This window comes from Ruditapes philippinarum, unplaced genomic scaffold, assembly GCF_026571515.1.
Source record: "Ruditapes philippinarum isolate M1 unplaced genomic scaffold, ASM2657151v2 ctg973_1_1_1_1, whole genome shotgun sequence".
Taxonomy (NCBI): domain Eukaryota; kingdom Metazoa; phylum Mollusca; class Bivalvia; order Venerida; family Veneridae; genus Ruditapes; species Ruditapes philippinarum.
The window spans coordinates 116066-188154 of NW_026865621.1; the positions used below are offsets into that span (position 1 = coordinate 116066).

The window sequence follows — 72089 nt, forward strand, 5'->3', positions numbered from 1 at the left end:
TTAGTAGAGGGAGGGCTATAGTTTGTATTAACGGCTGAATTCGATACAGCAAATGCGTTTTGGGCTGGTTTTAGTGGTAAATGTCAACATCGTTCGCAAATGTCAACAAATACGCTACAATTCATCACCAATTTAACAAAAAGTATTCAATTTGCAGACAAAAGCAAATATTGCTCTAAAACAAGAACCATGTAGCTTCACAAAATTGTTTAGTTTGGAAAAATCAATGAAGTTATGATGAAGAAATAAGTTAAAACATTATCTTGGGTGTACTCAGTGTGAAGCTTTCTACTTTCGTTTTCGTTGTTTTTAGGGGCTATATCCGGTGGACGCTGTACAACAGTGATATTAATTTAGGCATATATTCAGAATGAATACGAAAATCGTGTACAGCTTCACACAGAGTGTAAGAGATTCATCTGATCGTCAATTATTTAAGCAAATATTTTCAAAAGGGGGCAAATTGAAGATCTATATTTAAAGATTTAATGTTGATTGAATAATAAAGGAACAATTCATTCACATTTTTGGCTTTGAAACTGAGATTTTTTGCGAAATTTTAGAGTTTCCGGCGAACGTGAAATCGACGATGTTCGGGATCAATTTTCGGATAGAATCTAAATATCAAAGAAAAGCCTATGTGTATTTTGGTTTGTTGTCCTGGAATTTCGGCACAATATTTTAAATTCTTAATACTCTTATAAAAACGTTTTTACAAAAATGAAACGAAAGCAAAATTTTGCCTAGAAAATGCCAAAAATATTCGACAATTATTCAAAATTACACTCATTTGTAATTTGGGAAAACAGTCTTTAAACATGGGGCGTAAATAGTCGCTATTTTTATCCTTTTCTCGGTAAAATTTGGTATTTTCCAATGAACTGTTGGTCAAAGATATAAAATCAATAACCTTGTGTTTTATCTGGTAATTACACATAGAGCGCGTGTATACATTAGTCTGATCTCTATTGCGTGACAATGATCGAAAGCGTTATCGCTGATTGGCTTATCGCTTCACAGGTCGATATGCATAGGACCGCCTACATATATACTGACACGCAATGATGTACATGTATTTGTGGTTGTATGGTTGTAAACAATCGGTAATGTTTATTTGCATCCCCAGGCAAAATTAAGCTTACATGAAATCCTTGCTCTGAAATATTTACTATATAGGTTCTTTATGAATGTACTTGCAATTTTAAATCAAGATATGATATTTGTTGTCTACACTTACATTTTTAAGGTGTAATTTTGTTGAAATTTCATATCATACACAAGTGTCCATGTTATTAAAAATAGCTTTAATATACTGTACATATTCAGTGTTTGAAATTAGCAGTAGTCCTATAGCCCCAGACTACTAAATTTCTCCTCTGGCTACCAACTTTTCACTGTAACAAGCCCGACCAGGCTATAACATTTTCAGAGGCAATATAAAAAACTGATTTGAACAAATGAATCGTGCTAGTGAAATGTCTATTGGGCTAGTGAATATTCCAACCTGGTAGCCCGACCAGCCTAGTCGATTCAAATCCTAATTTCTTACACTGCATATTTTGGTTCAAAACACAATGATAGGAAAATGTATATCTGGGTATGTTTGATTATATCTTAGTGAAAGTGTATTTATGTATTCATGATTAAGACAGCAATGTTTTAGATCTAGTATAAAACATTTATTTTTAGTATAATTGGGCAATATTTGGTTATATTTAGCAGGGCCTTCCCCAGAAATTTCTGTAAGCGCAACTTGGAGGGGGTGGGTGTGGGAGGGGGGATTCCGCCCTCCCGCATGTCGAAAAATTTTTGAAACCTTACAATGGAATGGTGTATTTTGGTGCATATTTAATGAGAGGTAAGACAAACAAAAGGTGTTCAGTATTTACATATTTTATTGTCTTTTCAAATAACTTTAACAGAAAAATATATATCACACAAAAATATAAAACAATAATGTTATATCAGTTAATTCATGACTGTCTAGAGCTGGCTACGCCTTGGTTTCTCCTTGTGCCAGATTTTCACCATGGAGTTGATATCAACCTTTTCTATTGCTGGTCCTAACATCCCAACAGTAAGGATGGCGTTGAGAACAGGTGGGCTCAAAGATGCCCTGTGTGTTGTTTTAACCCTCTTGAGGGTGGAAAATCCACGCTCACAGTCTGTAAAAAAAATTCTTTCATGAATCAAAATAAAAACAGAAAAAAAAGAGTAATGTTGTTTACGTTGCAAAAAGTTAGTTATTGTTTTATTTTTGTTTTGTTTAATATTTGAAATTTTGTGACTGAATAGTTTGTATGATTTGATTTATATTTGTAGTTTTTATTTTTCTCACCTGATGTTGATGTAGGGATCAACAGCCCCACAGCAGCAAGTTTGAAGAGGTTGGTGTGGCTGACTTTCAAATTTATGGTAACCCACTCCATGGCCTTGTCTGCAGCAAGCCCACTGTCAGCAATGGATTCCCTAACTTGGCGCCACTCATGAAGGGTCTTGTCAACCACATGTCCAAAGTGCTCAGCCAGCATCTTTAATATAATTTTATCTTATAAATGAAGTTACAAACTACTTTCTTTGACATTATACTGCAACAGTTAGAATTTGTTTAATATCAAAATATTTAAAACACTCTAGTTCTATTATTTTAACAACAATCATGCTTTTTTATTAACTTGTCCAGTTAGCTAAATAAAAGAACAACAAGCATCTGTTCATTAGAAAATTGTTATTTCATTATACCTTGATGTCCTCTTCCCTATGACTGGTGCTGTTGTCATCAGGAAACTTCCTTGTGTTAAAAACCTCAAACTTCTGTATAAGAGGCAGATCTGGAAACCGGCCCTCCAAATTATTTACAATGTTCTCCATAAATGGATTGAACACCTAAAATAATACAATGTCATGTTTCAATATAATGTTTAAATTACACCTTGTTCATTTCAGCTTAGGAAACTTTATAAACAACATATAGGAAAACTTCAGTATTCTCTATATAAATAACTTTTTAGATTAAGCAAAATTTAATTTACCTTCTCTCTAAACTTTACAGTCTCTTGCTCAGAAGGAGGCTTGATGTTGAACCCCTGGGCCTGAAGGTCCTTTACCCTCTGCACTGCACTCTGGTAGGCCTCCCCTGGCATGGACTGCAGACCCCGCAGAATGGACAGTGTACCAGTCACAAGTGGTTTTACAGTAGTGTAAATAGCATCCGGGGCCTGAAGATATCAAACAAACGTACAATGTATACCTGTTTTCAGCATTTTAATTTTTTACTTGTTGAAAAAGACAAGTTTAAATAAACTAAAATAATAGTTTAAGTTTTAAACATAACTTTAAATGATACTATTTCACTTGGGAGTATCTTGCATTTAATCTACACATACCTGCATGGCAGTTGATAGTTCTGTGAGATGAGGTAGAGTGTCGCACATCATATGAAGAGACATTACAAAGCGATGGTCCTGGGTGAACTTTGCAAGTCCTGCTGCCCTGACATCATTCCTTTCCTCAGCCTCCCGTTCCAGACTTGTAAACACTGAAGGAATGCACTTCATCAGCGTGCTTGTTGCCTTGTCATGGCTCAGCCACCAAACATCCTTAGCTTCTACCAGCTTGAGAACTGGCTCATTCAGCAATTTCTAAAATAGAGATCAATAAATATCTGCACATGATATCATATACAAAACAAAGTGAAGATTATACACTGTTAATTCTCTGCTCTATTTCAGGCATTCATTTTTTATATTAATTTCCACTTAGAAGTCAATTATTTTAATTGTAGAGTACAAAGTGATATCACAAAAAAATGGTTACATGAGTGATTACCTGTATGTCCATCAGGCCTGATGTGCGTACAGGACTGTGATCAGAAAACCGATGGAGGTCCCCAAGGATATCCTTAAACCTTGGGAGGTAAGGAACCCCTTTCACAGCCTGTGCTTCAGCCAGTGCCAATCGATGGGCCACACAGTTGATGCCGATCAGGTGAGGAACTCGCTGTCTAAGCTGGACATCAACCCCAGTCTTCTTCCCAACCATCACTGCCGCTCCATCACTTCCAAAGGCACACATCTGCTGCAGAGGCAGGTTGCATGATGACAGTAACTCTAAGATGGCTGTTGTGATGGTATCTGCCTTGCCATCTTTAAGAGGCACGATCGACAAATACTCTGTCTGGCTGCAACCATCCTTTAGAAATCTATTGAAATAATTTGAAAATTGAGAAATTGATAAGTGTCTGTCAAAATATGTATTTTATGTTGATTTTTTTAAAACTTTGCATGTACTAGTTTAATGTTAACTTTGAAATATATTTCATATTAGTTATCTCATACCTTATATAAACAATCATTTCACTGAGGACGGCAACATCTGTTGTTTCATCCACCATTATGGTGTACCATGGTGATGCCCGTACTTTTTCCAGGAGGTTGTCCCTCAGGCACTGTCCCATGGTCAAGACAGCCTCTTGGATGAACCGCTGAGACTGGCCATTGTTATTTCCTCCCTGGTCAAGGTTTGACAAGATATTGACACCTTGCTCTTTGCCTGTAAGAAAACTGTTATAACATGATAAAGTTCAAACAATTTTACAAAAAAAAGTACAACAGTGACTTAATTAAAGAACATACCACTAGATATTTATATTTCTTATAAAAATAAGTATTCAACCATCATGAATTCTATACAAAATACAAAAGAGTGTCTTACATAGCTGCATAAGTGGCAGGTAGTTTGATGTGTGTGGCATTTCCTGCTTAATAAGCCAGTAAAGGTTGCGGAATGCTGCCACCCGAGCCTGGAGCTGCAGGCTTGTCATCTCTTCCACCACTCCATGTATTGTCTTTGGTGCAGACCTGTTAGCCTCAAATGCTGCAGCTTCTTTATGAGAATCACTGGTCTGGTGGCGTGTGATGGCCTTCCTGACAATCCAGGTACATGGCTGGTCTACCCATGTTGCCTGTCCTACTGCTGCTCTCTTGGGGCGGCGCTGGTGGCGTATGCAGAGGGCACACATCATACCTAATACCATGTAAATGAAATAATTACAGTATGTTAAAATTAAATCTATAAAATTAAAGAAAGTATTAAACAACTGCAAACCTTCAACAATAAATTATGTCTGACAAATAGTCTGGTATCTAACATTTTCATGCAGATATCCCTCACAAAAAAAATTACAAAAAGAAAGTACAATATTAAAAACATAATACTTTGTTAATTAAAAAATTAAACGACTAATTTTCACAGAGTTAAAATACATTATGCTAACATTTATGATTTTTAAATCTATTTAAGAAGGCATCAAACTACAGCAAACATTCAAGAATAAATTATGTTTGAAAAAATTATTTTTGCAAGTGCAACATTTTATATGCAGATATGCCACAAAAAAATAATAGAAAGAGAAAGTAAAATATTAAACACATAGTACTGTGTTAAATGAAATTTTAACTAACTATTTGAACAAAACAAAATTCATTATTTACCTCCATCAACCTCTTTAACCCAAGGAAATTCCGATTTCCACTTTAAATCAAAACCAGTGCATCTCTCTTTTCTCATTTTTTTAGAAGGGGGACTTGTACATCCCATAATTAAAGTGTCTCTACACTCGGTTTGATTTTCACTCGTCTTACAAAAAAAACTTGTAATGCTAATCGATCCTGATGCAGGCCTTTTCTTAGCGCCAGACATTTTTTCAAAATTTATTTTAAGTTACGAAACAGACTCTTTAAAAACTTTTTGAGAATTAAGTTGTCCTTGCTCAAGTACTCAAATTTATATATTTTTTTAAACAACAAAACAGTCTTACCTAAATCACATCGCATTTAGCACCTCCCATGAACCAATAAAACACGCTTATTGCAACATAAATTATCCATAATCCGTAATCGCCGTTGATCTGATAATTGATTTCATTCAAAAGCAATTAATTGCTAAGCTCTCCGAAAACAGATTGCTCTTTAATTACATCAACAAATACTGTGTATTATTAGCGGTCATATGTTTATAGACACATCCTGTCATAACACCAGATTAATTTATCGATGACGCAATGCGACAATGTAGCACGCGCTATTACGTTGATAAGAAGTTTCTCCTGCTGTCAAAATACAAGCGCCCCGGCGCTAAGATCAACATGCAAGCCAAAATCCAAGCGCCCCGGTGATCCGTAAACGGAAAAACAAGCGCCCCGGCACCGGGGCGCTAAATTGGCCTGGGGAAGGCCCTGATTTAGGCAACATTTGGGCATATTTGGGTATTTCGTGCTGCCCATTAATAGCTAAAATAAATTTAAAGTATAATTTCCCCTTCCATTTATTATTGGCTAAAAACGGCTTAACTGATTGAATAGGAAAAGAGTCAACTCGGCCCTATACCAACTCGGCACGGGTCAACTCGGCCCCCTTTACAAAATATATATAACGTATTAACTTTGCTTTGCATGTTGTTACGGTAAATGAATAATAAGAAATATCTTATTATTATATAATTATACATTGTACTTCTGCCGAAATAAAGTATATTTCGAAAAAAAAATTTTATTCATTTGTCTTATATTTATAAACTCTCTCTGTTGAACTACGTAAAAAACCGAGGTATATCGAGTGAAAAAGCAAAAGTTGTTATCCTTAGTTTCCCTTCGCTTGCAAAAGAATGCAAATTTAGCCATGTTTAAATCGCTAGATTAAATGTCCGGTTTTAAAATTTGTTACACCAAGTAAAAGCCGGTGATCTTAGCTTTCTCTCAGTATATATTTCAACACATTGTTTGACACTGAATGTATTTAAATTTACGGTTAAACGTATCCTGGTTGTAACTTGTACTATCTACCGGGAGGGTAAGCCCTATTAGGCCCACCATCATGTAATACAGAAAAAATCTAGGATAAAATAGTTATTTTCCGTAGAAGGTACCATTTTTTGACAAAAATAACAATCATCCAAAAGAAATTTTAACTATACATCAAAAAGATAGTTCTGTTAATAACCTCATATGAGTGGCAGCCATCTTTGTTTTTAAGTACTTAATACCAGGAATGACTTTTAAGCAATCAATAAAAAGTTAAAAACATATGTAAATGGTCCATTACTGTTAATGATACTAAAGTTCTATTCAATATTTATCAATTACCACACAGTAAAAGGGTAACAATTTGATAAGCATTGCACACACATTCAAAATATCATGTTGGGTCCAAATCGCTAGCAATATTACTGGTTTTATACTAAAAACATATTTATGTGAATAGGGTTATTAAAACTTTGAATTTTCTTCAAAAAATGCTATATTGTTTATGAAATTAATGTGAAAAACACTTGCATACAAAAGAATTTTTTTATATAAGTATTGTTTGTAATATCTGGACATTCCCGGTACAAAGCAGGGCTTTTTTTCCTTCTATAACAGGGGCCGATATAAGGCCCCTTCACAATTCAAAATTGCACTTTTTTTTCACAAAGTGGCGGAAAAAAATTCACAATTTCAAAAGAAATTTCACAAATATTGGGACTTTGTCTTTGAAATACATTGTTTACGTTCCGATTCTACATGATTAACGCCAATTTCAAGAACACAGAAATAGTTTTAATCAAGTTAAATGGTTTTAGCACATGTTATGCGGGTTAAATTACCGACTTGAAGCAGATTTTCCGGTTTTATAATGTTGCTAAATGCCAAATAATATGGAAAAAAAATTCACAATTTTACGACAAATCACGCTTATTTCACAAAATGAACAGGTCCAGGCCCCTTCACAATTTTGACAAAAAATGCCCTGCAAAGTACCTCCCGGTATAAAGTACCTTGAGGATACCACCTATACTGGTGCCTCATATTTCCGTGGTACTTAACTTTTTAACACAGTCAACAAAAGTTAAGAGGATAAAATTCTGGAAAACACAGTGAATATTGTAGGATAGACATGTCAATTGCGTCATAGTTTATTTCATTTAATGTTTGCATGTAAGCAATTATGTATACAACATTGTAATTAACACCCATCTGTGGCCTTGTGAGTAAATTTGTGTTCTCATATTTCCAAGGCAATTACATTTTAACACTTTCTTAAGCAAAACCAATAGTAAACTTTATTTATTAGTACACCTATACCTAGGCTCATCTGAAAGGGTCAGAAATACACTGAGTCTGAGATACGCAATCGGTAATCTTTACTCGCAATTCTACTGATAAGAAAAGCCTCTGAAACTGTCAATCCGTGTTTTATAAATAATTTCATAATAACAATAAATAGTGATAACACAAACCTTAATATTAATAATTAAAAGGTGGGCCGAGTTGACCCGTGCCGAGTTGGAATAGGGCCGAGCTGACTCGGGGGCCGAATACGTTTTAGGGCCGAGCTGACCCGGATTCCTTGAATTCTGGTCCTAGATCTCACGATGGAACTAGGAATCTTACCTTCTGTTTATCCACCTGTAAAACCTGAAGCGAACTTTAAATCGGAAGACAGTTTGATACAAAATCGAAATAACACATTTTTTTCTACTTAAGGCTCTTGTATTTCCCAATTTTTAAGTTATTCACAGAAAAACATTTATTACCGTCGCGTATGGCGGACTAAACATAAACATAAAATAAAAAGTTCCAGTACCCGGAATCCGGAACACGTCTTTCCTTAACCAATGATATCGATTAATCATTTCAGTTTGCAGAGATTTTGGTTGTTTTCTTATTTCTTTTTAGCTAGTGATGCAAAAAGAGTTGTATTTGAGCCAGCTCGAATCGAATCGAATTTCTGTCTTCGGGATTGTTTTCCATTGACTGAGGTTTGTGCCAGAAGCTACTTCATCGTAAGATGCTTTTTCGTGAAGTTGTTGTGGTAGCGTCGGTCGTTGTTGTTGTTGCCGTTCTGCGTGAGAAATACCGTCTGTTTCTTTGGCAAATGATGAAATTCTGTCATTTGTTATTTTTCTTAGTCATAATCTTCACTGATAGAATCTGTCAATTGTTTTTTCAGAGAAATATTTTTTAAGTTCAAGGATTGTAGTGTTTGCTTCAAAACTGATTTTTCATTTTTCACCGTGTTAATGTCTTGCTGTAGGAACTAAATACATGATCTCAATTCGGCTTACACCTGCTGAACCGTTTTGCTACATTGCATAGGTTGTAGATGATGTTTACCTTTCTATTCGGGTTTTGTTTGAATTCTTCACTTAAAAAAACATCGCTTAAATTTCTCCGTTTTAAAAAAAGTCTTGCAATGCGTAGCAATTGCTAGCGTATCTTTTACAATTTTCTTTCTCGAGTGTTGTCCTTCGTTGAACCAAAGGACCTTTTTGACATTGTACAAATTCGCGTGCTTTTTTCAGTAGAATACTTCTTTACATACAAATATCGTTCTCATTTTTATGTTACTGTTGATTATGTTGTTTAATTTTATGTTACTTTCTTAGTGAAAAACCACAAACAAAATATAAAATCTGCGCAGGTTGTCCTTACGTAAGCTAATAGATATTTAAAACAGTATCAATTACTTCAATTCGAAAGCCACAATGTTATCTCTTGGAAATCCTAATTATTACTGTCAACTTTTTTTCCACAAAGGTTATTAAACATTTTTTTACACTGATCAATAAAATTTCAAGATCTTTGTTTCTTAAAAAAAACAAAAAACAATCCGGTTTCAATATTAAAATAAGGTAACAAAGCAATTTATTTATAATTTATTTATTTATAATGTTATTTAACCACAATCATCACAATATCTTAACATTTTAGCACAATTTAATTTAACAAGGAAGAAAACCCACAAATAAACTAACGGTTACATTATTATTAATTTGATATCTGTTTTTATAACATAAAGTATTTGAAACTTTTAACATATTTGATATTTCACACATTCTTTTGAAAATGTGTTTTTTTATTTTGGTAATATTTTTTTATAACTTTCTTTGTTTAGAAGTTAATAGCATGCATATTCATTTTTATTTTGTAAAAGAATTTCTCTGTTATCGGGCTGCACGAAAATAAATAGAAAATTTTTGTTAATATGGCAATTGGCGTATATTCATTCATGTAATGCAGAAAATAATAATGATAATGTCGCTTTTCACCAAGAGGCTTTTGTTCCATAACTGAAATATTTTGTTTAAATATGTAATGTATTTTCACTGTAAATCAACTAAGGATTTTGTCCTACACCGCCGTTCTTCCTTCTCATCATGCGAAGTAGTATGCTTGTCTGGAGTATAACTTCTTAACTTTCAATAATAACTTTGTGAACATTTTAGGCCCACTATGCCTCAAAAAAGACATTTGTTTCTCAAAAGCTTTTTTTTATTCTTGGCACCTTTTGTAGTTTTGCAAAAAAAGTTACTATTTGACCAATTACCAGAACGATCTTTTGATTATGTTATTTTTTGCTATTGATGGGGTTACCCATAAGTATTTTGTATTGAAATCAAGGTAATATTCTGTTTACATTTTGATACCTTTATGACAAACGATTTATTGCATCTTTATTTAGGTGATGGGCACTTTTTATAAACAAACGCCAATATTTGAGCTTTATATAACTCATGACTGACCTTTTTTATGTAAGAAAAAATTGTTTCGGACGTCTGTTAAATTGTACAATGTAAAATCATAAACGTTAATGTCAGTATATATTTGTATTTAGTATAATTTCATGGGTGTTGTGGAGAGGCAAACTGTTCATATAATTAGTATAAATTATAAATATGTTGTTTTTTTCTTTTTTGCTTTTTGTAATAAGTTTATTGTATATAATGTCAAGTTAATATATGTCGTATAATTATAACACAATGGAGTTACACGGTTATGAAATTAATACAAACAGAAAATATATGAGAACACTTAAAATGAACACAATGTAGTAGTAATCATTTATAAATTTGTGTCATAGAATTTCTGAATAATTTCGATTTTGACACGTTAAGAAATATTTAATCAAACAAAAATTTACAAACCTTTTAAATTAGTTTATATTAAGATAAAACTAGTATTATAAATTAACAGGAACTGATTTCATAATCGGAAATTTCAGTCTCTGGTGTTCTATTGTTAAACATGTTTTTCTTTTTATATATTTGCTATTAGAAGTATTGTGTTTCGTTTTTGTAACAAGACTTCATGTACCTTCACATAAATCTTTTTTAAATTTTTGATATTGAGTATACTTTTGTAATATGTTCTCTATAGATCTTTAAAACTTTATCTTGATACTTTCGAACACCAAGATAGAGGTAACTAGGATCTACAGATTGATTTTATAGAGACTCCTTAATTATCATATTTTGACAAGCTCATCTGGTAGTAGTCTCCGAAAAATATACTTAGAAACGACAATCACATATTTTGCAAAATTATAATAATGTGCAATGATTTTATACAGAAATAGAATATTTGTATGCTAATATTTACTTCGGATGAATTGTCGAAGATAAAAGAGAATGTTTAATATCTGTTATGTACATAACTTCTGATTTCTTTATACATGTATTCATTTCATGTCAATATGCTGATTACTTGTTGGCGACGCCGGTGAGCGGCGTCGTCTCTTATGGAATGCTTTTTTATTTTGGCCTATGGAAGGAGCTGTTATTATTAGCAGTTAATGTCATGTTGTGTTAATTAGTTTTATTTTGATTCGCAAAAATCAAGTAAGCAAATATGTTGTTTTATTTGTATTTAATAACTTTATGTAAAAAGCATGTGCATTGTGATATTATTTTCACGAAATTGCAGGCTCAATTTAACAGCTTGTCCCTTAGCTTATTGGCAATACTAAAACCCGAATTTCAAATATCGTTGTGGTCTACATTTATGCCGTATTCTTTTTCATTCATTTATATATTTTCAAAATTTTCCTACAAGAAGAACGTTCACCTGCAAATGAGTATTAGGATATATAATGGAACTGTTGTAAACGATTATCCTATTGATTTTATCCATATTACGTTTATCTATTGTACAGAATGATTGTTTACAAAGTGTACCAGTATCCGGATGTTGAAAGCTATCCGATTTTCTGCAATTAATACTGCTGTCACATAGCCATCTAACTTTTAATGAATACTTTACCATTATTTTGCATGGCTTAATAAAACTAAGCCTGCAACATTTCATAATTTTGCTGTTTATGGTGTTCTTTTGGGTTTCAGGTTTTCTCTATTTTAAGGGGAAGTAACTCATGTTTACTAAATTATTTGTTCTTTTCTGTCTATCTTAGGTATTACTTACTATTTTTGTTGTATAAAATTTACCAGTTGTAAGGTCATCAAAAGCATACTGTAGAAGCCCTGAGGAGTGACTATTGATAGATTTTTTTACTTGCTTTATATACCTTAGACTGGATTTTTCTAGATTGTTCAGTAAGTACATACCTACAGGTATTCTGCTACAGGAATCTTCTAATCACTATGTGTTTGTATATAAATTGTTAATAAATAACCTTTGGTAAAAATGGAAGGTAGAAAATTAAAGCTATGCATATAGGTGCTAATGTCCATATGTCCATATATTAAAGGATAACCTCCTGAAGTTATCAATTTTAAACACTTGATAAACATGTATATGCAGTTAGTTATATAGTAAAGTCTAATGGAAGGTTAAAAGAGGGACAGTATTTGTTACTGTAAGAGATATGCGTTTAATGTTTAGACACACAACTCAATCTTCATTATATGATATAGACTATTTGAGATTTTTTTTACTTCAATACTATACATTATAGTTTTCTTTTTACAAGATTATGAATTCCATCCCAAGTACCAATGTTAATAGGATGTTATTGGAAAACTGGGAGTTAATTAAAATGTAATGTGCAATACATGTACATCTTAAAGCATATGATTATAATGTGTATTTCTGTATTTAAAGACTTACAGTTTTGATGAATTAGACTTGCATTTTTAAATGTACTTTAAATCTACAGGTTATAGATGTTTTTACCCAGGTGGGTTAATAATAGTATCTATAATAGAGTTTTATAAATACATTTTATGGTTTTTTCTTTCTACTATATTTTGAATTTCCATCCATTAGTACCAATGTTAATGTTAATGTTAGGGATTTCATATTTATTTAATAGAAACTGGGAATTATTAATTGTTATGTGCATACATGTATATCTTAGTATATTGATATGATGAGACGTTATAATATTTAATATTTATGACATTATTATTTAAAGGGATGAGACTTTCAATTTAATTTAATAAATGATAATACATGTATTGATTGAAAATGTCCTTAAACTTGGATCAAGCAATATAAAATTAATAAAGTCTCAAAAAATCATATTCTGAATAGTTATTCTAATTTTTTTTTCTAACATGTGCATAGTTTGAAAAGGACAGCTTCTGTCTTATCTATTTGTAATGGAGGGACACCGGTCTCAACCTCCAGGTCTCCAGAGTCAACCGACAACAGACTTTTCATAGAGACTAGATTGTCACTTGCACTAATTTTGTAGTGAGTGATTTGTGCCACATGAAACCAACAAATTACAAAAAGTAACTGGGCGCCATGAAAACATGAAAATACAATCTACCACAAAGTGGTTCGTTTGTTGCATTTTCATGTTTTCGCTCAGTGTCCCTGATCCAAAATACAAATCAGCCTTCATAAAATTTCTTATCATAGAAAAAAGGTTGGTTTTTTATCTGTTCAAAAAATAGATATTGTACATGTATTAGTACAGTTATGTTCACTTTCAAATTGACTTGTTGTAAATAATGGCACAACCAATAACTGGCTTAGCCATTTTTAGTAGAAATAATTATACAAGATATAAATTGTTATTTTGATTAAGACTATGAGTATGTAAGGTTTTTTTCTTACTGGTTTAATTAAGAATTAATCTACCTGTTAATTTAAAAATCTAAAAGTATCTGTCACGGTTTAGAACTGTTCACTATTTAGGGGAGAAAATGTGTAAGCGCCCAGATATCAATCGCTACAGCCGTGGTACATTATTCTGTGGGTCACAGGTCGGAGTTCTGGTCAAGCTGAAAGTTTTTATCATCCTGTGACTGCATAAAACCCTGAGTTTAATTCACTATGTTCTGAATTAACATCAGAAACTTCAAGGACACAAATCAATAGTGGGGGAAATATGTTGTGGTTTAGAACTGTTTTCATTATTAAAGAGAAAAATGTGTAGCCGGCCGGATAGTAGTCAGTTGGTCTTCTGACAGTCATGGGTTTGGAGTCATGGTCAGGCAGTTTCAGTCAGGGCTTAAAGTGGTTTTTCAACTGACACATGTTTGATTCATTTGACAGATTGTATGAAATTAAAAAATGGACAAAAGGCAGTATTGCATGATACTTTTAGATCTACAAAAGGCATTTGATAACAGTTGATCACAACCTATACCTGCAATGAAGAAGTTCTTTTCTTCATTCATTGAAACTTCAAGCATCTGCCATAGTTAATGACATTCTTACATGGTTCAAGTCTTATCTCTGATGGACAGAAGCTGGTGGATGTGGCTGGTACTCATTCTTCTACTGCACTGAGTACCTATGGTGCCCCCCCCCCCTGAGGTTTATTTTAGATCCTCTTTTATGTCTTATATATGTCAATGACATATCTGCAACCCTAAGCAATAAGCTTTTATTATATGCCGATGACTCAGGTATCCTTGTATCTGGTAAAATAAATCTGAAGAAATTCTCTCTTATGACATGAGTCTTTTAAGATTGGTTAATTGACAATAAATTTTCTTTGCATCTTGGCAAGACAGAGTCTATTCATTTGTTTTAAGTTTCAACTTAAACTGAGCCTAGCCTCCAGGTCACATGTATAATGGTACTGCTATAAAGTACACACCTTTTGTTAAGTATTTAGGTGCAAAACTTGATGAAATTATTTTGGCGTCGCCTTTGATGCTTTGCATCAATGCTTTTCTTGTAAATATATTGTCTTCATGGGTATATGACCTCCTGGAATTTACTTGAATAAAATCTAAAAATCTAAATCTATGTTTTGTGTCTCTTTTCATTGTCTTATAGATCTAAAGTCTTTTATTTTCATATGACGTGCATTTCAGACTGTTATAGTAATATTTCAATAAAAAGTAAAGATATTTTCAAACTTTTGCTAGTAATGGTTGAACACGATAAGAACAAATTGTCAGTACCAGTTAAGCACACTTAATATACTTAGTTATTATAAAGTGAAAAAATACCCACAATTGCTAACAGGCATATGTACGGTGTTCCGTTAGGGCCATCGCCAATCAATTAAGAAATTAGTTTAAGCATATTTTATTTAAGACATTTTCATACAAACATATTTTACATACTATTATTAGTTACATGATATACAATGCTGAAAAGGGATCAGAAGCGAAAGCATACAATGCTTATAGAGGTCTTTTCCTAACATAAAATTCATTTATGTAAATTTGGCGGTAAATTTCATGTTCGAAATATTATATCATGAAAACATTTTATTCATTTTGAAATAAGAAAGGTGAAGAATGCAAAATTGTCAATTCAGAGCTAAAAGTAAAAACTAGTATTAATACATAATTATTTAAAGAAAACATCAATTTTAAGTACAACTTAATTTTTTTTATTGGACGAATTTTAAAGCCAAAAAAATTATTTGACAGAACAATACATTTGTCACGCCATAATATTGTGCAAGCAAAATAAATTTGTTTTTAGGATTTAGCTTAACTGTGAGTTTTTTCGCATAAATTGGGTGAGATAATGTTGGTGTTGAATTTTTTTCTATAATTTAGGTGGAATTTCATTATTTTTTTTAAATGTTTCCCTTTTAAGAGAGAGACATGTTTTTAAAAATCATATTTTATAAAACCCAAATCTTTTAATTGCAAGTTAATGAAGTGAAAGCAAAAATGTTTACTAACAAGCTTTTTTCTTTATAAAATTTTTTATTTAGTTTTAATGACATAAGGTTATCTCCCTTCTCAAAAGCAATTTATTTTTTTCTATAAAAAATGTTCATAGATTGCAGTGGTTTTTTTTATAATGTCATTTTCTTTGTTTTTTAAAGTTTTTTTATATTTTTGTTTTCCACATTACATTGGGCCTTGAGGGAGAAAATGAAACTTGAAAAAAATAACTTTTAAAAATTTTTTTAATTTAAAGCTAGTCAGAAACATAACATTTTGATTTTCAACCTGATTTTCGATTACATGTATTCTTTACATGTTAAGCGATTTATTACAATTACAAATATCCAATGTCCTGTTTGTTAGATATTATTCTTTGATATATAATGTATGTCAAATCTATTCAATTTAACGTTTAACACAAATATATCACAATCATCCGTGTCAATATTTGGTGAATATATTCCATACATTAAATCAAAAATTTGTGACAGATAAGGGGAATATACTTTGAACGAGCAATATACTATATCTGATCCTATTTTGTTCGATCTGTTTACTGGACCGCGTGTCACATATATATTATTGGGGTTAATAAAAAAATGACAGGTATAATGGTCATATGAACGGTTGTTTCGATACATAACTCTGAAGCTTAGACGACGAATTTATAAACACGCATAGCAGTCTTTTATAAAAAAAAAGTTGATATTCCTTCATAATTTTTTTAACAGGCGTGGTATACGAATACAATAGAATCAATAATCATACTTTTTTTTTTTCCTCAGCTGAATTTTTGGTGCTTTGAGATTGCTGAACTCAGATTTTACATTTTCCGGAGTTACTCCGATGCAATAATTGCCTTACTGTTGTAACCCTTGTAGCGTGTTCTGTAAAAACAGCTGTCTTCAACTTTAGGGAGTTACGGCCCTACATTTCGTAGTCCTGCTTCTTTGTGGCTTCAGTATTACACCAATAGATGTTTAGCGAGAGATAAGGTCAGTCACATTTTATGATTAGGATAAGGATAGTTTTGCGGTATAATCAGTCCAAATCCTGGAATTTCCAAATTACAGGACAATACTTTACATACGTCTATAGCTTGAAGTTTAGAACTAGACATAGTTATTACCTCTAATGTTCCTGACAAGCCTTGCCAACTGAGCTGAAGGCATCCTTCCATTAAAGAATCTTACCAGGTAAGGTAAGAGTCCTGTACTCATACCAGGCTGTACGCAAGTCGAAAAAATATGACAACCTAGTAATGCCTAAGAAAAATTATAAAGGCATTTTCTGTAATTGCTGATATTGAAAAAGAAAGAAAATAATGTCTTACTATCAATGGCTAGATTGCTATTCACACAGGAGAGCTATATAATATTGTGTTGCTGATTTTTTACTTTAATTGCTAGATCTAGATGCTAACTGGCATAAAGAGTTTTCTCGAGTTAGTGCTGTTTAATTAATGCATAAATAGTTTTAGATAATGTCAAGCTGCAATATCTAAATAGATCTATTAGATACTGGTAACTTGAAATATGTATTATTGTATATTTCAAAGTCCCAGTATCTAAATAAAATGCGAAAAATTGCATATAAAATTTTAATCGGACCATCAACCTTTCATCGATTGATACAATTGCTTTAAATAAATATGTGTGCTTTGGTTTATTCAGTTACAACTGTTTAGTTAATACAGATACAAAATTTGATCCCGCACCCACCCCGCCCCAAAAAAAACAACAGAAAAACCACAAAAAACAACACACAACAAAACTAACAAAAACAACACAACCAAAAAAAAATGTTTCGTGCCAGTAAAATCGTCTATGTCAAATGCAGATCGACTGTATAATAATACAGGATTTGTTTTGTTCACACTATTTTATTTGTGTTTTATTTTTTTTTAGTATCGGTTCTATCCTGTTGAAGTCTTTATGTACAGTAAAATATTACTCAATGCTTAATCATTAATGATTTTGAAGATTCTTTTATTACGCATAATTTTAATACTAGGTTCCTTTACAACACCGTGTGTCAAGGTATACACAGGTAAATAGTTTAACGTAGGCGGAGTTAAATTGGTCATTGCTGAGAAGGGTTGATGCGTTTTTATAAGTCGCCCGGTAGAACGGCGACTATATTTGTAACAAGTTTTAATGATTATACCTATGGTAGGAGAAGCATTAACTTTCTGGTAAAAAAAAGATATAATTCTGAACAATAAAGACGGTTTCAGTGTAATTTAAAAATTCAAACATACAATACAGTTGCTCAATGAAATGAAATATTAAATATTTCATCTTAATAAGCAAATACAGATGTCTAATAAAATGATTATGATGTATCCTAATGGATATTCTTGAATTTAGGGATACTTTTACTTATTTCAAAAGTGTCAAGCGTTGCTATTTATGATATAAATCATGCATATATTGAAGTGACATTTTAAATTAACTGGTTTTATAATCTTTGAGACCTATTTATTTTATTATTTTATTTAGTTATAAACTATTCTCTCCTGTTCTTCTGTTGTAAGAATCACGTGACTACACGGTTTGTATTTTAATGATTAAAAATTTTTAATAGTAACAATGGCTGAAGGACAGCAATTAAAGTTAAACTTGGAATGGTTGGCAAGAAGGAATAGAAGCTGATATAAGACAAATCAAATAATGTTTGTATGAATATTACAGTAAATCTCGTATGAGGGTAGGGGATCGGAATCGTATTGATACATAGAAAACTAATAAAACTATCTTTGTCTTGATAATATCTGCATTGAAAAGGCTAATTAAACTTAAATATATGGTAATGTAACGACAGAAAAATTTTCGATAGCGTATTCAGAATAATTTTCTTTATCAAGAATCAGTTTTTAGCAGTTATGATTTGGACCATTGTTTTATGCAATAATTAAGCTATAATATTTTTCATAGTCACTGTTGCAAATATTCGATATCGGGTAATTTTTGTCGGTAATTTAGGATTTGAAGTAAACCTTACGGTTCAATGTATTGTAAAGGTAATGTTAGAATTAAGAGTAGAATTCAAGCATAATACTTGCTTTAACAAGTCTTGGATGAAAGTGTTAAGATTTTTCGATTAGTTTCAAATTGAAGACTGTAGGTAGAATAAATTGGTTTTTTAATGTTTTCTTTTTATGATTTTATCAAAATATGAAATAAAAAGTGTAGAAATGAAACACACGGATTTATCCACTATTTTCATAAAGTAAAAATAAAATAAAATCAATTTATGAAACCTAAAAACAGGAATTTGTCCAAGACTCGAAATTGCCCTATAGTTACAACTTCGTCATACCGTCGAATTTATATGTTACCATAACGTGGTCTATACGTACATTAGGCATGAGCAGTTTTACGTATTATTGATATATATTCATGTAATTATATCTTAAAATGCGTTACATTAATCACTCAAATAATATATAAGAAAACTAAATTATGAGTCTCGGTAAATATTGCAAACAAACTTGCATATTTTCTGGAGAAAATAACAGTTTCTTGACAAAATTGGCCTAAGCAGGTTTGGCTTCAAATATGAATGTTGTTTATAGACATGCATTGATCAAGAAAAGCATTGATTGACACGAACACAAAGGGCGTCCAAGCAAGAAATGCAGCAGTGACAGAGGATCAAGTAGACATATTGATGCCAATATTCTTATAAACTGTTTCAGATGGTCTTTTTTTACAAATTGTATATCACTTATGAATGAACGAACGAAAGACATTGTTCATTATTTATAATTTGATTGGTCATGGATAGAAATTGAGAATAGTTACTTGTTATTCTTTATGATACGTGGTTTATTAATGGATGCAACGGATATACAATGTATAACCAATCATTTTATAATCCATATGAGTTAGCATGATCAATTACGCACACTGGTGTGTAATTGTCTGTTATTTAATCCGCTATTGGAAGCACCCCTTCTTTAAGCCTATCTGTTCACACTTAGTAACAATATGAATTGTTTATATATTAAATGTTGAGCATAATTTATTATACACTAATGTAATTTCTTTTAAATTAAATAAAAATCAGATTTATGATATAGTTGTTTTCTTTCTGTTTTTTTTGTTTTATGGCGACGTACTTGTTATATTCTGAGTTTTTTGACGTTTAGACTACTATTCATTTAAGAGCAATTCATAATTGTCATAATGACCGACGTTATAAGTCAAAACTTAAACGGAAAGTCAGCTAATTATGGTTAACTTTCAATATTATATTGTTTATACTCTTAACCAATAATACATGTACATTTGTATTTTTTCTTTATCATTTTTAAATTATCAATATTGAATAATTCTAAAATCGTGATTTTGTAACTTTGAATAATTCATCGGCATCTTTGAACTAAACGCGGATACACAAATTTAAATAAAATGTTTGCAAAATTGTATGTCATAATGTAAGCCAATAAAATGTACAATTTTTTCTCAATTATTGTTCATATTTTTATTGTTTATTCATATAGATAAAATAGAAAATGCGATTTCGTGTTGTTATGGTTTTTTTTTTGAATTGGTAGTTTATGTATAATATAATCAATAAATTTGAGAGTTTATTTCTATTTTGATTTAATTGATTGTGAACAAACTAAGTGACAAACATTCATTTTGGGAAAAAAGGCCTTATTGAATCTGTAAAATATTGTTTCTGTTGTAACGATATCAAACGGTACTCGCAAACCGGAAGAGACCGGCATAACCGTGTGTAATATTCGCTTCCGGTCCGTCAAATAGACCAGGAGAGCCGGGAATTCGACAGAGTACACTCCCTCCTATAATAGATGGAATATTATAGGCCATAAATAAATCCTATAGTACAGCTTTCGTGGAATAAACATAGCAGATAACTCCACTGTGTACTAATAAATGATAATAAATACCGCGAAAGCGCGATTATTGACTGAAAGGTTAATAATTTGAAAATGTTTGCATTGCGAATTCACAGTTCGCTATTCATTGTTCATATATCGCGACTAATTTTCAAAGCACCTCATCCGGATGCGAATGATCGGCTTTCATTGATGAATCAACTATAAAGGAAGGTCGAGAAGTTGCTGTCGGCCTTCACACAATCTGATTCATTCCATAAAACGCGGGCGCCAAAAATCTTTTACAAAGTTTAAGCAAGATATACAGTGTGGCAAGTACATAAAACCGTGTTTATAAATAAACAGTATACTCAACTTATTGTTCTTTCTTATTGCTCGAACCATTAAAATAAACTGTATATTTTCTTTTATTTTTAATACACTACGGACTTGATGCTCTTATTATGCTCCAAAAACTCTCTTAGTACTGAGTGAGTTGACTATAAAGTTTTCAACTCTTGCACGTATACTACAAAGGCTAAATATACGCAAATAAGCTGCTGTCGGTAAAACGGTCAAACTCGGCCTATACAACCTCAACTCGGACGGGTCATGCGCAGGTACATCCGACCCTCATTTAAACATATATTGGAATATAATTGTTTAGATTGTTTAGTTAATAAATTTTATAGGGAGAGATTACATTAAAGTTTTTTGAAATATGATGACTTAAAACAAACTTGAAAAAGTTGGCAGTGTACCTGTCGTCTGTTTGAAATTATTTTGTTAGAAGACATATAGGTTAAATATTGACATAATTAGAGCTGTTTTAGATTGATTTTGTGAAATAATAATTGTATTGAATACTGGTGTCTTAATACGCAAGCCATGTGGCCTAACAGTGACAATGACGTCAGTTTCGGCATCATTTTCCAGAGCAATGTGCTTTCGATTGAAAATGAAATAGCCGTAATATTTATTTCTGTAGCCGATTTCTTTGGATTGCACCAGTTAAGGGAAAAATTATCTTTCACAGAATAGTGGATCTTGGCATTTATAAGGTTTATAAAACTTTCACCTGAAAGTTGTTGTTTGAGGCGGCTTCAGTTGCAAGCTATTTTCGTTTTCTGGCGTATCTGGTTAACGCTGATAAGCGATTATAACAGGGAGTAGAGGAAACTCTACAAATATGTTATATTTATTATGATCAATAATATTTTTTTATTTCATCTGGAACTGTCAAGTCGAGAAAAAGGACTAGTTTAAAGCGATTGTAGAACCGTTGCAAATGCAAAGCAAAATGCCTACGTTCTTCCTATATATTAGTTAACCTATGAAAAACGTTTATTACTAATTCATACGATTTACATAACACAAATGATATTTAAATGATTTTTTACTCGCTCGCTATAATGATTTTACAATCGTAAAAAGCAATTTTGTAAAGAATATAATCATTCTCATGTCTTTACACGCGTAGATTATGAAAATCTATTAGTGTCATGAAGCATACTAACGTGAAGTATTTCAAATAGAGAGAACAACAGAAACTCTAAAATATCGCCAAAACGGCAAATTGAAAATGTTGCGGCTCGTTTGGACTTAGCTAGCTGTGCCAATGAACCGTGCACATTCAGTGATCACTTCCATTTGTTATACTGTGAAAAGGGAATACGCTCAACGCGCAATTTAAAAGGTCAAATTATTCTTTTGAAAACGAGTTTTTATACGTCATAACAATATAACTCGTATAGTACCTTGAGTAGGGGTTATATAGTAAGTTTTGAGTTCAGTCGGTCAATCGGCGAATGAGGCGTTTGACTTAATAATTCAGTGTAATGCGTATGGTCTTGCATCAGCGCGTATTATACAACCTTGGGCAAGAACGCGCTAGAGAGATGGCTTTAAGACATCCGATTAATTAGTGTCATTATGACATAGATATTTATATTTTTGAAAATGTGTATTGGTAATTAGAAGTCTTATAGTGTCAATAAATTTGGAAAAGAAAGAAACGCTTATCGATCATTTGTATCATTAAATTGTTAGATGTAAATGGTATATAGGCAAATCTTTTACTGGCAATTCGGGGTGATTTTACCCATTTCATTTAAAGTGCGCAATTGACTGAAAGAAATGAAATACTGTAGATTACGAATGTGTGGTACATGACAAGCGGGATTTTTTCATAATTAAATTGAACAACAGATGATGAATTTTTTAAGACGGAAGAAGCCAATTCGGCATTCGAACATGGAAAATTATAGACAGTAGTAGTGTTAGTATTTCACTAGTGAGTTAATGGAAAGAATACTAGGTCGATTATATCCAATTTCTTTTAAAAAGGCACATTATGCCCAGATATCCATATCAAATTCTATTAAACTCTTTAGAAATGTGAAACATACGTTTAATTATGTTTTAATAATGGTTTAAGAAAGCATGGTTAAGAATGTTTAAACGAGCTGTATAAATGTAAGCAAATAAACCTGGAATGTAACAGCATGTTTCGTAAAGGTAACGTAATGAAACAAAGTGGTAATTTTCACTTCAATATTGGTATTTTCACTTCAATATAAAATACGAATGTGAACTATAAACATTAAGCATATTACTACAAAGCAAATTAATACGTTTAGAATCTACAATATACATCTTAATGGCAAACTAGTTCATGCTTTGGAAAAGGAAAATGTTGGAACAAGCAATTATCATAGTAATTGCAAGCAATTCCATAAGTCCCTGACCTACGTAAAGAGCCAGAAGCAACATTCTGAAGGGCATTGGCCATTGCACTTATTGCCTATTTATAAGTAATTTTGTTTGAAAAAGTTTTTAAAGAGTATAATGAAAGTATATGCTCGCCCATATGGTCTCTTCCGGTGGCCGAGAGTAAACAACACAAACACACACGACACCCCTCAGGATGGTGGGCATAAACAAAGATTGTTTACATTTGTGCTGTACCACTAATGTAGAGCATTTAGACCCTGTTTAATATTAAAACTTTGATTTTTTTAATATAAAAAGTAAAATACATTAAAATAATTGCCACTAATCTTATAGATAAATTGGTAACACAATTAATTATCTCATTTTTAATCCTTCACTCAATATTGTTTGATTTCAATTCGGTTGAGAGTTTTTAAAGGTATATGTTAGCTATATGAATCAAACAACATTTCTGCTAGTGGTGAATCTGCCACTGAATACAGCTGGTAACGGTAAATTTTCTGGATGTAAGCAGTCCAAGACCCAGTCCATAGAGTTCTCTTTTCTTTATACTCGAACAATTGTAAACTGATATTTCTTTTTATTTATGATAATACAATCATAATTCTATCCGCACTTATGCTTAGCATCAAAATCTACGTGTTTCTTTTACCATCATTGTACACCATTTCCGTGAAAGTTCATAGAAACATTTAACCTTTCGAATAATCGATACTCTCCTGCGCATCGGGTCGAATGTTCCACTATCGCTCATTCTTCTGAGTTAACGGGAGTGTATTCAGTAGCTGCGACAGGGAGCGTAATCAAAATCATATTACATTTGTAGAAATCTAAACAGTATTTTGTAATCAACTACGCGAAATATCAGCGTGATATACTTTACAGCATTCTCCGGGCACATCCTTTTCGACACACTTGAGAAAATTTCGCAACAGAAGTATTTGTTTTTTTTTTGGAATACTTAAACCTCGATTCTCTAATATCGTTGTGTTTCTACAATTGATGCCGTAATCCATGTCGTTCATATCATTTAACAGTCTACGCATAAACCAAGATTTCAAGTTTGCACCCCAAAAAGTTCATATCTCTGGCAGTGAATGAGGCATCTTAATTATAGATTAACATGGCTGTGTCACAGTATCACTGGATAGCATTCACGACTAGAAATGTTTCTTTGATCCTATCATGTTTTCAAGAATGTATAGTTTTAGCTGGAGGATATAGAGAATCATTTTAGATACAATGTATAAGGAAAACTACAGATTTTCATATGAAACAAGTAGAGATATTGATGACTAAAGCATCAAGTCGCCGGATAGAAAAATGAATTGTAATTATCCATAAAATTAAGAAAATATAAAGTTAAATTAAAGGAATCAGGAATGGATGGATTGATGTCTGTCTAATATAAATATTCATCATTTAAAAAGAGGTACCATGAACATTTTTTCTGTCAACATCAACCCTATAGAGTGAGAAATTCGTGTTTTAAGACACTATTCTTACTATTGAGAATAAGTTCATGGCGCCGCCATTTTTGCCGTTCTGTCATTCTCGCGAGACAGATGAGACCGAGATTGTGACGTGTTACACCCACTTCCGGTATAGGTGTACACACTGGTACAACTGAAATTCATCTTGATGAAGAACTTATTAATCTTATTGCGTACATTATTTATTATTTATGAAAACATCATATGGAACTGAATTGCTTTAATTAATTAATTGAAGACGCCGCGACATTAATTATCATTTGTCCGATTTTTAAGCTTGCTGATGATCCCACCGACATGATTTAAGCAATGACTGCTAAATTTTCAAAGATAAACGCATCAATTTAATTTCGCCGGGGGTGACTATTGATAAACTTATCAAATTGACGATATATCATTTATTTTTGCTAGACAAGCTGTCCGAGTAGGGTACATTGCCGGTCATGTATATCTTTTTTCAGCGTAAAATATCAACTAAATCCAATATGCAGAGATCTGCTGAGGACGCGATTTTCCGCCATTGACCCTAAAAATGAAAATGGCCCAGGAAAATCGCAGCCAGACTAATATCGTATGAAAACAAAACTGTCCGTTAGGTTATTTAGGCATCCCAGTCAACAAAACTGGTACCAACAGGTTGCCCTTTCCCTGTAATTACGCATATTCTCGGGTTTATCAAGTTCCCTAAGCTTTTTTCTACGTTATCTACTTACCCAATTCCTTTCCCACACAGATACGCATTTCTACTATCCAATATAAACAAAAAATCATAAATCTACTTAATATTTACAAATGATTATTGGTAACTGAATAAAAATGTTGTTGCTATTTTATGACATCATGCTGTAATTTACAGTATAATTTGACAGGTGTGGAACATAATTTCCCCTAAGGTCATTCAGTTCACTGATGAAGCGTTAAAAAAAATAGATGTCTATTTCGTCATTTAGAATATGGGTGATTAACAATCAGGCAACATTTGTGCATGATCAAAAAGGTCTGTCGGCACAGAGGCATACAAGGAGCAATAAAAATCGTCAGTACACAGTGTGGACACGGAACATTTGTGCAAATTAGGAACAATTAAAATGGACAATGCCACAGTATTAGACATAAGTAGTAAGAACCAGCAATTGTGTGAATAAATTATGCAAATTAGATTTTTGAGCAGCCAATAAAAATGTTTTGCCTGCAGTTAATATAAGGCTACGATTACGATGCGCAGCATCATACGTTGACAGACATGTTAACAATTTAACAAGAGTTGCTTATATTTTTGAAATGTGTACATCAATTATAACATATGTTCACACCTTTAAATTTGAAAGTCAGAATCAAACTGCAAAAATTTAATTACATGTACTATTAAAAACACGTTTTAGTAGGATTTTTATAATAATGATAATTATCGCCGTTCAATAATTAACCGCCAATTATTCGTTGGTGCGTTTGTTTATTTAATTGCATTATTTGATTGTGAAACTTTGTTAAATAATAACATGTGTATTTATTAAATCTGTGAAATATTGTTTAATTACATTAAGATGTGACTAAATTAATGAACATAGCATTGTTTGGAGTAACGGGCATCACTGGCCTGAAGTGGTGCGACCAGTAGACGTTGATTTTTTTTTTCTTGATTTTTTATATTTTTTTTGGATATTGTTACGTATTTTGAACCATAAAAATTTCCTCTACACCTCCTGTGAAAATTAAATTGTCTGGTCAATACTTTATTATATTAATATTTCCCTACGGTTCAACTAGATTTATCATAAATCTAAAGATGTGGGGAAATGACATCACGCGCACCTGTTTTTAGACGGCCAATACACAAACATGGCCGCGCTTACTGATTTGTAGAAATAGGTGATTTAGCGATTTAAATTTTGTTATCATTCGTTTAATATTATTATTTGGCGGCAGAAAATTTGCAGATTTATTATTTATAGTTTTCTTTTTCTGAAATCAAGTTTTTATTTTTAACCTTGTCTTTCCCTTTAATGGTTCAAGTATAAAAATAAGAGGAACAATAAGTTGAGTAATGTTTGCCACTGAGGCTTGTAAGCCAAGTGCTATGCTGGTAATTCTTCTTGAAATTGTACTTTATACATATACTGTTGTACCATACATTGAAATCTGTATAGGTTACTAGTTCAGATTCAGATAATTACCGACAAATAATTACCGATCATCGAATATTTGCAAAGTGACTATGAAAATATATATGTTTAATTATTACATGAAACAATACAATTTTACTGTAAAAGTGTTGTACATCATTATTATGTGCTATAGAAAAAATATATAATTTAGTTGAAATCAATACACGTATTCCAATCGTTACATACGATATATAAAATTAACGTTTAATTGCCTTTCAGTGCGATAAACTATCAACACACAGATAGTTTATTATTTTTTTCTATGTATCTAATATATATAATACGATTCCGGACCCCTGACGTCATACCGTTTTGGAAACCTGCGTGACGGAAACCGACGGAATATACCGAAATCAACGATTACCATTATATATTCAATAATGTGCCTCTTAAGCATAACATTATTTTAGGATGTTCAACCTTAACTAAACCATTGAACTTTTTTGTCGAATGTTTGACAGAAAGGGCCAAGTTAAACCCTTTACCAAGAAGAAAGGAAAAGGTTTTGAAAAATGTATTTTTAATGTAAACAGGTTTCTCTAATGATATAAAGTATGAACATGATTAATGAAAAATAACTTATGTAATTATCTGTACAAAATTACAATGATTTACATCTTATCAGTTACCACCATTAACAAGTTACCTGTCTTATCAGCAATCTGTAACTATTAATAGATTTTTATAACGATATACAACATTTATAAACATGTAGTCACGTGATTCTTACGAAAGACCAGGGAGCATTTGTTTATAATTAGATAAAATAATGTAATATAAAAGGTCTCATAAAAAATAAACAACCAAATAATTCTAAAGTGTCATTTCAAATATCATTCATGATTTATATATTATAAAATAGCAATGCTTGACACATAGAAAAAAGTAAAAGTATCTCTAATATTCAATGACTGATCCTTGGGGATACGTTATTGATTAATTTTATGAAAATTGTAATGTTGCTTTTTAAGACGTCAATATGTGCATATTTCATTCCACTGAGCAAAGTTATCATATGTTTGATTTTTTGTGATTACTGAAAAATAATTGTTGTTTTTAATTGTTCAATGATTGATATGCTTTTATTTTCAGATTTTAAGGGCTTCTCCTACCATAGGTATAATATTAAACTACATGTATTACAAATATAGTCGCCGGTTTCTACCGGCGACTAATAAGTTAAAAACTAAAAAGACTGGATTACATTAAAAAGAATTTTAATCACTTACAACTCAAAATCACAGGGACTCAGTACAGTGTTGGGATATAGTAAAAAATTAATTTTAGAAGCAAAAATATTGAATAGGTTTTTATTTCTAAAATTTCTTTATACACTATCCCAACACTGTGCCGAGTTCCTGTGCACTAATGTATAATTACTTTCATGGTAAATGCATATCATGCCTCAGACATTTATATTATTTTTATTTTTTCTTAAGGAGCAAAATAATGTTTAGTAATAATAATAAAAATAATGGGTTTAAAACATTATTGATGCTTATCATTCAATTTGATTGAAAAGTAGCTCTGAAGTGAAAAAAAATTGTAAAAAAAAGGTAGCAAAATGTAACCAAAGTAGTATTTTGACTTCCATACAAAATACTAAATCACTTGAACTTTACCAATTGCAAAAGAGCAGATAATAGTAAAAATTTGATGACCTTTAAGTTATTGTTAGAAAAAACCATAACTGGACACCAAAAGTCACAATAGCTGCCAGAGAAGCCAGGACTCAGGACAAAGATAATACTCAGAAATATATGAATTTTCACTAAATCCCATGTTCAAAATTTAATGGAGATAATACAAAAAAATACAGGAGTTATAAATCTATTCGCACCTGATATAAGTGTTCAGAAACATATTTTTAAGTCCAAATTTAATGCGGAAAATTCTGAGTAAAAAGGATGATGATTCTGAAAATATTGACGCTAGAGTTATGTAGCTTGTCATATTATTGTTTAAAGTAAGAAGTAAATTCTTTCATAAATAAAGAAGTAAGAGCAAAAATATAAAATATATAAAAATAATATAATAAAGAAGAGCTGTCACAGAACGTGACAAATGCCCCTAAAGGATTCTAGTTATGAACCACCTATAACATGTTAAGTGTGGTGGTAAAAATTGACAAAGTTCGAACCCCAGCTGAGTGACCTTTAAGTTAGAGAAAGAAACCTTGGTTTTGTTCACAACATATTGTCTATCTATGGTGACTTTATATTTAAAAAAAATGAAACTTTCATGTATATGGAAGTTACAGAGCGCACACAACAACTCCATTTATATGTCTTAAGGGCAACACATCATACATTTATGATAATTTCATATGTGAAATAAAACATATTATCCTTTCATGCATACTAGTTTCAGAGCATACACGACCATCTCTGCCTATTTGTATATTAACATCAAAATTGAAAGTTTGAATCCCCACAGTGACCTTGACCTTAGTCGTAAGAAACCGAGCCTTGTTCGCGACACACCATGCATCTATGGTTATTTCATATAATTATGAAAGAAAAAATAAAATCCTTTCATGCATATAATATAGAGAAATACAGAAGTTTCAGAGCGGACAGAACCACCACCTTTTATATTTATATAACATAAAAAATGACAACGTTTGAACCCCTACAATGACCTTGACCTTAGTCGTAGGAACCCGAGTCTTGTTTGCGACACACCATACATCTTTGGTTATTTCATATACGAGTATGAATAAAATTAAAATCCTTTCATGTATACTGAAGTTTCAGAACGAACAAGACCACCACTGTTTATATGTATAAAGCCGGACGGACTGACAGACGGACGGTTCGATTTTAATATGCCACCCTTCGGGGGCATAATAAACATCTAAGTTCAAAGGGGAAATAATTCTGGAAATATTCATGCTAGAGTTATGAATATTGTCACACATGTATAAGGAATAATATTTTTAAGTTAGAAGTAGATACCTTAAGAAATAAAGAAGTAAGTAAAAAGTAACATAATTATTTTGAGGAAAAAAATGAGTTCATGGGGAAATTTTCTGGAAAAATATTGGTGCTTAAGTGAACAACATTGTCACATATGATGTAGTTGTTGGTAAGGTACACATATTTGAAGTTTTAGGTCAATCCCTTATGATGAAATGAAGCATAGAGTAAAAAATAACATTATTTTATGGAAAATTATATGTTCAAAGGGAAATTGTTCTGTAAATACTTTTTTTTTTAGTTAAACACCTTATCACATGATGTGTATGATGATAAGATATACATGTGTACATACAGATGTATAATGAAAATTAATGACCCTTTTGGGGCGGGCCAATTTTTATCCCAGGGCTTTGATCGGAATAAACTTGATAGACACTCAGTATAAGATGTTTCATGCCAAATATCTAAGCTCTAGCTCTTTGGATTTTTTAAAAGAAAGGTTTATATTTTTTTTGTTGCTATGGCAATCAAAGTTCTGCATGGGATTTTATTCTTTGAACACCTTTGGTAGAGCTTTATGCAAGGTACACTCCTGCAAAGTTTTAACAAATTTGGCTAAGTGGTTTAGGAGTAGAAGTTGTTTAAATAAATTTTTGACGCACGGACATTGTCCTCAGATGAGCTAATAAAAAAGTTAGGGATAAAATATTTACTGCACATCTATAGGCATTAATTTAAAGTATGTACGCTGGCGCGAACTTAAAAACCGAGGTGAGTAGGATAGGTCTACATATACTTTATGTAGTCGAGCTAATAATAAAAATATCACTTACCTGGTCACTTAGTTAAGAGTCTTGCACTTAACAGTAAAAAATTACAATGTCTTTTTTTTGCTTTTGTTTTTTAGCGTTTTTTTTTCTTTTTTTTGGGGGGGGGGGGGTGAGTAACATGAGTAACAGTGACACTTAACTATGAAAGTTTATTAATTAAGAAGATGAAGGTATATAAAGGTATATCCCAACATATAATTCATTTAGTAGCTAAAATGTATTAGTGATATTAAGTATATTTACAAATAATTCAATAATTGCTAAAGTTCACAATTCACTTGGGCCGCAGACCCAGAGAACAAAACATCGATAAAAAGTGAGTGTATCTTCAGAAATTTGATCCTTCAACGTTAGGGCCATTAGATACCAATTAATGATGACAAGACTCTCAACTCAGTAGACGTGTTAATGGGAGATATACAGTTAATAGTGATTTACTAGCTGATAAGCCCTTACTGAGATTCAGCAGGCTGGAAGGGTTTATGCGTAGGACTGTTTATATATTTTCAAAATTTTCCTACAAAAAGAAAGTTCACCTGCCAATTAGTATAAGGATAGGTAATGGACTATTATAAACGATTATCCTATTAATTTTATATATTACGTTTATCTGTTGCACAGAATGGTTGTTTTTACAAGGTGTACCAGTATCCGGATGTTGAAAGCTATCCGATTTTCTGCAAAAACTGCTGTCACATGGCCATCTATTTTTTTATGAATACTTTACCATGAATTTGCATGGCTTAATAAAACTGAGCCTGCAACATTTCTTAATTTTGATGTTTAATTGGGGTGTTCTTTTGGGTTTCAGGTTTTCTCTATTTTAAGGGGAAGTAACTCATGTTTACTAAATTATTTGTTCTTTTCTGTCTATCTTAGGTATAGGGTTTCTTAATCGGAAAAAAATCATAATCGATCATCGAAAATAATCGAACAACCTTTTTCGATCAATCATCGATTATATAATCGAAACATTTACGATAACAAAGTAAATATGTACAATGCACATATGCTTTAATATTTATAAGAATTCCATTAATAATCTATATTTTGTGTAACTACCACTTAAGATTAAAATAAACTAGTTACTCATGCTTATGTTCATCCTTGAGTAAAATATTTTAATCAAATAAATTCATTATATCTATGAAATTATTATGTCTCAATTCCAATAAAGGAATGAATAAGCTATGTATGAGAACAAGAGAAGTTGGTCATTAACAAAAATTCCAGGTTTTTTTAATGACACTATATATTGATATTGTTACCATCTTCAGTGTGTAGAATAATTTTATACATATCTTCTTTGTTGAAGTCAAAACATGTTTATTTCATATTTACAAATAGACTGTGTAGACATTTTCTAATTTTAAATTTTAGCATAGTATGTCTTTAAACTAGAATGCCTCACTGTCAACTATTAATCTCATGGTCACCAGTATGCTTTCTCATTCATTTTAATGAAAGTTATTGGGTACACCAATTAAAGCTGGCTTTAATTTAAAGTGTTGTTATAATACAGCGAGTCACTTAAGTAAGAGCAAGAAGATAAATAACCGATGATCGATTATTGAACTTTGTATTCGATCATCGCTAATCGGTCCTATAAACGATCAATTATCGATTATACTCGATCATTGTTTAATCCGTACAAGTTAGGTATTACTTACTATTTTTGTTTAATAAAATTTACCAGTTGTAAGGTAATCAAAAGCATAGAGGCCATGATGAGTGAATAATTATTTATATATATTTTTTACTGGCTTTATATACCTTACACCAGATTTTTCTAGTTTGTTCAGTTAGCACATATACTATAGGTATTCTGCTAGAGGAATATTCTAATCAATATGTGAAATTATTATTTTCTATTTGTTTGTATGTAAATTGCTCATAAAATAATCTTTGGTAAAAATGAAAAGGTAGAATATTTAAGCTATACATATGGGTGCTCATTTTAAACACTTGATATATATACAGTTAGTTTTATAGTAAAGTCTAATGAGGGACAGTATTTGTTACTGTAAGAGATATGCATTTAATGTTTAGAAACTCACACAACTTAATCTTTATTATATGATTTTTATTGAGATTTTTTTTTACTTTAATACTATACAATATCATGTACATTATAGTTTTCTTTCTGCAAGATTATGAATTCCACCCAAACACCAATGATAATAGGATATTATATATTTATTTTTAATGGAACCTGAGAATTATTTATGTAATGTTCATACAAGTGTATCATAGTATATGGATATAATGTGTATTTCTGTATTTAAAGACTTACAGTTATTATGGATGAGACTTGCATTTAGATTTATAAATGGTAATACATGATCAGTCTACAGGTTAAAGATGTTTATACCCAGTGTTAGCTGGCTAATAATAGTATCTATAACAGAGTTTTATGGAACAGAATTAATGCATTTATTCTATCTTGCTTGATGACATTGGAACTTGCATTATGCTTGATTCCATCTTGCTTGATGACATTGGAACTTGCATTATGCTTAATTCCATCTTGCTACATGACATTAGAAGCTGCATTATGATTGATTCCATCTTGCTTTATGATATTTAAACGTTGCATTATTCTGGATTCCATTTTTCATTATTTCATTCAAACATTTCGTAGTGACCAATTCTTTCATTGAGTGATAACTATTTAACTGGAACAAGCCATTTGTATGGAACAGAATTAATGCATTTATTCTATCTTGCTTGATGACATTGGAACTTGCATTATGCTTGATTCCATCTTGCTTGATGACATTGGAACTTGCATTATGCTTAATTCCATCTTGCTACATGACATTAGAACTTGCATTATGATTGATTCCATCTTGCTTTATGATATTTAAACGTTGCATTATTCTGGATTCCATTTTTCATTATTTCATTCAAACATTTCGTAGTGACCAATTCTTTCATTGAGTGATAACTATTTAACTGGAACAAGCCATTTGGAATACTAAAATGTTAACGTCTTATACCTTTATGTATAAGCTACCTTTCTTCATGCTCTATACAAACTTTTTACGGTTTAGTTTTTTTGTATTACTTTTATGTAGAAGTCATTTAAAATTGACTATTTTTTGTTCCCTGATGGATTTTGTTAAAATGTGACTTATTTGATTTACAGCTCGCATGGCGTGATTACTATTAGCTTTCGCTTATATCCATTATTCAGTGTTTATGCTTAATAAAGCTCGGTGTCTGAGGCTTTGTGGATTATTTTTGATCATCTACATTATGATAAACAATTTAAACAATGCCTAGCGATTTGTGAACTGTTAAGGGGCGAGAACTCTGTTATCATATCAACGGATTTTTTCCATGATTCGCCTATCATCGGAATTTTCCGTATATGTATATATTACGGAATACCGTTAGGGCCATCGTGGTTATACGTTAAAATACAGAGGGCGACAAAGCTATCAATACGTACCAAGCGCTTAATACATAAATTGCAGTGGAAAGAATATAAATACAAGTAGTAAGGATTATGTAATATAATTTTATACATGTATATGTATACAGTCTAATAGAAAAAAATATGCTCGTAAACAGTTATTCAATGGGGCAGTTATACGTACAGTGGCGGATTCAGGCTTTCGCTTAAGGGCTGCACCTACCTCTAAAGATACGTTGATGCAATAGTGGTCATAGTGTACTCCCTTATCAAAACATATAATGCTGTCATCCAGTTGTTAAGCACCTGCCTAGGTACTGCAATTGCGAAGGTCTTTATCTAATGACTTTTTTTTTTTTTTATCTAATGACTTGGACATTAAAAGCAAAACTTATTAATTGGCCTTTTAACTTAATAAATGTCTCAGAGTCACTTATCGTGGCGAATAGGTATGTAACACATTAAAATATACATGTATAATAAGGAAAGAAGGAAGTTGTTTATTTTTGTGACATGTGCATAGTCAGTTACAAATGTTGGGCATATGTGTGTCTGATTATAGATCAGACATCCCGCACACACCACCACATTCACATACATTTGTGCTTCAGTAATATATTTTTATTACAGAAATTTATTGAAATCTATAAAATTCTTACTAAATATGTTTTATTTAAATAAAAACACATTCACATAATGTATAGGAATCTGCTTTCCTTGTTACGGGTCAAGTAAAGTTGTGCCTGTCTTTAAAAGAAACTTCTATATATATTTTTGTAATAACACTATACATGAATATTCATACTGCCCACTTACAGTGTAAAGTATTTAAAGTACAATGTTTGTGTGAAGACAAATTATATTTATTTTCTTTTACAAAAAATAAATAAATCAAGTTTGTACTGTACTAAGTCGTGGCCACGAGTTATTAAGTGACATGTGTGTGTTTTTATTTATCTCGTGCGCACGAGATACTGTGTCGTGGCCACGAGTTACTAAGTCGTGGCCACGAGATAGTTAAGTCGTGGGAACGAGATACTATACCGTAGCCACGAGATACTATGTCACGGCCACGAGTTACTAAGTCGTTTAAGTCGTGGGAACGAGATAACTAAGTCGTGCAGACGAGATAATTAAATAAGATTACACCATGATTTTTTAAACTTAGAAAATTTCTGTTTAAAGATTTACGTGCAACATTAATCTTTAAAAATACTGAAGTGTTAACTTTGAACTTAATACATGTCTTTAGAATCATAAGGCCCATACATCAGACATTAATTTCGACTAAGTTATAGCCCTTTGTTGGGACAATTCTATGATAGAATTGGTCATTTTGTACGTACAAAGGCCTGTTAACATTGTTTACTAGTATACCATAACTTGAGAGGGACTTAGTCCTGGGAAGGGACATTGCCCATGGACAGTAGATATCCTATAAGGATGTTTGAGGTCACAGGTCAGATAAACATGACACTTCATGTAAAATCCTTGTCTGATGAATGATTTAGAAAGAATAAGCCGTAGTTTATATAATCTAAAAAGATCAGTAGATGACACCTAATAATTTTTAGGCAATTTGGTCAGAGATCAGGGTCACAATGACGCTAAATCTTTGACCAATCAATAACTTGTATAAATGGCACTTTTACGGGCAAGTGAAGTAGGGGCATCCTTGTTAGGAAAATTCATATAAACAGTGTAATTTGATTGGTTATTTATCTCGTTCGCACGACTTAGCTTTCTCGTGGCCACGACTAAACTTTCTCGTGGCCACGACATAGTAACTTGTTCCAACGACTTATTTATCTCGTGGCCACGACTAAGTTATCTCGTTCCCACGACTTAATTACCTCGTGGCCACGACTTAGTAACTCGTGGCCACAACATAGTATCTCGTTCCCACGACTTAACTATCTCGTGGCCACGACTTAGTAACCCGTGGCCACGACACAGTATCTCGTGCGCACGAGATAAATAAAAACACACACATGTCACCTTTGTGCCACCTTAAGTTTGATAAAATTTAATTTCACTTATCACACACGCTCAAAAAGAAGTGTAAACAATTGTATAAGAGGTGAGTTGCCTCTTGTTTTGTTTGTTTGTTTGTGTCATTTTACGCCTTTTTCCAACAGTATTTCAGTCATATAGGCGGGTAGTTTCCTAACAATCGTTCCTGGAGAGTTACACCAGTACTTGACTACCTTCCTCAGCGCTTAACTACCAAAGCATCTCCCGGGGATCGAACCCACGCCAGAGAGGTAACTGGATTAGAAGTCATCGACTCTAACCACTCGACCACGGAGGCGGTGCTTGCCTCTTGTAGGATGAGTTATTAGAGACATATACATGTATAACTTTTTTTCCACATGCTGGCGGAATCTTCAAAAACACGCACTTTTCGTCTGTCGCTTCGTGTTCTCTTGTTTTCTTTAGTAAATTTACATGTCAGTCTCCAACTAACACTGTTCTGTATACGCCCCTATATAAAGTGGACGTAACTTTGCCAAAATACGGGATCATCCGGAAAATAACGGGATGTACCGACAAAGCGACACCTGCTGTCATAAATATTGAACACAAATTATTGCAACTCGCATTATGCTTACTGCCAACTGCTTAGTGCGTACTGTCACATGCGACTATAATATCGTTATCGTTGTCATCTTCGTTGTTGATGCGCAGTGATCATGTATTGCATTGTATTTGTAATCAGTGAATATATTGAAGCATGTGAATGCTAAGACACATCAAATCAGCCAATTATTGATCAAAATGAATAGTTTAATTTGACATAATGTCGACAATATAAGTGGCAGATTTATAGCAAATTAAAGATACAACTACCATGTTACATATAGTTATAAAGAATGTTATTTTAAACACCAAACATAATACGTTGTCCTTAAAAAAAGATGCAATTAAACATATAGCATATTAAAATATGTGAGTTTGATGGTTTAGTAGGGAACACACAAGGTTGCAATTACATGAAAGTGCATTCAGTAATCATAAGGCATGATTGAATTCAGCAAAACGCAGGTTTTCATTGTCATAAAGAAGTATAGAAGCAAGCATAATGTAAGTTCCGATATCATAAAGCAAGATGGAATAAATGCATTAATTCTGTTCCATAGAGTTTATATATTATAGTTTTCTTTCTACTAGATTTTGAATTCCATCCATTAGTACCAATGTTAATGTTAGTTAGGATTTCATATTTATTTAATAGAAACTGGGAATTATTAATGTTATGTGCATACCAGACATGGGGCGATTACTTGACAATTGTAATCGATTAAATTATGATTATTTGTCAAAATGCTTGATTAAATTAAATTACTGATTACTCTATTTTGACATTGTAATTGATTAAATTACTGATTACTGACAGGAGTAATCAGATTACATTTATGATTAATGATTACTAGCCTGGGATTCAGGCGTTGATATTTTTTATTTATTCATAACTTACGCGCTATTTCATACTCGATCGTCATAGATAACACAACATCTCTGGCTTTGATAGTATCAACGATTTGCCGAACAGAAGCTTATAAAACAATCGACAGACTGGAACCCAGGCTAACTGATTACATGTACATAAGTTAAGAAATGCAATGGTTCAACACTATCGTTTTTATTGAACATTTCAATACAACAAATGTACAAAAAATAATCCAGCTTAGTTTAACAGTAATTAATTCAGTCTACATATGTACATGTGTTGCCTCCTATTTACTAAGCTATATTCTCATATTACATTTAATATTCATTAATACATGGACTTAACAATACCAAAATGTAACAGAAAATATAACAATATCTCACTTTTGTCAGTAATTGCTTATACTTGCTCTTTACTGAACCTGTAAAGTCTTCTCAATAAGTGATAATATACCTATCCAGGCCATTGTTATAATTTCACAGCTAAATTTAAGTGGTATAATTGTGACAATCATTTATGTATTGGGTCAATCTGTCAGTGATCTTTTCATCACCTTATTAAAACACATGTGTCATCAAATCTGACCTGGGTGACTGCATTTAATTCACCTACACTACCTAAGACAATTAGTAGGCATTGACACTGGTACTTTTTTAACCTTTATATGTATGTTTGTTCGGCATTTTTTTTTAGCTTAACATGTATTGTAATCATACCTGAATCATTGTGATGACTGATTAATTGGTCATGTAATTGATTAAATTATCATTAAATTACAGGAAAAAAATTATGATTACTGATTACTGTGATTACTCAAAAAAATGTAATCGATTAAATTAAATTAAATTACCGATCACAACTACCCCATATCTGGTGCATACATGTATATCTTAGTATATCGATATGATGAGATTTATAATATTTCTGAATTTAAAGAGTTACAGTTATGTCATTATTATTAAAGGGATGAGACTTTCATTTAAAGTTATAAATGATAATACATGTATTGATTGAAAATGTCCTGAATCTTGGATCCAGCAATATAACTGATAAAGTCTCAAAACAAATCATTTTCTGAATAGTTACATTCTATTTTTTTTCTAACATGTGCATTATAAGTTTGAAATGGACAGCTTCTGCCTTATCTATTTGTAATGGAGGGACACCGGTCTCAATCTCCAGGTCTCCTGAGTCAACCCGACAACATACTTTTAATAGAGTAGATTGTTACTTGCCCTTGAATAAATTTGTACACTAAATTTTATAGTGGGTGATTTAATGTGCCACATGAAAACCAACAAAGTACAAAAAATAACCAGGCGCCAGATGAAAACATGAAAATACAATCTACCAGACGAAGTGGTTCGTTGGTTGCATAATTTTCATGTTTTCGCCAGGTGCCCTTGATGCAAAATACAAATCAGTCTTCATAAAATTTCTCAAGTTTTTTCAAGTTTTATTTACATATTCTCTGTTTGCATACATACTTGTAAATACAAGAGATAATACATGTCAATTATTTTACATACAAATAGTCACATGCATAGCAGAGAGCAACACAAAGTTCTAATACAGTTCATTCATAAGAATTATTAACGAAAATTAAACAATTCAGACACATACTGCAGTATAGAAAAAATAATGTTTTGTTTTTTTTTGCCCTTTTTTTTACCTACATTTTAATTCAGTGCAATAGTACCCTAGTAATTACGGAACTGAGAATGCCTATAAATAGATTTGTCGCATGATTAAATTGGGTCATTAGGTTCGGACAGGTGTGGACGGCACGTGAAGTAACAATAGAAGTGTGCCGTTGTCGTTAAGAAAAAAATATTTATTTTATTGATTTATGTTGGATGTTAAACAATATAAAATGCCAAAAATCTATGAGTTTCAATGTTGGAATTTAATTAAGATGGAAAAAAAGCAAAAGAGTGTGTCATTCAGTTGGTGTTTAAGTGTTTGTCAGTTTGATATCTGACTTATTTATATTGAACAGAAGTGATATTATTCTGTTTGTGGATTTACATGGGTGCGTGACCTTTTGAACCTGCAATGTAAGTGTTTTTTTTTTAATTACTTTTGTGATTTAAGCAGTGCTGTAGGCCTATTGTAAAGAGTAGTTTTTTGTTTTTGTTTTTTTCATCACTGTTCATGGATATAGATATATCCTTGTAAAATATCATTGATTTGGTTGTAGTGCATTTGCTTTGTATTGCCTTTAGTGACCATATATATATATATACAGATATATTTTCTATTTCCATGTGTAGACACATGCTTTTACTTATTACTTTGTAAAAGCATAATGAATGGAAATAATAAAAGTGATACATTATATGTCAGAGCTCTTTTATTGCGAAACGAAATTATCAAAAGAGCATTTGATATATGAAATTTAGGTTGCTTTTGTTATTTTTTTTAATTAATTTATTTATAGATATATTTTAATCTTTATTGGAACATAATTAATATTTCATTCTCACTAAAGGCATTAATAAGTGTAACCTAATCAAAAGATATAAGTGCTTGGTTGCTTTGCCTTGTAAATGTCCACCCCCCCAAAAAAAAGGGGGGGGGGGTGGGTGGGAGCTTTTAACAATATATTGACATTTTGACATTAAATTTTAAAAATAATAATGTGCATCATAAGAAGAAGTAGGTAATGTAATATGAAATATATTAAATAACAAACACAAAAACATGGTACACACCAGTCAAAAATAGTTTAATCATCAAGCATACAGGCATATATCTACAAATATATTTAACATGGTGAACATATATACACATATACAAATTTATCAATTAATTTCTAAACAATTTCATGATGCAGTCCATAAATTTGCCTAATCTTATTAATTCCTGTTTATTTTCAATGTTTAAGAGTTGGGAGAATTTTAAAATATTTGGATTCCTGTAATAATATGGTTTAATAAATTTTTTTCTTTCTTCACATAAGAATTTGCAATTGAAAATGTAATGAAATTCATCCCCTACTTCATTTAAATTACATAATGTACATTTTCTTTCTGTATATGGTACTCCTGTCCATCTTCCTACTTCCACTGGGAGCCTATGATTTCTTGTCCTAAAATTTGTGATAATTTTACAAAAATAATTAGGAAGAAAATTAAGATACTTATTTGTGCCAAATTTATTTTTAAATAGTTTATAATTAATACTGCATGTTGATTTGGTAACTAAATCATTCCATTCTTGTAAGTACTGGTCATTAATCTTTTGTTTAAAGGCAAGAGGGAACCATTTTCTATTCATTTGAATTTGTTGCTGCCATATATTTCCAAATCCATTTTTTGTAACTAAGTCTTTTATATGCATTAACCACTTTGATTTTAATTTACCCTGATCATGTAATCCATATAGAGTTCAATACATATTGTTAGATAATTTGTTGCTTGTTATATCAGTCAATTTACACCAAAAATTAATAATTCTACTATTAATGTCTATTTGAAGAGGTTTTATTCCTAACTCACCATATATCATGTATGAAGGTGTTGTCTTTTTAAGATTGAGTATCAGTTTAAAGAATTTTAGTTATATTTTTTCAAGTTCTTTACTGCCTGAAAATCCCCATATCTCACAGCCATACAACAAGATGGGTTTAATAGCTTTATTGAAGAGGTCGACTTGTAAATCAATGGTCAAGTTAAGAGACCTAATCTTTTTTTGTAATGAAAACATAGCTTTATTTGCTTGATCAGCTATATGTTGTTTAGTTTTTTTTAAAACTTTTAGTCCGTGAAAGATAGAGACCTAGATATTTATACTCATTTGTTGTTTCTAATATGGTTTTATTGAATTTAAAATAGGTGTTATATTTTTTGCTTCTTGAGCCAAATATGAGTACTTTAGTTTTTTGAGTATTTACTTGAAGTTTCCATTCTTTACAGTATTTATCAATATGTTTAAATTTTCTTGTAAATTTTCACTAGTTTCACTCAGTAGAACTGTGTCATCAGCATACAGAATAATAAACAATTTAAAGTACATCCCAAACTCTTTGTGGCTTATTTTACATTCAATACCTTCTACATTTTCACTGCAGAGATAATTTTCAAGATCATTTAAATAAATTGCAAACAATAAAGGTGAGAGATTTTCACCTTGCCTCACTCCATTCATGCAGGGGGAAAAATCTGAATATTCATTATATTATTTGATTTGATTCTTGATTTGATATTATGATACATATTCTTGATAACAGTAAAACATTTTCCATTAATATTATATTTCAATAATTTTTGCCAAAGTCCCTGCCTCCACACTGTATCAAATGCTTGCTTAAAGTCTATGAATACACAAAATACTTTTTTCTGTTCAGATAGTAAATCTATAAGGCAGTTTAGAATAAACTAATTATCAGTTGTAGAGTGATTTTTTTCTGAATCCAGCTTGGCAGTTTCCTATCAGATCATTTTCATCTGAGAATTTATTTAAGCGATTATTGATTATTGCAGTATAGTTTTCCAAAGCAGCTTAGTAAGGTAATAGGTCTTTAATTTTCTGGTGATTTTACATCTCCTTTATTTTTATATATTGGTATGATATTACCTTCAGTCCAGCATTCATGTATTATACCATTGTCAATAATCAAATTGAATAGCTTTACATATACTGGAAGCATAGTATTTATGCTGCATTTTATATGCTCATAAAGAACATTATCAACACCAGGGCTCTTGTTATTCTTTAATGTTTTTACAGTTTTAAGTATTTCCTCTTCAGTAATTGCGATATTTATATCTTCATTTATTTCATTTATCCTATTTAATTCTTCATCTCTGGTATCATTTTCTTCATTAATTTCATGACTATTTATATTTTTAAAATATTGGTAAAGATCTTCTATTTTTGCTTGTTGTTGATTATCTTTTTTATTGATATTGTTTATTGTATTCCAAAATTCTTTTGGATTATTTCCCTTTATATTTCTTAAATGTTCAATTTTGTTATAAATAATTTCTGAATGATTTATTTGTTGCATTAATTCTATATTTATACTGCTTGCTTACATTCCGTAGTATGGATTTATTTCTTTCTGTTTTATTTCTATTATACAATTTGCGTGCAATATGGTATTGGTTCATACACCTGAAACATTCCTGGTTAAACCAAGGCTTGAAAACATTCCCCTTTTTATTCTTTTTCTAATAAATTTTCTGTGATCCAAATGTGAGTTTACATATGGTCAAAAATAGGGAGTTAATGTCCTGTACAACTACATCATTCTATATTTTTCTGAGTGGCCATTTTTGAGTCATTTATTGAATTAAGATTATCAATTATGTTTTGTATTTTATTTTGATCTATATTTTTATTAAAGTCATCTGTATTTACATTAGTATCCCATAGTTTGACAAAGCTGTCATTTGATTTTGTACATTCTGTATTGGTTTTATCAATCACATTTAGTCTAAGACTAAAGGTTAAGACAACTGGATTATGGACATCTGAGTAGAGATCAGATAAAGTCTCTACATGTATATTCTTAATAATTTCAAAAAGCTTTACTGTACACACAAAATAGTCTACCGTACTACACCCTTTACATGTGGTACATGTATTTAAATAATCAGTTCCAACTCTTCCATTTATGATAAAAAGGTTATTGCTAGCACAAAAATCAATCATCATATTACCATATTCATTTACGGTTTTATCAGCTGTTTTCCTTTCTAAAGGAACATTACACTCATTTAATTTGTTCAAAACAAAATTACTGTCATATATAAGGTCATCATTTCCATTTTGGTGTAAAATAAACTCGTCACATATGATAAAATCTTTTTTTTTTCACCAACACGTGAATTAAAATCTCCAAAAAGGAGTAGATTTTGATTATCAAACTTGTTGATTTCAGTTTGTAGCTCTTGATATGGATCTTGGTTTGCATACTTTGTTCTAATAGGCGGAATATATATAATACCACAAATTACATGATCAACATCATTTAATAAATGCAATGTGTCAAATCTAAACCAAAGCACTAATTTGCTTTCGCTTTTAAGGATTTTAATTCTGTGAGATAAATTGTTTTTTACCAGAAGGCAAATTCCACCTGATCTATATCTGGAGTTCTTGTGCCTGTTATTCATGAAAATTTGGTATCCTTCAACTGATACTACATCTAAGTCATCGAGTTTACTTTCTTGCACTCCAATAATGTCATGTTTGTTGATGAATTCTACAAAGTCAGGGTTATTTAATTTTGTTTTGATACCACAAACATTTATAGAGCAAATTTTTATCTCTTCCTCTATTGAATTATCAGTTTTATTATTAAGATATGTGTTACTCTCACCGTATTGCTAATTATCAATTTTGTCTCGGTCTTGAATATTCTCTTGGTAATTGGTGATATCCTCAGTCTGGGAGTTGTAAGGGTCATCTTCATCTGTAGAATCCAGGAAGTGTATATGAGTGTTTCTATCAGCACCATTAGAAGGTGAAAATTCTCTATGTTTTTTCGTTTCTATGCTTATATCTATTGGTGATTTTGCCATTCTTTTACCATTATTTTGTTTCGCATGATTGCTTTCATCTTCCAGCCCTGATAGTAAAGCAAACCTATTTGAAATTGGTGTGGCTGTTTTTTGAATTGTGTTTTTATCTTTTGAATGGTTATTATATCTGTTTGTTGTCTTTGCATAGTATACCTTTGTACTGTTATATTCATGTTGAGTTGTTCGTTGAGGGGCACTTCCATTGTTACTGTTCATTTTACTATTTCTGTTTGAGTTTTGCACCATTGTGTTTCTGTCTGGTAAATACCTTACATTTTCTATGAATAACTTGTCTCTTACAAGTTTTACTCTTTGTCCTTCATCTTTGGCTTCTTTCATCTTTGGATATAGGGTCTTTCTACGTTCTTCTATTTCTCTTGGAAATTGCTCTCTTACCACTAGTTTGTGCTTTTGAGTATATCTGGAGCAGTGAATATTATTAGATCTCTCTATTTTTGTTCTCTGAATTTGGCAATGATTGGTCTTGGCTTCAATTGGTTTATCATTTTTTTACCAAGTCTATGAACTCTTTGGAAATTTATCTTCATCAATCTTCATTTCATGTTTGATAAATTCACATAAGGTGTTTTTAGTGTTTTCATACTGGCCTTGTGTCTCTGGTTCCTTGATGTTATAAAATATTAGATTGTCTTGCATGCTTCTGCACTGTAGATCAAGTATTGTTTCATTTTGTTCATGTTGGTAATCTTTTACTTCTGTTATTTGTGATTGTAGGTGTGCCATCTGTCTTTCCAGGGCGGTGATTTTGTTACTGTCTTCTGACCTTTCATAATGTATGTTTTCATATAATTCACTAACAACTTCAATACTATGTTGATATTCGTTGATTTGTTTGGTGTGGTGTTGCATGCTTTCATTCAGGCTATTTACTTTTTGCCCCATCATTGTTATTTTTTTTTGTTTCATGCATGTCTTGTACTTGATTTTCTATAGTATTTATTCTTTCATTTTGGTGTCTTATTGATTGATCTAAGCACTGCCATTACGCTTCCTGTCTCTGTAGTTGGTTATCTATTGCACATAACCTCATATCTAATCTGGATTCTATCCCCTGTAGAATATAAACCCAAGGTGGTATTTCACTTTGATCTTGTGATGTCAAGGGTGGTACATGTATTTGTTGATAAAAATGAGGTTGTTGGTTATTTGTTTGTTGTTGTTGTTGTTAGTGATAAACCCATATTGTCACTATTGGTGTTCTTATTGATATTAGTTTGCTCATATTTTCTCGCACTACTAGTATTATTCACGTTATGTAATGTATTGTGGTTGTCTTCATAATATGCCATCGTTGTATTTGGATTTTCTTGAGATGGTGGGGATGGATATAATAACTGCCTTGCCTCTTTAAGTTTTTGTTGCGTTTCACTATTATAATCACTGTTGTATGTTTTATGTTCATTATATATTGTCCTATTTGCCGGACTATCACTCGTTATTAGGTTCATTTCTGTGACTGAGGGGTTTTGGCTTTCACGTGCATTGATGGGTGGGGTTTTGTCACTGGTGGGTGGGGTATTGTCACTTTTACTTTGTTTACTTTGTTTACCCTTAGAATCTGTTCTTTGTTTCCTCATTTCACTTACAATTACAGTAATATAGTGATTTTACCAATTCACTCGATACTATAAGCTGTTTGCTAATCGTCTATATAGTTTTTTTTTGGCGTTTTTATAATAGCATCATTTGTTTACGTTTTGTTGCCGCCATGATCACGTGACATATCATAGAAAAAAGGTTAGTTTTTTATCTGTACAAAAAATAGATATTGTACATGAATTAGCACAGTTATGTTCACTTTCAAATTGACCTGTTATAAATAATGGCTCAACCAATAACTGTCTAAGCCCTTTTTAGTAATAATAATTATACAATGGTATATAAATTGTTATCTTAATTAAGACTATATGAGTATGTAAGGTTTTTTTTATTATTTATTAATTAAGAATTATTTATCTGTTAATTTAAAAATCTAAATATCTGTCATAGTTTAGAACTGTTCACTATTTAGGGGAGAAAATGTGTAAGTGGCCAGATAGCTCAATCGCTACAGCCGCGGTACATTATTCTGTGGGTCACAGGTTTGAGTTATGGTGAAGCTGAAAGTTTTTCTCATCCTGTGACTGCATATAACCATGAGTTTAATTCACTATGCTCTGTAAACATCAGAAATTCAAGGACATTAATCAATATAGTGGAGAAATATGTTGTGGTTTAAAACTGTTTCATTATTTAAGAGAAAATGTGTAGCCGGCCGGATAGCTCTGCCTCAGTTGGTCTTCTGAAAGTCATGTGTTCGAGTCATGGTCAGGCAGTTTCAGTCAGGGTTTAGAAGTGGTTTTGCGACTGGCACATGTTTTATTCATTTAATAAAGTGCATTTAATTTGAAATGGACAAAGGCAGTATTGCATGATACTGTTAGATCTACAAAAGCATTTGATACAGTTGATCACACTATACTGCACATGAAGAAGTTCTTTTTCTTCTTCTTAATGGAACTTCAAGCATCTGCCATATGTAATGACATTCTTACATGGTTCAAGTTTTATCTCTGATAGCAGCTGGTTGATGTGGCTGGTACTCCTTCTACTTCTGCTCTGAGTACCTATGGTGTCCCCCTGATGTTCATTTTAGGTCCTCTTTTATGTCTAATATATGTCAATGACATGTCTGCAACCCTAAGCAATAAGCTTTATTATATGCACAGGTACAAGTATCAGACCGGGAAAGAAAAAATATGATTAGATTTTCTTCCCAGGTTCGATACTCGTGCATGTGATTATATGATGATGACTCAGGTATCCTTGTATCTGGTAAAATAAATCTTGCGCAATAAAACATTTTTTCCCTAAAATGAGACTTGGTTTTCCATATGCGTTTCACAGTAAGCATTTACCATACCAGGTTGTACAATAACTTAATTTGGTCCGTAAATCAGTCTGAGTTTACACAAAGTCTCATTATTGTGAGCAAAATTCTGAGTTTCCTTTAGCTATAAGCTGGAAAATGTTTAATTATCCCCCGCCGAAAAGGCGGTTGGGGATATAAAATTAGTCTCCGTCCGTCCGCCTGTCCTTCCTTCAGTCTGTCCTTCCGTCCTCATTTTAGTCCGGACCATATCTTAAAAAGTATTTGAGGTATCAACTTGAAACTTCATAGGTGGATAAATCATATTTAGGAGAAGTGCAGTGCACAACAATGATGATTCTACCCTACATAATTTTTCAGTTATTGCCCTTTGTTATTTTTCAAACTTAATTTTTGTCCAGGGCATAACTCAAAAAGATGGATAGATCTCACTCATGAGGTGTGCAGTGCAAAAAAGTGATAACTCTACCCCTTCATAGTTTTTGAGTAATTGCCCTTTGTAATTTTGCATACTTTATTTTTCACCTGAGTGGAGCATAACTAAAAAAAATCTTTGAGATGTCAACATGAACTTCATTGGTGGATTGATCTTATTGAGGAGGAATGTTGTGCGAAAGAATGATAACTGTACCGATTATAATTTTTTAGTTATTGACATTTGTTATTTTTCATACTTTTTGTCCGGAGCATATCTCAAAAAGTGTTAGAGGTAGATCTTACTCAGGAGGTGATAACTCTACCCTTCATATTTTTTGAGTTATTGCCCTTTGTAATTTTTCATACTAAATTTTTCACCTGAGTGGAGCATATCTCAAAAAGTGTTAGAAGGTAACACCTTGAAACTTCATAGGTGGATAGACCTCATTGAGGAGGAGTGCTGCACACAAGAGTGATAACCGAGCGTGCATTATTTTTCAGTTATTGCCCTTTGTTATTTTTCATACTAAATTTTTGTCCAGAGTATAACTACAAAAGCCTTTGAGATATCAACATGAAACTTCATATATAGATAGATCTCACTCAGGAGGTGTTCAGTGCATAAGGGTGATAACTCTACCCTTCATAATTTTTGAGTTATTGCCCTTTTTTATTTTTCATACTAAATTTTTCACCTGAGTGGAGCATATCTCTAAAAAAGCTTTTGAAATGTCAATATGAAACTTCATAGGTGGATATATCTTATTAAGGAGGAATGTTGTGCACAAGAATGTTAACTCTACCCTTTATAATTTTTGAGTTATTGACATTTGTTATTTTTCATACTTTTTGTCCGGAGCTTATCTCAAAAGTGTTAGAGGGAATAACTTGAAACTTCATAGGTGGATAGATCTTATTGAGGAGGATTGCAGCACGCAAGAATGATAACCTACCGTGCATTGTTTTTCAGTTATTGCCCTTTGTTATTTTTCATACTTAATTTTTGTACCAGAGTATAACTACAAAGGCCTTTGAGATATAACATGAACCATCATAGGTGGATAGATCTTACTCAGGAGGTGATAACTCTACCCTTCATATTTTTGAGTTATTGCCCTTTGTTATTTTTCATACTAAATTTTTCACCTGAGTGGAGCATATTTATTTTTCATACTAAATTTTTCACCTGAGTGGAGCATATTTCTAAAAAAGCTTGTGAAATGTCAACATGAAACTTCATAGGTGGATAGATCTTATTAAGGAGGAATGTTGTGCACAAAAATGATAACTTTACCCATTATAATTTTTGAGTTATAGCCCTCTGTTATTTTTCATACTTTTTGTCCGGAGCTTATTTCAAAAATTGTTAGAGGTTACAATTTCATAACTACAAAAGCCATTGAAATATCAACATGAAACTTCATAGGTAGATAGATCTCACTCAGGAGGTGTGCAGTGCAAAAGAGTGATGACTCTATCCTTCATAGTTTTTTGAGTAATTGCCCTTTGTACTTTTTCCTACTTAATTTTTCACCTCAGTGGAGCATAACTCAAAAGGTCTTTGAGATGTCAACATGAAACTTCATTGGTGGATTGATCTTATTGAGGAGGAATGTTGTGCGCAAGAATGATACCCTTTATAATTTTTGAGTTATTGCCTAAGCTTTGTTATTTTTCAAACTTTTTGTCCGGAGCTTATCTCAAACAGTGTTAGAGGTATTAACGTGAAACTTCATAGGTGGATAAATCTCATTGAGGAGGAGTGCGGCACACACCTACCGTGCATTATTTTTCAGGTATTGCTCTTTGTTACTTTTCATACTTAATTTCGTCCAGAGCATAACTACAAAAGCCTTTGAGATATCAACATGAAACTTCATATGTGGATAGATCTCACTCAAGAGGTATGCAGTACACAAGAATGATAAATTATTCTGCTCTTCTACATATGCATGGCTCTTGTAACAAGTTACATTACAATACTTAAAAACATTCTTAACAATTAAACTCAATGCTATTTGGAGATACCTTAACATTATACTTAACTGTTTTTTTGTTGTATTTTTTTCTTTTTTTCGCCGTGACAATCACATTGCTGCATTTCCCAGCAATTTTTTACTTGTTAGACTAGTAGATATGCATTTGTCCCAAAGGTGCTAGTGGCATTGATTTGACCTAAAATGTGTTTAACCTTGTTATTTATGCACTAAAACATCAATTTTATGTTTTGAAGGTACTGATAACTTCTGATATTTCTCTGTCATTGTAATTCTTTTTTGTTTGTGTGTAGCAAATGAGAAGTATTTTTGGGTTTTTACCCGAAACTAAGCATTTTGGTAGCTTTGTATGTATTTCTGACTCTCCGAATGGAGGTGAAAAAGTTAAAAATCAAGCTTTGACAGTTGGCGCCAAACAAGTAAGAAATACACTGCGTGTTACACTGCGTGTTACTGATATTTTTAAAGGAATCGGGTGGATTCTGGAGTATGCTGCACCTTCATGAAGATTGCCCATATTGGTATATTTAAGGTGTGATTTTGGCTGGGTGGGGGTAAATATAAATTGCTGTCAGTCATTTTTTGAAGGAGCAATGCATGCAAACTATTATTTTCTTTAATGTATGTCATATATCATTGAATAATGCTGTGCAACTGGTTATCTGCCTGTGAAACAGATTTTGAAATATTTGGAAATGTGTTTCCGGTAACACTGAAATACAAAATTTTTCATTTTTAGGTCCCCTGCCCCCTAAATAACGTGTCAATGAGCCAGTCTACAGTGAGTGAATAGGAGCACCACACTAAATACCGTATTCCGGTATATACCGGACAAGGCGCTTGAATAATAAAATGCTAAAAGCGTGCCTTTTTACCCAACGGAATGAACTTTAATAGGTCTAATTCATCTTTTCACACCGATTCAGATATGATAATGAATGAAAAATGTAAATATCGGCTACTGCTCCAATCCTGTATTGAGTTAAATCCGTCCACAGGCGCTAGTCACATAATCAAAAATTTTACATAATCGGTCTATATATGTATATAAAGATATAAGGCCCCCAACGAAACAAAAACATCATGCGGATCAAACAAGAACACTGCTGCATTTACAGCCCATGACCACATCGATAAGAAATAGTCCCAAATAGCCCTATCGTTTTTATTTAGTTGAAAGAGACATCATTGTTAAAACATTCTACTCGATTTAAATGTTTTAATTCAAACCATAAATATTCCGTTCCCTTCCTCTCTTTATTACAATGTGTATTAGTGAGCTCTCTGATAAAGCTGGGTTGACTGATATAATTAACTAAATTTGTCAGATATGCAGTTTATTAACAGAAATAAATGCAATAATAAAATAAATAGTGTTTAGTGTTCCTAAGTGAACGAAGTTATATCCAGTTCACGAAAAACGGTTACCGTGGGTATGAAAACAGGATGTAAAAATATTTTTATCAACGAGTGCCACTGTGTTAAAAAGCTGAATATAACATACTAAAACATTGCTACAGGTTCTTTACCAAGTAAGTAGGGGAGTTATAAGAAAGTTTGAGTTCAGCGGCAACGGCGAAGAGGCGTTTGACGTAATCAATTAGTGTATTGCGTCATGTGTATTGCATCAGCCGCGTATTATTACACCCTTGGGCAGAGAACGCGCTAAAGTAGATGCTTATCACACACTTGTAAAATGAAAATTATAGACAGTAGTAGTATTAGTATTTCACTAGTGATTAATGAAAGATACTGGGCGATTATATCAATTTCTTTTAAAAAGGCACATTATGCCCAAGATATCCATATCAAATTCTATTAAACTCTTTAGAAATGTGAAACATACGTTTAATTATGTTTTAATAATGGTTTAAGAGCATGCTAGATGTTTAACAGCTGTATACATGTAGCAAATAAATCTGAATGTACAGCAATGTTTCGTAAAGGTAACATGATGAAAACAAAGTGGTATTTTCACTTCAATACAAAATAGGAATTAAATATAATAATTAAACCAATTAATAACAAAGCAGATAAGTTTAAATCTACATATACATCTTAATGGCAAACTAGTATTCTTTGGAAAAGGAAAATTTGAAAAAGTATTTAACAGTATAATATTGCAAAGTTAGCAGAGGCATGTGATTTACGTAACATAAATGACACTTACAACCCATGTAAATTACCATAAAGAGGTCAAATTATGCAAAAAAAGTCCTTACTGCGTTAGTAACGCAGTAGAAATTTAGTTATAAGTACTGAAAATATCGGTCATTAATCGCACATAACATGTAAATTATTACTAGAATTTTGAATCTTTACACTTTTCGTATAATCTTGGTACATTTGTCTCAGATTTGATTTTATCGAAATATTTTTGCTCGTCTGGAGGCGTGCAGCTTTAAAAGCCCATTATGCCCCACAATTGCTTTTCGATTTATTTCCCGATTTTATTTTATGTAGTGCTGCTTTAGTTTTTAATAAGTTACTCAGTTACTCATTGGCCGACTACCTAAACCATCTTTAAATTTTGTCGCCTTTTACCAACAGTACACTAGTACTAATGGTGATTAAGTATTTTGTATGGAAGCAAGCCCAAATACAACTTTGTTTACATTTTACTACTTATGTAACAAACTTTATTAGAAATAATTTACTTTCTTTACGTGGTAAGCATATAACACGCTCTAGAACCATAATTAAACGTTATAAAACTCGTGTTTGCCTTATCTTAACAAGTTAAGAAATATTATATTCTGAGGCATAATGTGTCCCCTTTTAAATTATCAAGAGTTATTTATGTCACAACCTTATCGTGTTCACTGGTTATAAGCGGTCACAACATATGTATGACTTCTAAATACACAAAAACAATGACCAAGCAAAACACTGTCTACCAGTAAACGATTCTGTCATGGAGGCTGAACAGTTCAGCTCTTATCATTGATCTAAGACAACAAGATTAGATGAAACGTGTTATCTATGTTACCAGCTTCTATAGTTGTGCCTCGTGCAGTAACGTGTGGAACTTGAATGATCATTTACATCGATCAGACGATTAAGACACTGCATGTTCATGAAATTTTACAACAATCAGAATAATAAAAGTGCTAACGAAGTGGTACTAGTTCAAATTGAAAATCCTTAAAATTTACAACCGAAAATGACGCTAGCAGCACTTATTATTTGAAAACAGATATATCTAAATTTATTCATTGCTCATTTCAAAATGATTTTAGAGACCGGGCTAAGGGACTGGTTCTTTACCTTTTTAACGTACAAATTATTATTTGTCGTTACCGACCGAATGAGCAGGTGTTGAATATACGGTACATTAATTGAAGAAAGTGTGCAGATTATATATTACGTTATTTTACCAACAGTATGGAAATGTAACTGTGTATCAAGAAGACTGTTGAGAATGCCAAATGGCTCATACACTTAAAGTTTATAAAGCTATATATCTGATGCAAAATTATTGTAATGTATACTACCGATACAGAATTATGGTTGCACATACACCAATATAATGGTGACACAGGCTGGATACCCAGTCTTTACAGAAGATGGGGCTGTATTCTACTATACTGGAATAGACTTTTAAATATGGATGACAACAGACTTACTAAACGTATCTTTTTCAATGAATATAATAACTGTAGAAATAATTGGTCAAGTGACGTCAAACAAATATTTAACACTTTAGGCATAACTGAACTTTTCAACAATAGAGCGGTAGTGAACCTCTTCGAAGCAAATAATAAAATACGGGACTATTACAGTTTTAAATGGTCACGTGATATTCAAACAGTACCAAAATTAAGGACATACAGATTATACAAAACTGAATTTGGTTGTGAAGAGTAAGTGAAACTTAACCTTAGAAAATATGAACGATCACTTTCAAGTCAATTCAGGTGCGGTATATTACCATTAAGTGTAGAGACTGGACGATATATAGGTGAACCTGTTGAAACTAGACTGTGTAAATTTTGTAATTTAAACACTGTTGAAGATGAGAAACATTTTTTGCTAAGCTTCGAACTTTATGATGTAATAAGACAAAATGTGTACAGTGATATAATTTTGCAAGTTTGTCATCTGATGATAAACTTGCCTTTTTACTAAATATTTATCCTAGGAAAACAGCTAAATATATTGTGAAAGCTTACCTTTCTAGAAGATCTGTTATGTATTCATGAATCTTGAGGACTTTAAGATATGACTGTTCAAATTATTTATTCTAATTGTGAAGTAAACCGCCATATCATCTTAAGAACTTTCATAAATGTATTTCATATTTTATAGCATGTTATAATGAATATCATTTGCCATGTTGACATATAGGTTCATCGGGCCGGGTCCCTTGTTTAATGTTTACTTATATGATATGTTTATTTGTAATTATGTTAATGCACATGTCACGATAATAAAACAAATAACTTACTTACTTCCTTACTTATAATTCAAATCAGTGAACAGTAGAAAAACGAGATGATATAGGATTGAGCATTCTATTCTAAATATCTCACCTCTGTGTACTTTTTGATTTTATTTTGAGTGTCTTAAATCGAAAAATGTCATAAAATGTTATGTGGGCGTGCATGATTGCTCTCGCGCGTGTGTTATTGGTGTGTGTGTGTGTGTGTGTGTGTGTGGTGTATGTGGTTTTTTGTTTTATTTTTCGTATTATCACTTTTTTGTTATTGTAAAACAAGATACTAAAAATAATAGAGTGGTAAAATAAAAAATCTTTCTGATAGATAAAAAGCCAGCAAGCTTTAAACATTACCGTACTTTACTTCTAAGGGCGGTAAATGATATATTTTTTTAGAAGTGTATTATTTTCTAGTGACAAGAGCATTTTTTAATGTCAGATATACGAAAAGTAATATTTATAAACGGGAACATATGTTACTACGAAAACAAATACAGAGAAAAATAAACAAAATATGTAGACAACAGCAGTCTTCATATTCTCGAACTTCTAGTACCATTGACGGGGCGCGCTATATGCACCACGTGCATATTTATGTAAACAAACGTTAAATGACCATATGATGTAGTCATAACTCGTTAACAATACTGCAGAAAAGTTATTATATTACAATCACCCAGTACGATAAAGCACTGCAAGGTACATTTGTAAGACGATACACGTGTATTGAATAGGCTCTTCATCTTTCCTTTAGCCCAGGGACATGTAGAGAAAACACGTTGGTTTGATAACATTGATAATGAAAAGCGGACCAGTGCTTTCACGAATTAAGAGAGATAATGAGAAAATTGTAATGTACTTTCAAAAAAGCAAAAGTAGTCGAGAGCTGGTAGATTAAATGATTATGATGAATTGCTAAATATGGATTTCATGCTATAAATACGAATTTCAAGTAGTTTGTGAAAAACAGTAACACGTACACCCACGCCATCGCTTGCTTGTCCGATCAGTGTACAGTGTACAGCATATAAGCAGCATTTTCAAGATTGCCCGAGAGAACAGTGGTCGAAACTAAACTTGCTATTATATCCTTTTCTGCACGAAATCTGCTGTACACAGAAAGTAGTATTTTCTGTCTGAAATTTGCTGTTACGGTAATGTTTTTACTTGAATTTGATTTGCAAGTCATTTTTGCAATTATAGAATAGAGTTTAAGAATGTGCATTGAATCTACATATAGTTCGCGCATCGCTGGAAACAAATAATTAGACGCTTACAATTTAGTTGAGTCTATTGTAAAGCTGTCATCGATAGAGACAATATCGATGTATCGTTGATATTTTTTGCCGATCAATAATCGATACACATTTCCAAAAATCAATACTTTTGACTAATTAATTATATGTCTAGAAATTATAAAAAATCACCCAAAACATATACAGAACAGTTATTTATGTCTTGTTATGCTTTTGTTATATAGTGGAAATATTGAAATATTTCATAGCAATGGTGACAAAAAATATTGTCTGGAAAAAAAATGCAGTGGACAATACACTGTACAGAACATGTTTTTAACTGAAATAATTTAAACAGGTATGAAAGTGAATGACAGACAAGTAATTATAGGTAATTATCAATATATCGGTGTATCGTTGATTTTAGTTATCTGATATCGATATATCTTTGATATGCTTTGCACTACTGAATCAATGACAGCTCTAGACTCTATTGATTTGTTTGTTGGCTGGTTCTTGTCTTGTAGAATGTTTTATTTGATGTCATTTTTTATTATAGTGTTATTTTCAAAGTGGTTATTCTTATCATCCAAAGTCCGTTAAAGCAAGCTAACATGTCGTCCATTAAATGTAAGAAAATAAAGTAAAATAATGTGCATGTTTAATATGTATATATACCACGTGACGGTTTAAACAAATGAGAAAATGATTTTCCTATATCAATTTAAAATTCATAGATCCCTACATGGCAATAATCTTTTATAGTAGATTGCAATAAGAAATTTACCACTAAATATTTCACAACAATTGAACACATGTCAATGTTTTGAGATTAAATATTTTGTAATTCAAATAAAAGGCCACAGTAGGGATCTATCAAATTGATATGCTGCCAACAACTTTTACAATTTTGATAAATCCATATCGTGAAATATCTCTATTTACATGTTCGTTTCTTTAATGTACCATCTCTGCTTCATAACCACAAAATAGTTTTACTACAAAATATACTTCATTTATTACAAAAACTTGAATGCAATCTCAGCATCATTGCAGCGGAATGTTTTTAATATTTTTTTTCTTATATGTAAAATATTTATCACAGCAATGTGTCATCTCTTAAACAATATTTTTGCAACATGAGCCTGAGTAGAAAATAAAGCTCGTGACGTAGTTCTTTCGAGAAGCCTTGAAACCCTAGGCCGTTTTCACTGAATAGCATTTCGGACATAAAGACACAATTAACAACTTTCATGTCTATGTTATCCCTTTTCTTTGGACCATTCTATTTCTGTCACTTAAAAGTGTGGCCTTCCGCTATTTGTGAGAAATCGCATTAGTGTACCGCTCTGAGAGGTCATATACTTTTGGATACACTGATACATAGAGACGTATCTATTAACGCTAACGGCACTGGAAGAAGCCTTTACCTGACGGAGAGACTTAAATTATTCATTTTTTTATATTAAATAATATTTCTCTTTTTAGATTTCTTAAAGCCTTTGATTAACTTAAAGTACATTTCGCTTTGTTTTTGTTATTTTTTCTTCCAAATTCGTATTTGTTTTACTGAAATTAGGCACACATACCAGATAGGGATTACTTATGTCCTATGTTGTTCCAAAGCTTTGTGTGTGCATTTAAGTGTAAGAGCAGCCCTTCATAAAAGTCGCCAGGTAAACAGGTTAAGGTCATGTTAAATGTTCAACTGTTAGGGTTTGAAGTGTAAAGTGTACTTTTTTTCTTCTAAATCCTCACCACAGGACTTAGTAGTTGCTCAGGTACCCGGTGAATGGTCTTCTTTCGAGACATAAACGTATTTCGGTGCTAGGAGAATATCTATTGGAAAAATTAAAAATTGATAAACATTTTTAGTTAAATTCGATAAACTTTTTAAGCAAAAATACAAACAAACAAAACTGGATGGGCAAAATAAAAACGTTGCTACTTTACATGCCTGCGTTTCATATACAATACTGCTAAGTATCTTCGATGTCGTAAAACCAGCCATTTCAGATATAATATCCGGTAAGGAAAAATTGTTCGTAATAAACTAAAAACAGGAAATTATATGTCAGCGTCACATGACCTCAATAGCGACGACGTCAAAACAGAGAGTTTTGCGTAATTGTCATAAACAGTATCATTTTGTTTAAATATAACATCATCCAATTTTGCATGAATATCATGAGTCAAACTTTCACACAAGGAGTTCCTCAACTGCCTTTTATGTTTAGGTCGAAGCATAGAACAATTATGTCAGTATCAACCTAAATTAAATTCATCGTAGGTATAACCTATACATATGAATGCATATAATAGATCTTTCGTATCGTTCTTTCAAAACTACAAAAAACATTGTTTCATGTTTGACAGAAAAAAGTCTAATTGTTTGTGAGAGAAACTAACTCTTTGAATACATATGCACGTGCATATATGACACTAATGTTTTACATTTTAAACATTACACAGTGGAAGCGTGTTTCCACAGTATGCATTTTAAAGTAAACGTAATTCAATTATGAATGCATAAAGAAATCTTCATGCTAATTTGTACATAACAATATGACCAAAGTTAACCCTTTAAAATATTTTGAATTTGATATCGTTACTGAGGACATTTTGCGAGAACTGCTTATATTAAAAAAATACCAGCCTACGAAATATTTTACATTTGTTTTGTTATATGACCTTAAAAATTGGATTTCTTAACTATTCAAAATGACATAACTTTAAATATGATTGAAGTCTATAATGCAAATATGAAATCACTATACGATGTAAAAAAGAATTAATTATACGATACAAAAGATACAGAAAAAACAACATTAAACTCGAATAAGTATAGTGAAGAACAAGATCAACAAGAAAAGGTGGTATATAATCAATGTACCCCACAACAAAACCTTGCATCACAGGGCCACGGGTAAGGAGTCTAGCAGAATACCAGACAGGACAGGATACACGACATATCAACTAGTGAGATGGCAATATAAATTATTATATAAAGATGAAATGACTGAAGAAATACAAGACATTTAAAGTTGAAGTAAACAAAATGGTAACTGACCAAAGGACTGAAAATCATATAAATGTTTGCATGACAATTTTACAGCTACTTCTGAAACAGATAAATTCTAAATAATTCAGCTGATTATTGCAGATAGCAATAACGGTTTCAAATAAGATAATAGACCGTTCTTGATTGGTATTTTTAATTGCTCTATTTGAATCTCACTAGTAATTTGTCATTTTTCTCATGTTAGATAATAATTTTCTGATATACATCCTACACAAAGCCAGTTTGCATAAAGTTTATGTCATAGTCCTTGTAAGGTAGCAGTACATTTGTAACTCTCCAACAGCAATAGTCTCTTCCAGAGGATTTTGTTGGAAGATCACTATTTGAAAAATTGGAATTAAAAACGGTTCAGATCGTAATTTGAACACAAATGCCAGGCGATCAATATGCGGAGATGGTTATGAAGGCTTCACCAGAGATAGCAACCTACACATCTTGTGAATAAGTTAAAATAATTTTTCCAAGCCAATTCGTATGCAGTCCATTGATATCTCCTCATTCATGGATGGATAACTATGACAAACATTATGTAGAGACACATATAAATCAAATGATGATTATGATGACATTTATTCTATCAGAGAATGCAGGCTAAGCCTATTAGAATATCCAATCCTATGTGTATGTTAATTAGTCGCCGGTAGAAACCGGCGACTATATTTGTAACAGTTTAATATTATATCTATGGTAGGAGAAGGCCTTAAAATCTGAATGTAAAAGCAAATCAATTACTGAACAATTAAGGACCACAATTATTTTTCATAATCTTAAAAATTCAAAAATAAAGTAACGTTGCTAAATGAAATGAAATATACAAATATTGACATCTCAAAAAGCAACATTACAATTTTCATAAATGAATTAATAACGTATCCCTATGGACCAGTCATTAAATTTAGGGATACTTTTACTTTTTTTCTAAGTGTCAAGCGTTGCTATTTAATGATTGATAAATCATGAATGATAATTAAAATGACACATTTAAATAATTTGGTTGTTTATATCTTATGAGACCTATAATATTTCATTATTTTATCAAATTATAAACAGATTCTCCCTGTTCTATTGTAAGAATCACGTGACTACACGTTGTATGTTAGTGTTATAGAATCTATTAATAGTAACAGATTGCTGATAAGGCATTCTAGTTGGAAAACGGTATGACGGCTAATTAGATGCAAATGTATAAATAATTACAAAGTTATCTTTCATATTTTATATCATTAGAACGGTATGTATACTCATAATTAGCACATTAAAGAATGCAATAAATTTTCAAAACCTTTTCATTTTTTTCTTGGTAAAGCTTTCTGTCAACGTTCAATAGAACATCACAAAATAGATTTATGCTAAAGAGGCACATTTATTGAAATAAATTGTGGTAATCGTCGTTTTCTTTATATTCCGTCGATTTCCATCGCGCAGTATGATGGATCTTATTAAATACATAATAAAGAAAACTAATAAAATATCTTTTTGCTAATATTTTATCGAACTGAAAGGCAATTTAACGTTTACAATATCGTATATATAACGACAGGCATATTAATTTCAACTAAATAATTTATGTTTTCGATAGCGCAAAAAAAATTAATGCAGATACCACTTTTACGGTAGAATTGCATTGTTTCATGCAATAATTAAAACATATATATTTTCAAATTTTCGATGACCTTTGATTATTTGGCGGTAATTATCGGATTCTGAAGTATACAAAACGGATTTCGATGTCTGGTATAACGGTTTATGTATAAGGTAGAATTACAAGAATATCACTCGCCTGACAAAATTAATCAAAGTTATGAAATAAAAAAAATGCTAAAAATGAAACGGAAATAATAAAAAAATAGTTTTATGAAAACTGCAAAAGGGATTTTCAAAGATTCGAATTTGGCCTCCTTGATCACAACTTCGTCCTACTTACCACCTGCAGGCCATCGAGCAATATTAATTGGTTTAATATCGAGATCTATACTATCAATTAAATCTTTAGAATAAATCATAAAAAGTTACTTAAATTTTACGAAATACTTGCTTATTTAATAATCATAGTAGTTCCATGGCAATATTGCTAAGCAAGTTTGCTTCATATATGATGTTTTATTGTGAATAAACTGTTACCTCTTTTCTTTTTACCTGAACCATAATTAAACTGATATTTTTTTATATTTATGATAATACAGTCATTTTCTATCCGGCGACTTGATGCTTTAGCATCAAAATCTCTACTTGTTCATTATGTATTTGTTTTTTTCTAGAATTTATCTCAAAAGTTGTTATATAAGAATTAGCTTTCACAAATCCATCTACATGAAGCGAAATATGGTGAGCATAAGCCAACGACTGGTCTATTAGGGACCGTAATTGAAATACAGTCAATTAAAAAAAGCCAATAGTGCCATGAGTTTGTTTTACAATGCTTTAACACTACATACATCTAATGAATGTATTAAACAGAATCTCATTTAACATAATCTACCTAGGGACTAAATAACTGAATTAAACCGGGATGCATTTCAAACGCGCGATAATTGTCTGAGTAAAAACCTTTACATGAGTTAAAATTTGGATGGATTTTCTCATGATTATTTAATAAATCAATTTAAAAACATAATATAAAATACATTTAAACATCTCGCTTTTAAAAAACAACTAGTACCTTTTTACCCATGAAATGTACTTTATTTAACATATAGCAACAGATGAAATCAAATAAAAAAATAATTATATTAATAACGGACATGCCTGAAAGGCAATGCGCAAAGAAATAAACATATAGCACACTAGCTTAATACAGTGGTTTTGATCAATACTTGTTGAACCTTTCATATATTATAGCTATTCACCCAATTAGAAAGAAATGGATTTAATATCAAACAAATCACCAAAGATAAAAATTGATATGATTTATGACATCCTCTACCTTAATAAATTTTTAGATTGCTATATAATTTTAAACTGTGAAAACATGTTAATCATAACATCAAATCAATAACGCCAACTCATTTCATATTAAAAATAATTGAAGCACTAAAAGGGACATACTGCCAAAATGAATTACAAGTGCAATTACAATTCGAACGTATTTAGCTTACTACTAATTTATTATGCCAATTAAGGATATTGGTCAATAAAGATGCCTATGTGTAAACGATATTTGACAAGATTAATTTGGCGTTGGTTTATCATTATACTCAAATTATTGTTACGCATTGTTTGCTTACTTGTGCTTACATAGCGAGAGCCAGTTAGCATGCAATTTGATTTCTTAAGACTAAATGTCCCATCATTAAGTTGACACTTCTACTCACTCCTTCCTAAAGCAGGCAGAATTATTGTTGACGGAAAGTCACTCACATATAAGTAGTAACCATATAGTTTTGTCTGCATAAAAATCGGTGTTACAATTGTTAATTTCAAGCTGGAAGTGATTCATATAAAGCAAAACAAAAAAGTGTAGACCCTTGAGAGACACCCAAAATAATGGCTTTATGTTCAACTATAGTATTATATGTTGTAATGTCATTATGTCCGAAAAATGATACTGTTTTAGGTAACAAATTAGTATTTGATAATCGGCCATATCTAATGCAGACTAATTTTCAAGATTGAGGTCCTGAACACCAGCAATCAATTAATTAAACAAACAATCACCGTTCGACAAGAGTATTGTTTACGTACACCTGACTTTGGTTAATTGTTTCTATTTGCTGGAAAAAATATTTTGTTCTCAATTACCTTGGATAAAATAGTAGTAAAACAATATTATGATTGCAATTTGAACGTATTTGAAAATAGGTGTAACACGCGTAAATTTAACTCATACGAAAATATGCAAGTCCGTATAGTATCACGTATACCATAACATTATTTGAATCACTATCACATCTCCACAGGCTTTAAAGCTGCACGCCCCAAGCTGAGCCAATATATTTAAAGAAAATCAATATTAAGAAACATGCACTTAACTTTTTAGAAGGATAAAATATCCAATATCCAAGTTTACTTATATTGTTCATGTTTTGTGCGGTTTAAGACTGATTTTGCAGTATCATACCACTATATTTCTACTGCGTCACTAACGCAGTAAGCGCTGTTTGGCACATCTTGACCACTTTTTTAATTTTCGTGGATTTTGTAGGTGCCGATTGCATTTTGCAAATTATTTTTTTCTCACTTCAAAATATTTTACTTATTTTCATGTAAATTAACTTGAATCTGGAGGCGTGCTGCTTCAAGAATTCGAGGCACTGTCACAAAGACCTGTTGATGTGGTAATATAAAGCGGTCTTAAAATTTTTAACTTCATAAGGTGAAACACTGAATATACTAGTATTATCAGTTTCAAATTTTTAAATAAATAAGATTATATTTTTCAATATATCTACATTGTTTGGAGTAATCATTTTGCTTGTTATACTTGTAAAAAAAGTCTTTTATCATTAAGTATTGATATGATGCCATCTGTGAGCATACCATTAAAGTACCAAAAAATAAACAAACCGGTAACATACATTTGTTTTTGGAATAGAGTAACTACTTGTCGTTTCAAAAGCGAGGTGTTTAAATGTTTTCCGAAGAAGTTTAATGCTTTTATTTCCCTGAATGAAAAAATCCTGAGTAAATCAATCAAGAATTTTTATTCATCTCAAAGTTTGTTACTATGACATGTGTCAGTTTCTTCATTTATCTACTATGTTTAATGCGCTACTGTCTAACACATGCATGCGTATCTAATGTAGTGTTTAACACGTTGTGATAGAATAAATGGCACTGTTGAAATTTTCAAAATTGACTGCATTCCAGTAGATCATATTTAAAAAACGCTCATAAAATTTCAGTTCTGTGATTGCTAATTCTAAAAAACATGTATCGAGACTTTAGATAAATTCACACAAATACACATACATAAAACCAATTTATTTATACATTGTCTTAGATATTATAGTAGACTTAGCTTAGTCGTAAAAAGCCGTATTTGTTCATTCAAATAAACCATTTGAATATTGCAGTTTGTGAGTTACACGTGTACTCCTACGAAACAAAGATTGGACAGCTTAATAAAATCTGGCATGTACATCAGAGAATAATTATTTTACAAGTTCCTCGTACTTCTTTGAAAATTTTCAAAACTCATTTTATATCGTACAGTTTCTTTTCATCGCATAGTGATGTGAAAGAAAGTCATCTTTACATTGTAACATTAAGTTCTTCACATCGCATAATGATGTGCACTATGCAAAATCAAGTCATCTTAACATCGTATAGTTAAGTCATCTTTACATCGTATGGTTAGCCATCTTTACATCGTATTAAGTCTTTTCAGTAACGTGAAGTTATGTAATTTGCGAGTCATCTTTTCATTCTTTATTTGAAAATTAATGTTCTAAATTCATTTTGTTAAAAACCAAATTGTAATGGTTCGTACAAGTTTATTTTGTCGGATATTTATTATTTAAACCAGTTCTCACAAACTTTGTTTTTAAGACAGTGCCTGGCAGTTTTAAAATACATACTTATTCCGCCCCTTTTTCCACGAATAAACTTCTAACATTATCATAATACAAAGATAAGTAAAGTCTTGATTCAGTTGAACGGAAAATGTTTTTTCTAACATGGTTGCTCCTTGTCGAATAAACTACAACACGATACAAAGTATTTGACCAAACAGTTCAAGGTTTCTTTAAAATAATCTGTTAAATAAGTGCAGATTTTATTTCATGCTGTGATATCTTGTTTATCTTTTAGGTTGCATATATAAACTTAAATCTTGTCTCCTTCGTGAATCAAAATGTAATACGAAGTTCTTGTGCCTTGCTAGGCCATGTCATTATGCATCCAGACCACAATGGAAACACACTATTTCGTGTCTGGCTGGGGACATGGATACATGTCTTGGTACATCTTTTCATTTTATTAATAACTTTGAGGTATTTGAAATCTTTTAAATACAGTTTTAAAAATGATTATCATTTTACTGTGTTTATTTTACTGTCTTTTATCACTAGTCTTAAGGTTTATTTATAGTCATGATTATTTTTTTTAATTTTGTTTTTTATATGTTGTTGTTTCACTCATGACTATAATTATGTGATATTGTTTCTCGTTTTGTACCATGAAATGCCATTCGTATGATGTGTATCAACTTTGGTCATAATGTAATGTACATTTAAGCATGTTCGGATATACTCCTTGAATATTTTATCCTAAGGGATGAATTCAAAGTTACATTTGAGTTTATTTCAACCCGCATGTTATGGAAACATGTTCCATGCTATGTAGGTTAGGCTGTTTGTTAGTAGCTCTCATTCCTAGAACGAATTTCAGATCGATTTTGTTAAAATAGTGGAGTTTGTTTTCATAAATTTGTTCGGAACGAGCTTTTAATATAAACCAAGGAAGGTATGTAATTTCTCTCTATACACTTTTCGGTCAGTATCGTTGTTTATTTGTTTGTTTTCGTTTCTTCTTCTATTTTTTTTATTGTGTTTTTGTAGTTGTTTTCTTTAGAAAGATACTTAGGACGATTAGAACATGGTCTTTCGAATAGAACGGTCTGGGAACGCGCTATGTAAAATATTCTCTGTAACTGTTAAACAAAAGAGCGAAAATTAAATACAAGAACAAATATGAAAATTCTAACAACATGATGTTCTTTAAAGATCTTTTAACTTGTTGATCAAGGATAAATATTTCAGAAAATAATGATTTTTTAAAAACATGATCTGTTGAAAAAGATAGATTGCTTGTTCAGATTATTTAGCGGCAAACGACGTCATTTTGAAAATACACCAAATTAAACATCAAATACTTGTAAATATCATCGTGAAATGTGATGTGCACATAGAGCAATTAAAAATACCAATCAAGAACGGTCTATAATCTAATTTGAAACCGTTATTGCTATCTGCAAAAATCAGCTGAATTATTTAGAATTTATCTGTTTCAGAAGTAGCTGTAAAATTGTCATGCAAACATTTATATGATATTCAGTCCTTTGGTCGGTTACCATTTTGTTTACTCGAACTTTATATGTCTGGTATTTCTTCAGTCATTTCATCTTTATATAACTATCTATACTGCCATCTCACTAGTTGGTATGTCGTGTATTCTGTCCTGTCTGGAATTCTGCTAGACTCCTTACCCGATGCCCTGTGATGCAAGGTGTTGTTGAGGGATACTTTAATTACATGCCACCCTTTTATTGTTGATCTTGTTCTTCACTATACATAATGTAATTTAACGTTGTTTTTTTTTGTATTTTTTGTATTTTTTTCATCTCTATATCGTAAAAGTAAGACATCTTTGCATCGTATAGTTATTTTATTTTTACATCGTATAGTGATTTCATATTTGCATTATAAACTTCAATCATAATCTAAATCGTATAATTATGTCATTTTGAATAGTATAGAAATCAAATTTTTAAGTTCATATAACAAAACAAATGTGTAATATTTCGTATAAGTTTAAATTTGCCTGGTATTTATCAATAAAAGCAGTTCTCGCAAAATTTCCTTGGTAGCGATATCAAATTCAAAGAATGTTTTAAAGTGTTAACTTTGGTCATATTGTTATGTACAAATTAGCATGTTCGAATATATTCCAAGATGTCTTTATCCTACGGAATGCATTCAAAATTGAATTACGTTTAATTTCTTTGGAAGCATGTTTAAACTGTTGAATGTATCAAATGTAAAACATTTGTGTCATATATGCACGTGCATATCTATTCAAACAGTAAGTTTCGCTCACAAACAATTAAAGACTTTAAACATAGAACAGTGTTTTTGGTGTTGTTTTGAAAAAATCAATACTAAGGACGATTCGGACGATCTATTATATGTATTCTATGTATATGATATACCTACGATGACTTTAACTTAGATTGATTCTGACATACTTTTATGAGTCTATGCTTCGGCTTTTGAGGAACTCCTTGTGAAAGTTTGGCTTATGATATTCATAATTCTGAACAAAATGATCCTGTTCATGACAATTACGCAAAACTCGCTCTCAAGTTATGACGTCGTCGCTATTGAAGCCTATTGACATATAAGTTCCTGTTTTTAGTTTATTACTCATTTATGTACCCCAAAGAAGGTTGTTCAGCCAAAACGTTGGTATATTAGAGGAATTTCAGAGTTTGCGGTTGACTACGTATATTTAACTTATTAAAATTAAACAGTAAAACATTTTTATTGTGGAACTTTATAAGCTAAAATGTTCTTTTTTCCGTGTGTAATAATGACTTTACAAGCACGACCAAATTGTTAACAGCAAAAATTTGCAATTACACTGTGAAACATGTGACAAATTGTACCAATCGTTATGAAACTTTCCATAAGAGATCAATAGTTCTTCGCCCTTTACTGTTGAATTAATGATTTCAGACTATAATGCAGTTTTCATTTAACAAGAAGTAATGATAACGTGAGAGCATGAAAACTGACGAGTGAGAAGAAAGCAAAATTGACTTACATGTCCTAACATATGGGTTTCGCTTTCTGTCTAGTCTTTACCGAAAGACGTAGACAAAAGGATTAATGATTGAAGTAGATTTGATCTACGTCAAAGGACTTCACGAACTTCATGATGTTAAGTGATCAATGCAAATCAAACAACAACAAAAAAGTTTGTCAAAATTCCACGTGCTTCCTTTTAACTGAAATGTCAAAATGTTATCATATCGTACAATGCTTTCCAACGATTACGCTTGCTAAGTTATTACTGTAAATATGTCTAAAGAACAATAATTTCGTGTTACCGGATATTAACTGAAATGGCTGGCTTTAAGACATCGAAGTTACTTAGCAATATTTAATATGATACGCAGGCATGTAAAGTAGCAACGTTTTTTATTTTGCCCCATCCAGTTTTGTTTGGTATTTTTGCTTGAAAAGTTTATCGAATTTTACTAAAAATGTTTATCAATTTTTTCCAATAGATATTCTCCTAGCACTGAAATACGTTTATGTCTCAAAAGAAGACCATTCACCGGATACCTGAGCAATTACAAAGTATTGTGTTGAGGATTTAAAAGGGGAAAAAAGTACACTTTACACTACAAACCCTTACAGTTGTACATTTAACATTGCCTTAATTTGTTTTATGAAGCGCTGCTCCAAACAAAATCTCCATGGCACCCCCTCCCACACACCAAAACACACATACACACAACGCTTTGGAAAAACATAGGACATAAGCAATCCCTATCTGGTATGTGTGCCTAATTTCAGTAAAACAAATACGAATTTGGAAAAAAATAACAAAAAACAAAGCGAAATGTACTTGAATTTATATAAGGCTTGAAGAAATGGCTTGAAGAAATGTAAGAGAGAAATATTATTTAATTTTAAAAATGAATAATGTAAGTCTTAACGTCAGGAAAAGGCTTCATCCAGCGCCGTTAGCGTTAATAGATGCGTCTCTATGTGTTACAGGGTTAAATATTTTTGGTGGAACAGAAACAAAACTTTGGGCGTAGGTTTGATGTTTTTAATGACTTTAAATAAAAATGGTTTAAAAATATAATAGATTAATAGTTATACATTTTACAAGTACAATACAGTTATATAAAAACAAAATACATTGAAATAACAATATATACACAATTGACGCGAAATAAGAAAATACAAAAATACATAAATAAGATTACAATTAATATTTTAATCTTAATACTATTTTTTACCACAGCGTTTGTAATTTATATTTACTTATATGAATTTAACTATTTCAATATAAATGAAATAAGTAAAGTAAATTTAGATTTTATGTTAAATGAATTAACTTTAGTTTTACTATGTCTGACTCGTAAGAGATGACTGTAAAGAGTGAGCGGGACAGGAAAAGCAAACAGTGCGCAGAAGTAAAAAATATTTAAAAGAACCAATGGATATCTCTCTCACATAGAATTATACATAACAAACACAACAATTGGATAAGTACAACAAAGAACGAGTGACCAGTGTTCACGATATTGCACGGGTGAGATCGACAATGTACAGTATTGACGGAAATTGTCGATTTTCACCGATTCAATACCGGAAGTTAAACTTACACGATGAAACCTAAACGAAACCGAATAAAAACGCGCGTGCACGATATTTCCGCTTAAACAAAACTACGGAAATTCACGGCTGCCATTACCATATAATTTCAATTTGTGACATATGTATCGGTGTATACAATAAGTATCTGACCTCGGTACAGGTACATGGCCTTGTGTTCGATAACCTTAGAACTGTTAAAACAGAAAGTATAATTAAGCAAAAGAATCAAGATTCTGGGACAGTCTTTTTCTTAGAATTGTTTAAATTGAAAGTATATTCATTTAAGCGAAATAGTCTTTCAGAGCGGTACACTAATGCGATTAATCACAAATAGCGGTAGGCCACACTTTTAAGGGACAGACATAGAATGGTCCAAAGAAAAGGGATAAGTTGTTAATTGTGTCTTTATGTCCGAAATGCTATTCAGTGAAAACGGCCTAGGGTTTCAAGGCTTCTCGAAAGAACTACGTCACGAGCTTTATTTTCTACTCAGGCTCATGTTGCAAAAATATTGTTTAAGAGATGACACATTGCTGTGTTAAATATTTTACATATAAGAAGAAAAATATTTAAAAAGTTCTGCTGCAATGATGCTGAGATTGCATACAAGTTTTTGTATTAAATGGAATCTATTTTGTTGTTATATAGCAGATGTGATATATAAAAGAAACGAACATGCAAATAAAGATATTTCACGATATGGAATTATCAAAATTGTAAAAGTTGGTGGCAGCATATCAATTTGATAGATCCCTACTGCGGCCTTTTATTTGAATTACAATACATTTAATCTCAAAACATTGCCATGTGTTCAATTGTTATGAAATATTTAGTGGTAAATTTCTTATTGCAATCTTCTATAAAAGATAATTGCCATGAAGGGATCTATGAATTTTAAATTGATAAAGGACAATTATTTTCTCATTTGTTTAAACCGTCACGTGGTATATTTACATATTAAACATGCACATTATTTTACTTTATTTTTTTACATTTTATGGACGACATGTTAGCTTGCTTTCACGGACTTTGGATTGAAAATAACCAATTTGATTAATTGAATTTGACCAAACTTTCACAGAGGCTTTTTCATCAAGTGCCTTAGGGCATATTGTCAGGGTTTTGTGATTGTATAATATTTGACCTAATTATGGCCCTTTGTTTTTTTTCCTTATACAGATTATATAGTGAACAATTTTTACCATGCGCAACTTCTCCTACATTTCTCAACATATTTTGACCAAACTTTCACAGAAGCTTTGTTATCAAATGCCCTGGCGCACATTATCGGGGTTTTGTGATTGGATAATATTTGACCTAATAATGGCCCTTTGTTTTTTTTCCTTATACAGATTATATAGTGAACAATTTTTACCATGCTCAACTTATTCATTTCTCAACAGATTTGACCAAACTTTCACAGAGGCTTTGTCTTCAAGTGCCCTGGCGCACATTATCGGGGTTTTGTGATTGGGTAATATTTGACCTAATTATGGCCCTTTGTTATTTTTCCTTATACAGAATATATAGTGAAAAAAAATTTCTGTGCTGAACCCCTACATTTCTCAACGGATTTTGTTCAAACTTTCACAGTAGCTTTGTCATCCAGTGCCCTGGCGCACATTGTCGGGGTTTTGTGATTGAATAATTTTTTATTCAATTATGGCCCTTTGTTTTTTTTCCTTATACAGAATATAATTATAATGAACACTTCCTCTCTGGCAATTCCTCCTACATTATTCATGTTTTACATTGCACATAGTTACATTGTTTGTTGCTTGTATTTGTATTTCAAATACAACATATTTATCTACAATGGTGATAATTGAAAACCTGGTTTCATGGCATTGCCATGTTTCTTGTTTTATTATTTAATGAATTTTGATGTATTTGCGGTACTTTTTTTACACAGTAAAATACCCATCAAGAATACAAATGTAAGGATGTCCGATTGTCTGTCCGTCTGTCCGCCTGTTACCAGGTTTTCTTGTCAGATTTTGTATTTTTGTATTTTCTGATCGCAAGATCAGTAAATACATAGCTAACATCCACGGTCTAACACAAAATTTCCTAACAGACCTAACATTGAAAGTAATTCTCACTCAAAACTGCTTAAAAACCAGCAATTTAAAAGACAGAATAATTTTTAATGTAGGCATTTAACGAATTACAGTGCATTGAAAGTTCAGATTAGTCAATAGAAATATGAGGTTACAATCTCAAATTTTGCAGATGAATATCATTTTAATCAATGAAAATGCTATTTTTAGCTATATCGATTACTGAATACTCCAGGGCGTAGTATACAAATAAATCTGACTGCCGAGTAGTGGAATATATACATGTCGGACCGTTTTGGCGAGAAGATTTTCGCTAAATTATTTTTATCAGTGTTAAATAGGTTTATGACGTGAACAAAATACCTCGAAATTGATAAGGATTACAAACACGAAATGGAAATTCTCAATTTAGAATTATTATGTATTTGTTTTTATTTAGGCTACATATTACGTATTACTTCACCGTGGTGCAGGGGTATCGCGCTCGTTTAGGGTGTGAGAGGCCTAAGGTTCAAATCCTAGTCGAGGCAACTTTTTTTTGAATTGTCTTTTTTAAGGAAGTAGCCACGATATGCAAGGATAAAGTGTGGCATAAAAAATGATTTTTGATGCAACTCTAGTCATGCAAAATTCCATATTCCAAATTCAAACTACTTTGCAGAAATGTTATCTATAATGAGATGATGTGCAGACTGCAGGTATGATCTTCCTCAGGACAAGGTTACACTTAATCATTTTGTATCAATTTCGAAATTTTGTGTCAGCTTTGTTTCTTTTAGACACATCAATAGATAATGAAATTAAATCTATTCAATAGAAATATTTATATTACTGAGATGATGTGCAAAGCGCAGTTTTGGACTACCTCAGGTCAGGGTCACACTGACTCATTCAAAACCCTTATATAAAGTTTATAATTTATATTACAAGGGAGATTACAATGTATGAATTTATTAATATGTTCCTCCCAATATATATATATATATATAATATATATATATATATAATATATATATATATATATATATATATATATATATATATATATATATATATATAATTCTAAATATTGATGCATAATGTTCCTTGTTGTGGTTAGAGGTATAATATTTCTTGGAAGAACTGTGATGACTTTATAGCTCTACATGTAATATTTTACATGTATGGTTGACTCAACATTTTTTTCCAAGAAGCGAACGATGAAACGATGAAACGAAAAGTTCTAAAAAAATCTTTTAATATTTTCTTTTCTTTTCACCGAAATTTTAATATTATAGTTGTTATTTTTTATGATTCTAGGAAATCTTGTTGTATGTCAATTAATAATTCTATGGAGTTCAGTGGCAAATTTCAATTCTGGCTGCATGTCGAATTTATATAAAAATGATTTTATTTCCGGTATCCTTATCTTCTTGTGTGTTTGCTTAGATATTGTTATATACTATTGTGTTCCTTAGGAACAATTTAAAACAAATTGGCTATTCATTTTTGTTACCTTCTGACAAATCCAAGTGTTTCTCTATTTGTATTTTTCTGTCGGCCTGAAATGGAAATCAGCATTGACAAAACTTTTGAGAGTTATTAAAATAATGGGAAAAGGGCAAAATTATAACATAAAACACATTTGTTATCAAAATCGTTTTCGGTTCCAATTAAAACAAACA

General features: G+C 31.5%; 2 protein-coding genes across 2 annotated transcripts; both read right to left on the reverse strand.

The window, feature by feature from the left end:
• Window positions 1-1741: 1741 nt before the first annotated feature.
• Window positions 1742-3652, reverse strand: LOC132729779 (zinc finger protein 862-like). Its single transcript, XM_060715599.1, has 5 exons — window positions 3387-3652; window positions 3033-3218; window positions 2743-2886; window positions 2339-2531; window positions 1742-2165 (listed from the first exon to the last, which is right to left on the reverse strand). The coding sequence occupies exons 1-5, from the start codon at window positions 3555-3557 to the stop codon at window positions 1984-1986; spliced, it is 876 nt and encodes a 291-aa protein (XP_060571582.1). The 5' UTR covers window positions 3558-3652; the 3' UTR covers window positions 1742-1983.
• Window positions 3653-3798: 146 nt separating this feature from the next.
• On the reverse strand, window positions 3799-6235 carry LOC132729770 (zinc finger protein 862-like). The gene is made up of 4 exons (XM_060715591.1): window positions 5819-6235; window positions 4714-5025; window positions 4338-4551; window positions 3799-4201 (listed from the first exon to the last, which is right to left on the reverse strand). Exons 1-4 carry the CDS (start codon window positions 5832-5834, stop codon window positions 3799-3801), a joined length of 945 nt encoding a protein of 314 aa, XP_060571574.1. The 5' UTR covers window positions 5835-6235.
• Between the last annotated feature and the right edge of the window lie 65854 nt (window positions 6236-72089).

Coding starts and splice junctions, on each gene's coding strand:
- LOC132729770 (XM_060715591.1), bottom strand. Junction 4,552..4,713: donor CCTGCCACTTATGCAGCTAT/GTAAGACACTCT, acceptor GTTTTCTTACAG/GCAAAGAGCAAGGTGTCAAT. Junction 4,202..4,337: donor GAAATGATTGTTTATATAAG/GTATGAGATAAC, acceptor TTATTTCAATAG/ATTTCTAAAGGATGGTTGCA.
- LOC132729779 (XM_060715599.1), bottom strand. CDS start 3,557: ATGAAGTGCATTCCTTCAGTGTTTACAAGTCTGGAACGGGAGGCTGAG. Junction 2,887..3,032: donor CTGTAAAGTTTAGAGAGAAG/GTAAATTAAATT, acceptor GTATTATTTTAG/GTGTTCAATCCATTTATGGA. Junction 2,532..2,742: donor ATAGGGAAGAGGACATCAAG/GTATAATGAAAT, acceptor ATTATATTAAAG/ATGCTGGCTGAGCACTTTGG.